Source organism: Rhinolophus sinicus, chromosome X, assembly GCF_036562045.2.
Source record: "Rhinolophus sinicus isolate RSC01 chromosome X, ASM3656204v1, whole genome shotgun sequence".
Classification (NCBI taxonomy): Eukaryota; Metazoa; Chordata; class Mammalia; order Chiroptera; family Rhinolophidae; genus Rhinolophus; species Rhinolophus sinicus.
In genome coordinates, this window is record NC_133768.1 from 109,940,434 (window position 1) to 110,012,051 (window position 71,618).

Sequence of the window (71,618 nt, forward strand, 5' to 3'; positions counted from 1 at the left end):
TATTTGTACCCCTGCCAAGCACAGCTCTGTGGTCTGCAAGAATCCCGGCTACGTCTTGAATGGATGAGTAATTCTCTGCCCACACTGCAGCTTCATCTGTAGGCAGAATCCGACTACCTGTGTAAATAGACTGACTGGGCAGAGATTTGGCAAACCACCTTGTACATCTATGTGGCTTCCAGGTCTCTACCTGCCTATCTGTTAGTGTCATATCCCAGGAGTTAGGCCCAAGTTGAGACAAGCTAGGGTCAAAGGACATGGCCTGGGCTCTCGTCTGGAGGATTTGGGTTAGCTTCCATACCACAGATATCAGCAGAGTGTCTATTCACTGCTCTACTGCGCACGTTGCCATAGGTCACACCTGCTCCTTGCCCTGTTGATGTTCATGGGCAGCCAGCTCATATTATATAAGGAAATTAGTAATAGGTTCTCTGAGATACTAATGACCAAAGGGATTGCAGTCCAACAAGGTGTCATGGAGGAGGTGACACTTGAGCTGAGTCTTTTGAGAAGCAATTATTTAGACAGGTGGAGATCAGACTCCGATCATTCCAGGCAGAGAAAACTGTAAGCCAAAGAAGTGATGAAGAACAGAATCTCCTCGGGTAGCAGGATGAATTCTGAGGTGTGTGAGGGTGAAGAGATGGGAATGGAGGGGGTGCAACAGCCCGGATAGGACAACCCCCCCAAGGACCTTGCAGCCATGCTGTCAAGTCTGTTATTCAGACAGAGCCAGTGAAGGGGTTGGAACTACACGGGGATAGGCAGAGATGTGATCATCACCAAGATCTGTATTTTGGAAAATCCAGTCTAGAGAGCAGATCATCTGGAGTGAAAATAGTTCTATTCAAAGAACTTCAGCAAGAGTTGAGGAGGGTCTGATCTGAGGCACTGGCCATGGGGTTGAAGAAGAGAGGGCAGATTCAAGAGATACTAAGTAGATAGAATGTGTAGGGTTTGTTTCCCAAATACAAAAAAGGGAGAGGAAGGAGGAAGGCAGTTCCCAGGATGTTTCCTGGGAAGGGAATCTCCCACATGGATGAAGGAGCCACTCCTGAGATGGGGAGTCCTGGAGGAGCAGTAGAGTGGGAGTGAACTGAGGGGCTCAGGTTTGGCCACGTGGAAGAGCAAGGTGTCTGCAAGACAGCATGGGGCTCAGATGCCAAGAGAGTAAGTATGCACATGAAATCTTCAGATTGTAATCTGGCCTGCCACGTTGCACTGTCAGTGTGAGCTCGGGTGGGAATGTGGTTATTCTTCACACAATGGGGCAGAATGGGTGCATTGTCACAGGGATGGTCATGCCTAATTCCAAAAGCCTCACCAGACCCCGGGAGGGCCCCAACATGATCCTGGTTCTGCTGAGGAAGAACTTCAGTTAAATCACTTGCAGAATACAAGTAACAATTTTGTTCAGTTTTTTTTTTTTTTTTTTGACAAAACATCCCAAAGTAATAGGATGATTTTAGCAGCTTTTAGCAGGTCTTTTACCAGCTTTTAGGGGAAATTACCAAGACTCAGTAATGGAAAGATCAAACCCTTTTTGCTGGGATTAAACGCTTTCCATTTTACCTTTGTAGAGCTCTGGATGGGTTGATGGGAAGCCAACCGGGGACTTTTTCTGTGGAAGACCTAGAGGCCAGCCCATCTGAGCCTTCTCAGAGTTGGGATGGGAGTGAGTGGCACATGTGGCAAAAAGGAGAAGGAATCCCCTTACTCCTGGCATGCCGCATCCACATGTAGAAAGGGCAGGCCCTCAGATTTCACCTCATCTATTACACCCACTGTACCAACAAGGGCATGAAAGCTCAGATACGTGGCAAGGACTGGTCCAAAGCCACATAGCCAGTCAGGGGTGAGATCAGGTTTGCCCCCACTTCAGACTCCTAGCTTACTGTTCTTACTGCTACCCCACCCAGATGGCGCCTTCCACTACATCCAGCCCACTGGACCTAGTTCAGAAGCAGCAGCTGTGGGGTTAGGATGCCAGGCTTTCTCCCCACTGGCCCTGATCCTATGGGTAGTGGGGACCAGGGAAGAAGCCTTGGAAGTCCTCTGTTGGGAATGACTCAACAGGGAATTAAGGCCCCTGGGCCTCAGCCAGTGGAAACCTGTCTTCCAAGGAGCTGCTCAGAGCATCCCTTCCTGGTGGCGTTGGCCTTGGGCACAGATGATTAGTATGCAGCTCAAGGTACTGTACTTCATTAACCACCACTGACACTCAGCAGAAGACCTATTTGAAACCAGCTTTCTCTATTGTTTCCAGCCTCTGAACTCATCAACCACTAGTTTTTCATTTGTGCTGGTTCTTTTTGTCATGGAAACTTTCAATGTCAGCTGCTCTTACTCCCTAGGTGGGGGGGCCTTGAAGTAAGGTTAGGGAGCCTTAAAAGAAGGTATGAGAGGATTGTGATGGCAGTGGGAGAGGGCAGTGCCACAGACAGTCTGTTTTCCATCTGCAGCCAGGCCAGGGTGCTCCACACCTGTCGCTTATCCTCCCATGTACCTTGATGGGTGCTGCCTCACCACCTTCCGCCTGGTCCCTCAAGTTAATCTGGACTCAGGACTTGCATGGTGTCTCAGGGATCTTCACAGAAACACCAGCCCAGCCCTAAATGCTCAGGAGAAACTAAAGCGTGAGCTCTCCTTACCAGTCCCTCAAGGGAAATGGAGAGCTGGGATAGCAGTAGTGGGCAGGACACCTGTGACTTTGGCAATGACTTGCTGGGTGCTTTTAGTATCTTCCACGTTTAGGGAGCAGATAAGTCTGGGGAGGTGGCCAGTGGGCAGAGCCCTCTGGGAGAAACAAAGGCTGGTTCATGACAAGGGCACAGGCCCAGAGAGGCAGTGACTGACAGCAAGAACCACAAAAGAAACAACCTGAATAACTTGCCTCCAACATACCTGGGCAGCACTTCTAGAACTTTTCAGGGAAGCCTGGAGTACAGGATTGTCATCCAAGATTCATGGCCCAGAGTTGGCACCAAGGAAATGCTTGTGGAATGAATGAGTCCAGACCGATGGAACATGGTTTGTGGATAATCATTTTCATTTAATTTTCTCTAATGGGTTCTTCCAGGCATTTCCACTGCATTTCATTTCATGTATTAATTTGGGTATGGAGGCTCTGGTGTTTATGAGTACTGACAGTGTCTGGGACATAATAAGCAGTCAATACATATCAGCTGCTGTTATTATAAATCATCAGTATTTTAAGCCTTGTTAATAGCCTGCAGGAGCCTTTGGTCTCCAACACCATCTCCTCTGGGAGGAGGACTTCCCAAAAGACCTGGTGCTCCAAGCTGCTTAGTCTCTGGAGCAGCCTCACCCCATCAGTACCAAGAGCCTAGGAGCACCAACTTGCCCAGATGGCAAGAGCCCAAACATACAGAGCCCAACAGCCAGTGACAGTATGGCACACAGCACTGCCCTGGCAAGCACACTAGTCTTTTAACCCCAGGACCAGGGCAGGATGACAGAAAAGATCTTTAGAGGGGCAGGAACGTGTCCTGGGTCCCACAGCAAAGCCCGGCAGAAGTCAGAGCTCTAGCCTCAACATCAGGTACCTCTCTGCCACCTATCTCCACAATCTTGGGAGTCACAATGAAGGTTTTTCTGGGAAGGGAAGATGCCATCTTCCTCATCCTCTTTCATGCCTCTGCAAGTAGAAGAACTTGCAGAGAGAGAAGAGCGTGAGCAAAATACATAAATAAACAAACAGATAAATAAATAAGTCTCTCTGTGTTGAAAGAGCCTTCTCCCAGCTGCTCAGCCAATCACGTGACTGAAGCAGGGCTAAGGTCTGATCAAGTCCTATTTACCTCTCCCTAGGAAGTGTAGTGCAGAGAGGGCTGTCACCTGGACAACTGCCATAGCCTCTCACCTGGGCTGCCTGCTTTCACTCTTTCCTCCTACAATCTAGTGTCCACACAGCAACTGGAGTGATCTTTTAAAAGCACAAGTCAGATCACATCCCTTCTCTGTCTGAAGTCCTCTAATGGTTCCCATCTCATTCAGAGTAAGTGCCCAAAGCCATATGGTGGTTCCAAAGGCCCTCTATGCTCTAGACCCCACGGTCTTGCTGCCCCCTCTCCCCTCGCATTCCCCTCCTGACATACCGCACTCCAGCCTCCTTGCTCTTCCTCAATCTCCCAATGCACAGGGACCTTGCATTTGCAGTTCACTCTATCTGGGACACCCTGCTCAAGTGTTTCCTCCTTAGGGAAGCCTCCCTTGAATGCCAGGTTTAAAGCAGCTTCCTCAGGCCTCTCTATCACATCACCATGTTTTAATTCTTTGCAGGCCAGTGAACACCACCTGATCATTTTCTTCTTTATTTCTCTGCTTACTTCTACATCCGTCCCTCCATCAGCTTGGGACCTGGGCTGATTTTAATGAACAGGGCAGCTCTTTCAACTGACATGGCATATGTACTGTGAGGGAGAAATGAAATTTGCATGTTTTAAGCCATGGAGATTTTGAAGTTGTTTGTTGCTTCAGTAAAACTTAGCTTATCCTGACTAATACAGTCTTCAAGCCAAGCCGTTAAGAGTTGCTTTTGAAATTGTAGGCAGAATCCTTTCCTAAAGTCGTTGGGATGCATTCCTAGCAGGATAACTGGAGGTCAGCTCCCACACCCACTGGCATAGCAATGTCAAATGCAGTGTACAATTTTCCCAAATAAGGCACTATGGGCATTTTGGGTGGAAGGATTTTTTTGTTGTGTGGGACTATCCTTTGCACACCAAGGTGTTTAGCCCCCCAAATTCCAGTCACGTCCCTTCAGGCATTGTGACAACCAAAAACACCCCACTGTTTTCAAATGCCTCTTGGGGGGGGTTGCATCATCCTCAGTTGAGAATCCTTTGGGTAGATACTTACAGGCATTTCCATTATGACAGTCACCTAACCCCTAAGGTGAACCTCTCTGTGCAAAGGCCACGAAGGTACCGATGATGAGACAATGTGGACCAGCTGGTAGAGACTATTTATTATCCCCATTTAATGAATGAAAATACTGAGGCTTCAGAGATGAAGTGACTTGTCTAAGGTCATAGAGCTAGTGAGTGGACCCAAGTCTTCTGGCTTGCAGTTCAGTATACCCCCTCTTATGATATGTGTGCCAAGTGCCCGCCAGAGCTGGCTACTTACTACTGGAGTGGAAGTAGTGCTGCTGGATGTGAATGAAGTTAGAGTGGTAAAGATTAACATCTTGAGTGAAGGGTGAAAACTCAAATCTCCTCAGCTTGATCCTCCAGCCAAGAGCCAAAGCCTAGCAGGCAGGAGCAGGTTGAGTACACATGCGTACCTGATAAAGCCAGTTCCTCCTTCTAGGCTCACTGTAAATATCAATTCCCCAGGCGTGGTTGGGGTAGGGGCTCCTTTATTTCTCAGACCAGATTAGCTACCTGGTTCCTCTATCATACACCCCATAGCTTCCGGGACTTTCCCTTGCTAACTTTCATCACATTTGCAGTTAGTTTTCAATGTAAGTTACACCCCCTCCAACACACACACACACACACACACACACACGGAGAGGTGAACTCTGAGCGCAGGGACCAGAGCCATCCTGTTCACTTACATATCCCCATCTCTGACACAGTGTTTGCAACAGAATAAGCACTCGTCATCAGGAATGCTGTTCACCAGCTATTTCTGGCTCTCTGTATTCAGGATACATGGTAGGACTGCATTTCTTGGTCCTTTGCTAGTTGAGTGTGGCCACACGAGTAGTTCTGACCAGTGAGTTTTGAGTGAAAGTTGCATGTGTCACTCCCAGGGCAGAGCACCTAACATCCAGTGTGAAATGCCCCAGAGTTCTTTTTCCCTCTGCCACAGTGATCAAGAGCATTCAAGTTGATGGCTGATATATCAGCCTATGTTCCAGAGTGAAGAATGAAGAGACATGGCTGATGAGGCTTCCGGCCTTCTAGCAATGACTATATATTGTGAATAAGGAATAAATCTTTGTTAAAAATAAGTCACTAAGATTGTGAGGGATTGTTTGTTACTGCAGTATAATCTGGAACATCCTGACGGATAACAGTAGTCAACAGATATTTATTGAAAGAATGATTATGCCCACATTGTCTTAACTCTGAGGGCCAAAACTGAGAAGACCACAGAAACATATGACCCAGCAATTCCACTTCTGGGTTACCAGAGGGAGAGGGTGTGGGGATGAGTGAAAAGGTGAAGGGGAATAGAGTCAATAATATTGTGGTAAGTTTACACGTGAAAGACGATTACTAAAATTAATGGGGTGATCACACTATAAGGTATGGAAACATTGAATCACTATGTTGTACACCTGAAACTAATATAAACAATATAAGACTGCATACCAACTATACTTAAATAAAAAATAAAAAAAAGGGTCAAGATAAAAAAAAAGACCACAGAACATCTGGAAATACTAAAAGGTACAGATAACCTTCTGGAAAGAGATAGAAAATAAGTAAAATAGAAAATTACACATCAAAGAATATAGTCTATTTTTAAAAGGAAAATTGAATGAAGATTGCTTCCAGTATTACTGGGGTCAAACTCAGAAGTAACAGAAATGGAGAATGGTCCAGAAAGTTTAGTACTTTGCTGTGCCCTGGCTAAAGGGTAATATAGAAAGTATGCTGGTGGCAATGGCTGGGACCCGGCAATTATTTCATAGCTGGTGTGACATAATATATGCACGCATATCAAAGAGGCTTTTTTCTGAAACATGTTTTCCCTCCTAATAAAAATCGATATCACCTCTGAAATCCTTTAATATATAGTTTCTTAATTTCTACCTGGCATGAGTGACACTGTTTCAAGGTGGGGCTGGAGTACTGAGTTGGGATTAGAAGTATCCTGGATGTCTGGGGGTCTTGAGTGGAGAGGAGGTCCAGTGGGTAAGGCAAAGTGTAGATGCAGTAGCTGGGGGGACTAAGAAGGTGGTTCTAGACTGGGCAGAGATTTCAGAGGCTGTGTAGTCAGACATACTTGGGCAGGTGTAACTGCAGGTCAGGTTAGGGGTTCCTTTTCAACATCTGTTTTAATAATAAAAATAACAGTCATAGGTCACATTTTTGGCACACTCTCAGGCTATATTTTAAGTACATTCCATGAATTATCTTGTTTAATTTTTACAACACCGTTAGGTAGGGTACTACTAATACAATACCCATTTTACAGATGAAGAAACTGAGGCCCAGAGCAGTTAAGTAACTCACGCAAAGTCACAGAACTAAGAGATGGAAAGGTTGGCATATTTTCCCCTGGAGTTCTAGCTCTGGAACCCATACATTTTAATGACACGTCAGTGTTTAGGACTATGATGAAAAACTGTTAGAGGAAGCAGTGTGAATGTACACGCAAAGTGTGAGAGAGATATAGCAGGTGGTCAACAGATGGTACATTTTTAATATGTTTGCTGTAACACCAACCAAAAGCTCAGCCCTGCCTCCTGATCCCTGCCCTCTGCCCACTCCTGCTTTCAGGCTTTCTTCTCCTGATTTTAAAACATTGCTGCTGGGTTTAGTCCCTACAAGGCTCCAGGGCTCAAGTCCTGTTAAACTGTAAGCAAGGGCCATTGCTCACATGAAGGCTATTTGGGAACAAGCAAAAAGGCAGAGCTCGTGCCTTTTGATCATAAGCAGGTAGTGACAGGGGACATTCACCCTCTATATGTGGTGTGTCAGTGTCAAAGTCAGGTTGTGAACCACAACTGTTGGTCTTGGGCATGGAATGGGAGGGGGCAGGTGGAGGCTTCAGAAAGGAAGTCTATACTTCCCCTAAATCCATTCCTGGGCAAGTACACAAGTCAGTGAACAATGTTTGTCAGAAGAAAAGGACTTTCCGCATATACCTCAGAATCTTAACTCAGTCTGCTTTTAGATGGGACCGATAAGGGGAAAGTTCATGGACTCTACACCTTTCATTTGTTTGTCTCCTGCTGCAAAGAGCAGCCAGGGGTCAAAAGTTAATGGCCAATTACAGAGTAGCAAAATCCAAAACCAGCAAGTGTCTGCATCAGTTAGGGATGGATGCAGGGTTGCTGCTGGCTCTTGTGTAAGAATAGAATTGCCAGGCAGCAGGATAAAGAAAAAAGGGGACCAGAATTTTCAAAACCCTGATGAGTGAAGTTTTTCATTTAATAGGGATAAGCAGCAACCATTAGCTGTATGTGTCATTCCTAGCATCATTGTGTTTCCAAGGCAACTAGATTACCAGGGAGACTTGAGGAGTATGCATTGCTGTAAACTATGTTATCAGAAGTGGATCCTTCATCTTGAGATTATAATGCTAAGCGAAATAAGTCAGACAGAAAAAGTAGAGAACCATATGATTTCACTGATGTGTGGGATATAAAACTAAAAAACAACAAAAGAACAAGACAAACAAATGAAGAAATAAAAAAACTCATAGACACAGACAATAGTTTAGGAGTTACCAGAGGGTAAGGAGGCAGGGGGGCTCTAGAAGAGGATAAACGGGGTCTAATATATAGTGATGGAAAGAGAATTGACTCTGGGTGGTGAACACACAATGTAAGATATAGATAATGTAATACAGAATTGTACTGAAATCTATGTAACTTTACTAACAATTGTCACCCCAATAAACTTTAATTAAAAAAAAGGAAAAAGTGGATCCTTCCCTAGCATGGTCTTTGAAACCACACAAAAGATGAATTGTGCTTGTATTTTCTTGGATGGTTTTGGTCCAGGTCTGTGTTCTCCAGTGCTCTGATTCAAATGGTTGGTCAGGAATAAATCAGCCTGGGCAATGCAATCCTTCTTTTACAGCTACAACTTATACTGACATGAGAGATTACTATTTTGGCTCAGATTGACCTGGTGCAGAACCAGGAAGAAAAGTAAAATGAGATGAGAAGAGACTAGATGATCCTAGATAAACTTGAATACCATCATTCATGGTCTGCCCATCTTTTCCCTCCCCTTCTCTCCTCACCCAACTTCAGGCCAAGAAGAATAATCGCTGCTGTTGGATGCCTGACTGCTAGTGGCAGTAGAGATTTCGTTTCATCCTATCTCACTGCTTTGTACTGTCTCTTCCAAAACTAGTAACCCCTTCTGAGCAGAAGAGGAAGTAGGGAGAGTCAATAGCATATTAGACAGAATGCACCAAGTATGTGAGGAACCAGATTCCAGAAAAAGAACCTGAAAGAACTCCAGTATGGCAGGAGAACAGAGTGCAAGCAAGGAGACGGATGTGAGACGAAGCTGGAGTGGGAGGCGTTGAGGGAAGTCACTGGAGGGCTTTAAGTATGGGAGAGAAATGCCCTGCTTTGTTTTTGAAAAAGATCACTTTGCTAGTAGATGGAGAATGGATGGTAGAGGTACAAGAGTGGAAGCAGAGAGATCAATTAGAAGGTATTCACAGAAGTCTAGGCAAAAGGTAAGACAGCCAGGAAGGGGGTAGTGTCAGTAGGCATGGTGAAAAGTGGGTGGATCAGAGAGATGCCAGCCACCATCTTCTTGCTAGCCCCCATTTGCTGCTAGCGTAGCCACGGCAGTTATATTAGTGGCCAGTGGCTCACTGGTTACAGCTGACGGCCAACTAGCCACAGTTGATGGCCATCCAATCACAGTTGATGGCCATTTACTACGCGAGTGAGCACCTTTCCACGTGAGGGCCAGAGCCTGGAAACTGCACTCCTGGCTCTGTCCCCACAGAGACCCATTAGATGTAGCAAGTGGGAGACAAAATGGAGTCTAGGGGCAGCCGGATGGCCCAGTTGGTTAGAGCATAAGCTCTTAAAAACAAGGATGCCAGTTCAATTCCCACATGGGCCAGTGAACTGCGCCCTCCACAACTAGATTGAAAATAATGACTTGACTTGGAGCTGAGCTGCGCCCTCCACTAGATTGAAAACAACTTGACTTGGAGCTGAGCTGCGCCCCACCCACAACTAGATTGAAAAAACAATGACTTGATGACATATTGGGAAAACACACTGTTCCCCAATATTCCCCAACTAAAAAAAAAAAAAAAAAAAAAAAATGGAGTCTAGAATAACTGCCAGGTTTCAGGTTTCTGGCTTGGGAAACTGGGTGTAAAGTGGTACAGCTTACTGAGATGGAGAAAACTTGGGAAGGGGGTTGCTGAATTGTTTTGGAATACTAGGAACTTATTTACAATGAATCCAAATGCTTCATGCATTCCATATCAAAAGTCAAGTCACTGAAATATTTCCTGAGTCTATTCCTACTTGAAATGGGAAATCTATTTTCTTCAAGTGGGCACCTTATCTACATATTGTTCCTAAGTTCTTGTTCTGCATTCCTTTATGAAAGATATTCTCTCTAATCCAAAGTTTATGATCCCTTCATTACTAAATACACAGGAATGACGAGTGCTCACTCTGAAGATAAACTGACTGATTTATCTTCTTATTCCTTCATCCATTCAGTCAACATTTATTAAAGACCTGCTTTGTGTCAAGGATCTCTGCTGGGCATTGGGGACATAGAAGGATCACATGGGCCATCACAACCATCCATCTATCCATCCATCACCTCCTTCCATTAGGCACGCCTATTTCTCCATCCCATCACATTCTATTTGTTGTGCGGGGCGGCCTGCGGGGTCTCTGCTCCCACTCCCCACATAAGAACGCAGGACATAGTGAGGCCAAAAAAGAACACCCAAGAAGCCATAGGTGGGGGAGTCATACCACTATAGTCTCACTGGAGGCTGGATCCTCACGATCTGCAACCTGCTGTCCACTTCTCTGCCTGACAACCAACCGACTGACTGACCAACCAATGCAGCTGTGATAGTTATATCAGGGGCCAATGGCTAACTGGTAACAGCTGATGGTCAACCAGCCACAGCTGACAGCCATCTACTACTCGAGTCAGCACCCCTCCACGTGAGGCCGAGACCCTGGAAACTGCTCTCTGGGACTCTGTCCCCACACTATTGCCCAGATTTGCCAAGAAAGAGTAGTTCTGGCTCAGTTGTAGAACTGGGTAATAAATAGGCTAAGGGGAAATTGGATAGCGAAACAAGAGGATGGAAGAGAAGCTAAAGAAAATCAACTGTTTACTAGAGACATGATCTAAGGGGTTCATTCAACTGCAGGGACCAATAACATCTTGTATTTGGACCACTGTGACAGCCACTCCATATCCACTCCTGGCCCTTCTGATCCATTTTCCCCAGAGCAGCCAGAGGGACCTTTCAAGTAACTAAAACAGCTCATCTTTTTCCCCATGCTTAAAAGCCCCGCAGTGGTTTCCCATCACCCTTCAAATAAAATCCACACACCTTTCCATGTTCTTGCAGAATCCTGACTGCCTCTACAGTCTCACCTGTCACCAGTATTCCCCTGGGTCACTCTTCTGAAGGCCTCAGGCTTTCTCTCTGTTCTTTTAAGAAGCCAAGCTGTCCCCCCAGTGTTTGTCCATGATATCCTCTCTGCTTAGAATCTGTTCCCTGATCTTTTCAGGGCCAGCTCTTTCTTATCATCTAGGTCTCAACTCAGAAGCTGCTTCTGTAGAGAGGCTATATCATTTGTTTATTTGCTTATTATATGGCCTTGTGGGGACAGAACCAGGAGTGCAGTTTCCAGGCTCTTGCCCTCACGTGGAAAGGTGCTCACTTGGGTAGTAAACAGCCATCAACTGTGATTGGATGGCCATCAGCTGTGGCTAGTTGGCCGTCAGCTGTAACCAGTGAGCCATTGGCCACTAATATAACTGCTGTGGCTACGCTAGCAGCACATGGGGGCTAGCAAGAAGATGGTGGCTGAGCTAGCAAGAGCGGGTTGCAGTTAGCAAATGGGGTTGGTTCGTTGGCAGAGAAGCAGACAGCAGGTTGCAGATCGTGTGGCTCCTGCTTCCTGTGTCTCCAACCCAGCCGCCAGCGAGACTATAGTGATATGACTCCCCTATCTGTGGCTCCGTGGGTGTCCCTTTTTGGCCTCACCATATCCTGCGTCCTTATGTGGGGAGCGGGACCAGAGACCCCGCAGGCCACCCCGCATGACAGGCCTCTAACAGAAAGTCTAGGAAGATGGGATAATGTCTATTCTTTTCACTAATGCATCCCAAGTTCTTCCACAGAACCTGATCCAGAGTAGATACTCAACGCATGTTTGTTAAATAAATGAAGAAGTGAATGAATGGACCCTCATATTTCCCCCTGGGAGGTAGCTCTTAGCACCTCCACTTCACTGATATGAGGACTAAAGAAGTGAAACGACTTTCCCAGGATTGGAACCCAGGATTTACAGATGATGTAATACAGAATTGTATACCTGAAATCTATGTAATTTTACTAACAATTGTCACCCCAATAAATTTAATTTGAAAAAAAAAAAAAAGCTGTCCAGGTACATAGTTCTAATGACAAGCAGGAGATCTGCCTCCATGCTCTCTCAGGATTGATTTAAAAAAAACTTTTTAGTCGGGCTCCACCAAGTCCTCTTCTTTCCCCCTTCTCTTGCCAGCTCTGCCATTCCTCAAGAGACACAGGGGTTAGTCACTAAATTCCATAGGTCACTATGCATGAATCACCCAGGCCCAGTAATGAATCCATGGGGTGCTACTCAGCAGCCTCACAGTCATTTAGGGTGAGCGATTGGAAGCAGCAGCTCATTACATACCTGCTCATTTCTTCTGTACATGTGGGATGGCTTCATTATGCCCAAAGAAATTAGTCAACAATGGAGGACTTAATCAAGTCAGTTATTTACCCCATGCAGCCAGGGGGAAAATGTATGTGACCAAAGGCAACTAAATCCAATACAATTAGTTTGTAAGTAAAGGCAGAGTCCTTCATCCTGGTGGGTAATTTTACTGTGGGTGTGAAACTGAATACCAATGAATAAATACTCAGAGCTGATGGCTGTGGCGATTTTGGGCCAGCTCAGCAACACACCTGCACCTCATACTCTCACACTCCAGGTGGTGGAATTCACAAGAACAGGGCCTGATTATGAGCTACAAAGGCCCTAAGCAAGGAAAAGATTATTCCATCCTCCTATACGCAATTAAAAACAATGGTTACCTATTGTATAAAGCTAAAATGACTGTAAGAATGTTCTCCATCATTCTGATTTTGCCTATGGTGATAGACGCCTAGGTACATCGGTTTTTGTTTTGTTTTGTTTTGCTTTTGCTTTTTTAAAAATTTGTAATTTTTCAATTACAGTTGACAGTCAGTATTATATTAGTTTCAAGTGCATAGAATACTGGTTAGACATTTATGTAACTTATGAAGTGACCCCCGCATAAGTGTACGTGCTGAGGCATTCTAGCTTGCCTGACACCATACAAAGTTATTACAATGTTATTGACCATACTCCTTATACTATACTCTACATCCCCATGACTATTTTGTAACTACCAATTTGCACATCTTCTTCCTTTTCCTTTTTTCACCCAGACCCCAATCCCTCTTCCATCTGGCAACCATCAGTTTGTGCTCTGTATTTATGAGTCTGTTTCTGTTTTGTTCATTTATTTCTTTATTTTTTTAGATTCTACATATAACTGATATCATATAGTATTTGTCTTTCTTTGTCTGACTTATTTCACTTAGCATAATACCTTCTAGATCCATCCATGTTACCACAAATGGTAAGATTTCATTCTTTTTATGGCCAGGTAATATTCCGTTGTACATACTGTATTTCCCTGAAAATAAGCCCTAGCATGATTTTTTTAGGATGACATACCCTGAACATAAGCCCTAATGCGTCTTTTGGAGCCAAAATTAACATAAGACCCGGTCTTATTTTCAGGGAAACACGGTATGTACCACATCTTTATCCAGTCGTCCATATCTTGGCCATTGTAAGTAATGCTGCAATGAACATAGGGATGCATATACTCGAATTAGTGTTTTGGATTTCTTCGGACAAATACAAATCTCCAGAAGTGGGGATTTGTTTTGTTTTTGTTTTTCTTTAGTTTTATTTTTGGCTGTAGGCAAGGGAAACAAAAGAAAAAATAAACAATGGGACTACATCAAACTAAAAAGTTTTTGCACAGCAAAGGAAACCATGAATGACAGAAAAAGACAACCTACCGAATGGGAGAAGATATTTGCCAAATGATACATCCAATAAGGGGTTAATATCCAAAATATATAAAGAACTTATACAACTTAACACCAAAACAAAACAAATAATCCAATGAAAAAATGGTCAGAGGACATGAAGAGACACTTCTCCAAAGAGGACATACACATGGCCAATAGACATATGAAAAGATGTCACTAATCATCAGAGAAATGCAAATTAAAGTCAAAATAAGATATCACCTCACACCTGTCAGAATGACCATCATCAATAAGTCCACAAAAAAGTGTTGGCAAAGATGTGGAGAAAAGGGAACCCTTCTGCACTGTTGGTGGGATTGCAGATTGGTGCAGCCACTATGGAAAACAGTGTGGAGATATCTCAAAAAAATTTAAAACAGAACTACCTTATTATCCAGTAATTCCACTTCTGGAACGTTGATTTTCAAAATGTATTTTCTTCTTGATTTTCCTTTTCTTTGTTTCTTTCTTTCCTCCTCCTCCTCTCCCTTTCTCTTTTTCTCCCTTCCTTCTTTCCTCTCTTTTTTCCCTTCCTTCCCTTCATTCCTCCCTTCATTCTCCCCATTGTCCTTAACCTGCAAAACCAGAGAAACCTAGCAGGTCTTGTTCCCTTCTGTGCATAAATGGAAATTGGCTGTTCTGTCTGGGGACATGGTGGGAAATGGAGGCCGGCCATATAAATTGCTTAAAGTCCTGATAATATACAGTCTTTAAAGAAAAGCAGTCAGTTTATTCCAATTACATAAAGTTCACGTATTCTCACAGCAAATTAGATGCAAAGTAGTAGCCTGGAGCTTTAGGGCTGGCTTTGAGGCACAGATAAGACTCATGTGTAATTAGTACATTAATTTGGTACACATTGTGGTTCTCAAAATGCTTTGCCCATTTGCAGTCTCCTCCTTGCTGTCATCCCTTTTCCCCCAGGGTAGACCTAATCCAGTCCGGGAGGAATAAACATCTGTGGAGGTTGGCATCAATAGGAAGTTACTGTTATTCTGAGATATCTGCTTGTTCAACCTCCCTGTCTGAGCTTTGGATTAACTGGGATGTGTAGTCATGCAAAGAAGTTTGCTGACCAATTTGTTAGCAGAACAGAGAAAGCCATCATGGCCTTGTACTTCACTCGCAATCCATCTGTCCGCCTGGGTCTCTGTTGGCACTGGACTTCTCATGTGCTGTGCATCTCTAGGCTTTTGCACAAATGTTTCCTTTTTCTGGGAGTGTCTCTCCATCTCTTCACCTTGTGCCCTCCAGCTCAGGTTTCAAGATCCATCTTAATGTCACCTCTTATGTGAATTCTTCCTGAAAACCCTGGCAGATTGAGTCCCATCTCTGTGTTCTCCCAATCTTCTGTTCATCTCTATATTATACCCATGTACAGTATCATTGCCTGTTCCCTTATAGGCAGGAACCATGTCTTGTTCTTTTATGTAGCCCCTTTTATTTCTTCCTGCCTCCCACCCCCCACTGCAGGGACTGGTCTTTGAAAGATTTTCAGTAAATGCTCACTGAAAAGGGTGGTGGTGGTGACTGAGGAGATGCTCTGTTGGAGAAAGCCGGGCTGAGAGTCTCACTTCTCCAAGTGTGGCCCCCAGGCTGGCATCATCAGGATGCTGGGACCTTCTCACACCTCCCTGCAGAACTGCCAAATCAGAATCTGCATTGAACAAGATGCCCCTGTGTTTCTACTGATGATGAAGTTTGAGAAGCGCTGTGTGAATTGATAGGAGAGCGGAATAAAACACAGTACATGGCTGATCTTCTGTCTGTCACAGGAACAAACTAAAGGTCAGATCAGGTTCAAATGCTCACAGACGGGGTGCTGGGCCTGTTCAGAGCACCCTAGGAGAGCAGCTGGCTGACTGTCATTTCCATGGTCCCAAGATTCCTCCAGGTCATGTTGGCCCTAGCAGGACCAAGCAGAATGTCATAACTATGATGTTTTACAGCCGGTGTGCAGCCAGGTGGCCTCAGCACTGGATCCTTGGCTGAAGCTGGCCAGCCAGTGCCCCAGGCCAGCTCACCATGTCACCCAGCTAGCGTGCTTCCACACCTTGCATTTGAACCTCCGGTGACTTCTTTGGCCCAGGTTTGCTTTAAGTCATTAAGAATGCAAATCTTTTCCACTGAACCCTAAGGTTTCTGTTAATTTGGTGAATTTCTATTATTATTATTATTATTATTATTATTATTACTATCACATTAGACAACAGAGCCAATTTTAGCCCAATTAATGCCATTGCACATAAGAATATCCCCATAGTGATCCCATCTCTTTCTAAGGAAATGAAAAGGTCACTATGCTCCAAATCACACGCATCTCTTAGCTGATCCAGGAGACAAGTCTTTCTAATTAGTTGTTTGTGACACCTTTTTCATTGAAAAATGTTCTTTCCATGGAATTCTTCTGGCTCCTACGTTTATCGCCTCTCCCCAACTCAAAAACAGTTGGAACTTTCCAAGTCCACTCACATACTCCCTCCTGCCAAATTTTACCTGAGGTAGGACTCCAGCTTACTGTTCGCCAAAGCCAATGGGCAGAGCAATGTGGAACATCATCCAAAAGCTCAGATGCTGAAACTTCAGCTAAATTGCCTGCCACAGCCCTCAAATCACATCCCTGAGCACATGCCCCCATCCTTCAATGCTTTCACACCTTCACTCCCAATGTACCTTCTCCTTGACCTCAGACAGGTGTCCACCCCTGGGTGTATCCCTTCACTCTTAGTCCAGCAGCCTCCTCCAAGCCTCTCTTCCTTCCTTCCTTTCCAAGCCAGGCCCCCATACATGGTGAATCAGTGGGGCAATTCTGTCTCCAGTACTCTTGGTTCCTTTCCATTCATCTCTTTCACTTGCCCCACCTAACAAACCCCAACCCTGGATGGACTAATAATCCACAACCCAACTTCTTTCCTTTTTGACCCAGCTCTGAGTCCAACTGGGAAAAAATGCACACAACCATGATTAGCCTCATTGTCAACAGGGTCTGTCCTCAGTTGAGCAATCCTCACTGCCAAGCTACTCTTTTCCATGGCTATGGTGAGCTTCACCCCCATTCATCATCCAGCAGATAAGGTCGGACCATTAGACTGTGAGGGAGAGGCAAGCTTAAAAGGCCTTGTGTGCCTGCTGAGAAACTGGCCAGTAAAATTCTTTGAATTTTACATTTACCAGTCACTATTCAAAACCTTTTCTGCTAACTTCAAGTTTCCTAATCAGTTGTCATCCTTCTTGCCTATAGAAAGCAGCCTTGTTCTTATTTCTCTGACAAAATTGAGGCCTTAACATTGGATGTATGATTCCTGGGAGGTCCCCTCTATCTTCTTATGAATTCTTGACACCTTGTAACACTCAGAAGCACTGAAGGGCCAGGACATTACTGGACACCTTTTCACCCAAAGTGTCTCTTGGGTTCCCCTCTCTTCTCCAGCATTACTATTAATTCATTCAAAAATATTAATTTTTAAATTAATTTGTATTTTTCCTTAGCCCCGATACTCCAATAATTTAAAAATCAGATTGTGTCCAAGTGCTTTTGAAAATTTTCCGAATTCCATTTTTGAACAAGGGGAAGTGTAAAAAGAAAAGAAACAAAGCTCCTAAGCTTCTTTTACAGGTACACTGTGGTCATCTGTTTTGGGGACAGGTGTATCTTGAGAACGTAGCAAGTGGATGAATGAGGAGCTTTCAATCAGTTGGTCTATATTTATCAGGGTATCTTGAGCCTTTATTACTCACCATGTCACTTTCCCTTCTGTGAAGAGCAAATCTGAAACTAAGCCAGCAGCTAAGGGACATTTCCAGCTTGCTACCCTGGTCCCAATGTTGAAACCAAACACTGGCAACAGCCTCTCTCCCACTCATCCCATCACCAGACTGCAAACCAAGATAACCACTTCATCCTGTAGGCAATGGGAGCTGTTGAAGGTTTAAGGCAAAGTTAGTCGAAGACGTATTACTTTGGCTGCAATGTTCAATGCAAACATAGGAATAGGACTAAAATCATGACTTACTTAAAAGCTCTTATAGTAAGCTAGGTTAGAAGTAATAAGTGCTGCATCAATCAGAGTCCAACCAAGAAAACAGAAGCCACTTTAATTTTTTTACAAGAAATATAATGCAGGAAACAAGTTATATAGGAGACGGAATTATTGAGAAGCCAAACTGTATAAGATGAGGTAACCCAGAGATACGCAACAGCAGGAAACTACTGCCAACCCTAGGCTGGAGGGACAAAGAATGGAGCCAGGGTCTCCAGGGCCCTGAGGCGGGGTCACCTGGTGGAAACTGAAATCATGGAAGGTCTGTTGGTGGGAGATGAGGTCACAGAGAAGACAGATGCAGTTCAAGGCAGAGAGAGAGGAGCTCCCTCTCTCATCCTCCTTTCCCTTTCCTCTCACCCTCCAATCTCCCTTCAAGAGGCACAAGTGCCAAGGAAATTCAGCCTGAAAAACAGAGTGGAGCAGCAGAAGGGTGAGGAATGGATCTGAGGGCAAATGGGCCAGCACAAGGACCTCTATATACCAAGGTGATGACAGTGGGGATAGAGAAGAGAAGATGGGGTCAGAAGCCATCTAGGAGTAAAATCAACAGGAGCGTTCAGCACTGATTTCCATTCCAATGTCTGCTGGATTGATCATGGTGCTCTTATTCAGGAGATGAGGCTGTTTGGGGCCTTGTTGAAATTGAGATACCTGGTAGGCCTCCAGGTGGAGGGGCCTGGGAGACAACCGTATACTCAGCTCTGAAGCTCAGGAGAGAGGTCAAGCTGGAGTTGGGGGAATGAATAATGTTAGCCAGGGGAGTGTGTGGTAACCGATATAAGAAGTTGGGAAGAGCTGAGGCACAGTCTTGAAGAGCACCTACACGTAATGGATGGAGACGACTGAGAGGAATTGGCTAGTGATGGAAAGAAGGCCAGGAGAAAGTGTTATGTGAGACCAAAGAGGAGGACAGCTCTAGGTTTTCTATCCTAGTGACTTTGGACAAACCCAGCCCCCTCTTCTCCTGAATTCCCTTGCTCCCTTCTATTGGCCTTTGCTTGGCTCTACTCTAACAATGTGGGACATTGCAGAGTCTTCAGTTTGAGAGCCTGCTGCCACCAGTGCCATGAAACATAAATTGAGTGCCTCCTGCCCTCTGTGCCAAATAATGTACTTGGTAATGTTGGGGCCCAAAGGGCTCAGAAGCAGTCATGGCCCCCTGTCATCCTATCTGGTAGGCTAAGTGAAGTATATACATGCAGAAATCTACTCTTATAGAGAAGCACATCCTTTGGAGCTAGAGCATGAGAAGACAGATGTGTGAGTCTTGAGAGGGAGCTATAAGGTGACAGGTTACTTCTAGGAGGTGAATCTCAGCTGGAGCTAAAGAAAGATGAATCTGATACAGGACAGCAAGAGTGGTAGGAATAAATCTCTAGAGGCATAAAAGATAGGGAGCAACAGGGCCGAACTGGAGCTGGAACAGTGATTTAAGTGGGGATTATGGGAGGCTAAGAAATGAGATGTGAGATTCTGAAGATAGGGAGCAAACTGACCTGACCCTCTCACATTATGGCGCTCACTCCTCACCACTGGCCTGGTTTGCTGAGCAGTTCCATGTGTGTTATTCTACTAGACCTACATGCCAACCCTAAGTCTCTACTATCCTAGCTAAAGCAGCCCCCAACTGCTTTCCACCACATTTCCCTATTGAATCTTCTTTGTAGAAATTAGCTGGCCTGACGTAATATAATCTGGTCATTTACCGTATTTTGCTGTGTATAATGTGCTCCCACATTTTGGGGCCAAATTTCAAGGACAAAATCTTTCATTTTAATTTTTCAATTCAAATTTTTATTTGTTTACATTTAGGTACTTGTGTTATTTTTAAAGGAATTTTAGCATTTGTTTTTTAACATATTATGGTACAAGAAATTTTATGTAACAAATAATTACAAAACACAAGAACAGATACAAGGTACAAGAAATTTTATGTACTGGTAACAAATTTACGATAGTTACGCATCATAGAAGGCCAAGAACTCTTCATCGTTGCAAGTTTGTCATAAGTTCAACAAAATCGATTATCATATTCCAGGGTATTATTTTGCATACAGATATTGTTATTGATTTCTAGAGTTACACTATTAACTCATAAGCATAAATAAAAGAATTAAAAACATTTATGTGGCTATGGAATTAGTACTACCCATGTATAATGCACATCCTTATTTTTCCCTCACAAATTTGAGCCAAAAAGTGCTCATTACACACAGCAAAATACAATATTTGTGTATTCTAACTGCCCTCCTTCAATAGAATGTAAGCTCCCTGAGGCTTTATTTGACTGTACTTGTAGTGCCTAGCACAATGTAGCATAAAATCGGTGCCAAGTAAACCGTTGTTGACTGACCAAAAGCTAGAAAGGGTTCGCAATGTGGTCCATACTATACAGCTGGGGAAACTGAGACTCAGAAAGATGAAGTGCCTATGCCAGGTGCATAACCAGTAGCGGGCCAAGCTGGAACTGAAATTTAGGCCTCCTGATTCCCATTAAACCACAGCTGCCTCCTAGCTCTAGTGGGAGATTTCAGGTCAGCCAGTGAGGAAGGCTCACCTGCAGTGGGTTCCAATCCTGGCTTTGCTCCTTAGTGGCTATGTGATTTCCAGCAGGTAACTTTGCTTTTCCTGTGTGAGAAGCTGGACCTCTCAAGATCGTTGGGAAAATTCACTGAGTCCACAGAAGCTCCCTGAGTCAGGCACCCAAACTTCCATACTTTGGCCTTTGGTGAGTGAGGCTCCCTGCTAGGAGAACAAAAACCGGTCCTGGACCTCCCAGGACATTGTCCTCTGAGTCATCTGGGGGTCTGTGGGTGGCTGTTAGCCTGTGCCTAGCTACTGAACTGTGGCAACCACTGGGATTGACCCTGGAGAGGTAAAGAGAGACTGACAGGAAAATTCACCTGGCCTATCCAGGTGGAGGGAGGGTAGCACCCTCTCTGGGGCACGTAGGACCAGGTGAAACTGTAGGGAAGAATGGTGCTTTGGGATGATCCCAGGCCTGGCAACTATTAGCAAATCAGCTCTGCCACTGATGGCCTTGCTGATGACTTTGGACAAGTCCCTGTTGTCTCTGGTCCTCAGGTTCTTCCTTCATACAATTAGGACCTCAAAGACCGCTGACAGCTCTGACAGCCTCCCTACTTGGCAATCACAGTGATTCCTTGATCTGTAGAATACTCTTTTTTAAAGGAGGCAGAGGGACTTGCAGTTGCTCAGGAGCAAGACTCTTGGCTGGACCAGCTGGGCACTATGCCAGCTGTGGAAAAGATCGCACTGGGCAGCACCCAATTAACATTTACATAACACTGCACCTAGCAATAGCAGAATACATATTTTTCTCAAGGGCACATGGAATATTTAACAAGAGCGATGATATTTTGGGCCATGAAAGAAACCTTAACAAACTGAAAAGAATATATGCTTCTCTTTGGGACAATGAGGGGGCCACACCCTTAGCCTTTGATTGGTCAGCAAGGATCTCCTCCAGCCAATGGTAGCCCTGGGAGAGAAGCTCAGACATCGCAAAGCCATCCTGACACCTCCATGGTGAGAAGGGGAGATGACAGGCCACGATGCTTTGCCAAGAGAAAGATATTATTTTTTAGCACCCATAAAAAGACTTCTCAAACTGATTGATCCCATGTTCAATTCTGATGGGTCACATGGCAAGGAGATGATGTTTCCTCCAACCCTTTCCCCAAGGCCACCATTACAGTGGTTCATTCTGTTTTCTCTCACCCTTCACCGTTACCTAGTTTTAACCTAAAATCCCTCCAAGGTAATGTGGCTGTCTCTGTGGAGATGTAAATCATCCCACTTCCCTCCTACAAGTTGCTCTTATTATGCACTTTGAAAACCACTCACTTCTTGGCCACTAGGAGGGATTTTTTCCAACGCAACTCTTTTTAACACAGTCTACACAGCTCTCCTCAGTTTTGTATTTTCGAGCTTGAAATCACTGCCTTTAAGCTATATTTAGTGAATAGATTTGCTCAACTAGTTATCTTACCCTTGCTTGAAGTCTGAGGTTTCATGTTCGCTCCAGTAGGTACAGTATCTAGACATAGGTTTAACAGTAGAGGGTGAATGAGACAGGTATTTACATGCCAGAAGTTGGGCTTGATGTTTACATGTAGGAAACTGCAACCCCTCCAGCCCTCACCTTCTCAAGAAACGCAGGGAGTCACAGCCTTGGTCGAGTCCACAGAGCGATGGGGGCCCAGGCCCTGCTGGGTGAAGGTGGGGACCAGAGGGAGGACGCTGCCTCCCACAAACCATCGCGGCCCCTGCCATCAGCCTTGGGCATTGCCGTGCGCAGCGGCCGGATGTGACGTCACAGACCTTCCTGCGAGGACGCAGGGCAGGGAGGGCCTTGGTCTGAGGGACCCGGCCTCCGGTCAACAGAGGGAGGTTCCCAGGAACTGCCAGGGCTCAAGGTGAGGACGATGAGGAAAGACTGAGGGACCCTGGTCCCCACAAGAGTAAGTCCTGGGAGCCCTCAGGGCGGGAGGACCACACGCGGTGTGTCCTGACTTCTACATCCGGGTCTGAGGGAGACTGGCGACGTGGTATAAGGAGCGGGGCCTCACGTCACCAGAGGGGGGGGCCCAGGCCTTGCTGGGAGTCAATGTGAGAATGCAGAGGGAGGACTGAGGGGACCCTGGGCCCCACAACAGTAAGTCCTGGGAGTCCTCAGGGCGGGACGACGACACGCGGTGTGTCCTGACTTCTACATCCGGGTCTGAGCGAGACTGGCGACGTGGTATAAGGAGCGGGCCTCAAGGCCTTGCTGGGAGTCAATGTGAGAATGCAGAGGGAGGACTGAGGGGACCCTGGGCCCCACAACAGTAAGTCCTGGGAGTCCTCAGGGCGGGACGACGACACGCGGTGTGTCCTGACTTCTACATCCGGGTCTGAGCGAGACTGGCGACGTGGTATAAGGAGCGGGGCCTCACGTCACCAGAGGGAGGGCCGAGGGTCTGTCATAATCAAGGTGACGACACAGAGGGAGGACTGAGGGGACCCTGGGCCCCACAAGAGAAGGGACCCCACCGAAGCCCGCCCCTGCCATCAGCCCTGGGAGACCCCGAGGGCGCGATGACCACGTGAGGGTTTCCCTAACGTCTACATCCGGGTCTGACACAAACTGCCCACTTGGTATAAGGAGGGAGCAGGGCCTCAGGTCGGCAGTGGGAGGGCCGAGCGTCTGTCATAGTCAAGGTGACGACACAGAGGGAGGACTGAGGGGACCCTGGGCCCCACAAGAGAAGGGACCCCACCGAAGCCCGCCCCTGCCATCAGCCCTGGGAGGCCCCGAGGGCGGGATGACCACGTGAGGGTTTCCCTAACGTCTACATCCGGGTCTGACACAAACTGCCCACTTGGTATAAGGAGGGAGCAGGGCCTCAGGTTGGCAGAGGGGAGGATCGAAGTCCATCCTGGTGTCAAGGTGAGCAGGTAAGAGAAGGACTGAGGGACCCTAGACCCCAGAACAGAATCGGGCCTGGAAGGCCCTGAGAACGGGATTTCCATACTTGGCTTTTCCTAAATTTCACATCCAGGTCTGAGAAAACTGCCAACTTGGTAAAAGGAGCAGGGCGTCAGATTGACAAGAGGGAGGGCCCAGGGTGTGTCATAGTCAAGGTGACATCACAGAGGGAGGACTGAGGGGACCCTGGGCCCCACAAGAGAAGGGACCCCACCGAAGCCCGCCCCTGCCATCAGCCCTGGGAGGCCCCGAGGGCGGGATGACCACGCGAGGGTTTCCCTAACGTCTGCATCCGGGTCTGACACAAACTGCCCACTTGGTATAAGGAGGGAGCAGGGCCTCAGGTCGGCAGTGGGAGGACCCAGATTGTGCAGGGGTGGAAAAGGAGGCCGGAGGGAATCTGGACCCCAGAGCAGAGTCAGCCCGGGAGGCCCCAGGGTGAGATGGCCACAGGGCATTTCCTGACATCTGCATCCTGGTCTGAGAGAGCCTGGGGGCTTGGTGTGGGGCTAGGGCGTCAGGTCCGCAGAGGGAGGGCCCAGGTCTTCCTGGGAGTCAAGGTGAGAATGCAGAGGGAGAAGGAAGGGACCCGGGACCCCAGAACAGAGGCGATTCCACAGAGATGCTCCCCTGCTGTGGACCCTGGGCAGGTACAGCTGGGAGTGGGGAGCGGTTCCAAGTGTGATGTTTCCTGACTTCCTGCTTGGGCAGCTGAGGAAGGTGAGGTTTACGCACAGAGGGCTGGACTGAGGGAGGCAGAGGGAGGAGGCCCAGGCCTCTTGAGGCGTCATGGCGAGGACTGTGAGAGAAGACTCGGTGAACCCACAGCACAGGAGAATGTACAGACACCCAACACCCCCCCCACCCCTTCTGTCAGCCAGGGGAGGACCTGAAGCTGTGTGGCTGCATTAGGTGACCCCTCATTTCCATCCTTGGTCTCACACAAAGGTGAGACCTTTGTTTAGGGAGGGTGGCCGCAGGTAAACAGGGGAAGCCCTGCCAGGCATGAAGCTGAAGAGTGAGTGGACCCCACATCCCAGGACAGATGGACCCCACGGTAGTTGGTCATCCCTCGCTGTTCCCCCTGGGAGGCCCTGGGCAGGTGTGGCTACATGTGGGGCTCCCTCACTTCCTTCTGTTCAGTATCAGGGGTGTGTGGTCTTCTTCTGAGAGTTTTGCCTCAGGCCAGCAGAGGGGTGCAGCCGGCCCTGCCAGAAATAAGGTGAGGACCCTAAGGGAGCACAGCGGGGACCACACACCCCAGAACAGTGGGTATCTCACAGAGTCCCGCTCACCCCTCTTGTCAGCACTGGGGGCTCAGGGCTGTGCATGCCATCTGCAAGCTGAGGTGTCCCCTTGTTTCCTGTTACAGGGGCTCCATGAGCTGGGAAGTAAAGACCTTAATCTGAGGCACGTGGCCGCAGGTCATAGAGCAGAGGAGGCCCAAGCAGTGTCAGAAGTCAACGTGAGGTACATACCCTGAATGTGTCCCCAGGAGCTCCCCCACCCCAGAACAGAGGGGACCCCAGTGTCTCCAGGATCTTGGGCGTGCTGGCTGCACCCTGAGGAGACATCTCACTTCCTCCCTCAGGATCTTCAGGACAGCCCGCTGAGGAGAGACTGTGCCGCCCGAGAGCACCCACACAGAGGAGACCTGTAAGTCGCCTTTGTCAGAGGCTCCTAAGGTGGGTTTCTCAGCTGAGGCCACTCACACTCCCTGTCTCCCCCAGGTCCGTGGGTCCCCATCGCCCACCTCCTGCCCACACTCTTGTGGCTGCCTGACACGAGTCATCATGCCTAGAGGTACATGCTTGAGAAAGACCTACAGTCCCAAAGAGAGGCCCAGGGCCTCTTGTGCGCACAGGATCCCGAGGCTAAGGAGGAGGAATCCAGCTTCTTCATCCCTTCCTGCTCCTGTTCTTCCTCTTCCTCCTTCCCCTGCTCCTTCTCCTGCTCCTCCTGCTCCTGCTCTTCTTACTCCTCTTCCTACTCCTGCTCTTCTTCCTCTTCCTCCTGCTCTTCTTCCTCTTCCTCCTGCTCCTGCTCTTCTTCCTCTTCCTCCTGCTCCTGCTCTTCTTCCTCTTCCTCCTGCTCCTGCTCTTCTTCCTCTTCTTCCTGCTCCTGTTCTTCTTCTTCCTCCTCTTCTTCCTGCTCCTGCTCTTCCTCTTCCTCCTGCTCCTGCTCTTCTTCCTCTTCCTCTTCCTCCTGCTCTTCTTCCTCCTCTGCTTCCTGCTGCTCCTGCTCTTCCTTTCCCTCCTTCTCTTTCTGCCACAATTATCTGGTCTCAGGCTACATAAAGGCACGTTCTGCTGCTGCTGGGACACCAAGGCCTCCCCAGCTTCCTCAGAGAGCCTGCTTCCTTCCCAATGCCATGGCAGTCACTCCATCAGCCCAATTATGTCAGGGCTGCAGCAGCCAGGAAGAAGAGGGGCCAGACACTTTGCAGGCCCTGCCAGACACTGGCTCCTTGCTTAGAGAGGCCATAGACGATAGGGCGGATGCTTTGGTGCGGTTCCTGCTCCAGAAGTACCGTGCAGAGGAGCCGACCACACAGGTGGAAATGCTGAGCAGCATCATCAGAGAGCACGAGGACCACTTCGCTGAGATCCTCAGTCAAGCTTCACTGTGCCTGCAGCTGGTCTTTGGCGTTGATGTGAAGGAAGTGGACCCCAGCGACTGCTCCTATGTCCTGGTCACCACCTTAGGCCTCACCTACAATGGGATGGGGAGTGATGAGCACAGCATGCCCAAGACCGGCCTCTTGATAAATATTCTAGGTGTGATCTTCATGCATGGCAACCGTGCCCCTGAGGAGGCGGTGTGGGAAGCGCTGAATGACATGGGGCTGCATGATGGGGTGCAGCATTCCATCTATGGGGAGTCCAGGGGGCTCATCACCAAGGTTTGGGTGCAGGAACAGTACCTTCAGTACCGGCAGGTACCCAACAGCGATCCTGCATGCTACAAGTTCCGGTGGGGTCTCAGGGCCCATGCTGAAACCAGCAAGATGAAAATCCTGGAGTTTTTGGCCAAGGTCACCAATACCATCCCCAAGGCCTTTCCTACCTGGTATGAGGAGGCTCAGAGAGATTAAGAAGAGAGATCACAAGCCATGGTCACTGAGGTGGCCAGGGCCTATTCGATGGCCACCTTCAGCACCTTCTCTTGCCTTGAGTCTGAGATTGCTTCCCACAAAAATTAACCAGTGGCAGTGTGTTTTGCTATACTTTTTTTTTTTTTTTTTTTGCTTTTTAATTATTATTGTTAGTATGGAGAAATTTTCAGTATTTTGCTTTGTAGTTTCTGCTGTTTTCTTTCACACTTTTTGCATCCCAAGAACATAAATATATTCACCCATATTCTTTTGGTTTCCTTGAAGTTTTGAAATCTTTGATTGATCTGTAATTTTTATGTAAAGAGAGACAGTTTTATTTGTTTTTTAGTAGTTAACTAGTTCTCTCTACACTATTTATTTTAAAAATTAATCTTTCCCCAAAACTTTTCTAAGGTATAGTGTGCTTTTATCCTTTTATCCAATTTCTAGGTTTCAATCCTTGACTCATTTTTCTTCTATTGGTTTTAGTAATTGAAATGCTTAATCTTTCTCTAAGTGCAGTGTTAGCTGCATCCCATGTTTTTTAATAGGTACGATTTTTTCTTCATTAATTTTATTTTTTAGATAATACGTACCCAATTATGTTTTTAATTTCTTCATTTTTAAAGAACTGTTTGCATGAGCATTTTAAAATTTACAAATGGTAGGAATTTTCTTTGTTCTTAGCTTTAATTGCAATGTGATTAATAAAGAATCTGGTTTGCACTCTTTGTTTCAAAATGTATTTAAATGTGTTCACAAATTTGCGTGTCTTCATTGCACAGGAGCCAGGCTACCTTTTGTTTTCCCCCTGCATCATTCTAATGTAAGTGAAAATGAGAAGCTATTTGCTTTGTTCTAAATTGTTACTTGTAGTTTGCCATGGGTTAGGACCTCAGAAAATACACAGTGAGGTCATTTCTAATAGGGAATTAAGATGTTTGAGCATTATTTCAAGAATTTTATGGCAAAAAATATTGGCTATTCAGATGCCATTTTTGTGTCCTCGTCAGTTCTTGTTACTGTTTCTGAGTTCGCTTAGTTGGATGGGTCACAGGATGCTAGGGCCAACCTTTCCCGATATACCTTTGGAGACATTTCATTTGAGGGGTGGATCAACCATGATCTCCAGGCTTCCTTCAAGCTGAGGGTACTGGGATTTCTAGGGGTTAGTCCCACTCTCCTGACTGGTTGTGTGACAGCAGACACTCCTCCGTGTACCTAAGTATCTCCATCTTTACATGGTGAGGGAGTATTCTGAGTCTGATGATCTGTGGGAACATTTTATGTCTGACGAGGTGAGGCTAGGATGGGTAAAGCAAAAGGGACATGGGGAGGAGCAGACGCATAGGCACAAGGAAGGAGATCAATAAAAGGGGGACACCCACTTGGTCACTGTTCCCTTCAGTTCTGCACTGAGAGCAGGTACATGTGCGTGCTTTGTAGGTCTGTGGGTCATGGATGGGAGAGGGAAATAGACCAAAAGGTTTGGGTCAATACTTTAAGATTTCAAACCTGAGCTGAAAGCAAACTTGAATGCATGAGAAACCAGCCACACCGTGCATGCTTTGCTGATATATTTATTGATATATTTCCCCTTTTCAGGTGATGGTGACAAAAGCAGATGGATCCCCTACCCAACCTCCCCCAATAAAATACAGACACAGATTTCATTTAGCATATACAAGCATTGGGGCATGTCCAAATTCACCTCACTGGGTTACCAGAGCCAGGACAGGCTCGATCTTGGGGGCAGTCTGAGCACCTGTGGCCCAGGAATTGAGCAGGCCGATGCTGAAGAGAGGCTGCCACTCTGGGCTCTGCCACTGGGGTGTCAGCAGAGGCTATAGAATTGAATCATGGTGAACAGAGATGCCTAGCCTTGTCATGCAGTCTAGAAGGTGACAGTGGGCTCCTGGGTAGTTTCCAGTGAGATCCACGGTCCCATAGAAATCTGTGCCTCAGGGTTCTCATCTGCAAAATGGGGATAAGAATCTTGCCCTGAATCTATCACAGGCTATAATAAAGCTCAAAATAGAAATCATTTGTCAAAAGTGCTTTGCAAAAGGTAAAGTGCTATACAAATTTAAGGGAATTCAATTGATTGATTGTGATTGTGAGAGTGCCCCGGGGATAAGAGAGGACTGGCTGATGGGTCCAGGGGCCAAGGGAGTGACAGAAATCCTATGCTGTGCCTTAGGTGGGCACCAATCGAGGCAGGCAATGCCCACTGCAAAGCAGAGTTCCCTTCGTTTCGTGGCCCTGGGGAGTCACCATGGCCTAGCACCTGGGTCAGGGCTGGGAAAGTCACTGGGGGAGATACAGTACGAGTCACAGGGGTCAAGGAAGAGGAAGGAGGTAGCGTCTAAAGCAGGGGGTTATTACTATTATCACACACAAAAATAGAAACCCACTGGATGTAAGGAATTGACTTGGGAGTGCAGATGAGGGATGGTGGCGGGGGGGAGAGGGAGGTGTCACAGCAGCAGAGGGAGGGATACCGTCCCAAAGAGTCTCAATTGCTGGCTGTCCTCCTTCCAAAGGGATAATGCCAGTGTCTATCTCCAGGGGAAGGGTAGGCAGGGAGACAGAACCAAGAATACAATAATCTGACCTAAGGATGCACCCACCCCCTCATTACACTGCTGCCCAGCATCTTAAGGAGATATCAGTAATAGGCAAGCAGCTGGTCTGTGCACTTTGAGGCGGAGGCCAGAGCTGGGCCTTGGAGCATCACAAAGGCAGTATTGGGATTCTTGGAAAAGGCAGTAGGTGTCAGCACTTTTGGGAGATAGCTCATCTGCTCATACCTGGGCACAATCTAAGGGAGCTGGTCACTGAGAGCCTAACATTATTTAATCCTGAGCATCAACAACGCCCCTTGAGGAAATGGGCTGCCAAGGAGATTCAGTGAATGGGCCGGGCAGGGGAAGGAAAGACACTTTGTCGTCGTTCCTACTGCTGCTGCTTTCCCCCAACTCTCTTGGCAAGGGGTGTGGGACCTCCTGGGGAACTGGGGAGGCTGCCCCACAGGGTACCAGCGGGCACCTACAAGTTAAGGTAAACGAGCCAGTAGACCACATTGAAGAGGAAGAAGGTCACTGGGAAAATCACTCGCGAGTAGTTATCCAGGCGATAGACATGGATGAAGAGGCGGCCCTGCTGCCACATGCCACCCTCACAACGGCGGGCCGTGCACAAGTACTTGCAGAACTTGTAGCAGCCGCCAGGGCAGTGGCTGCGACCTGGGTGGAGGGACTGCTGAGCTGGGCAAGATGGGCCCTCCTCTTCATCACTCTCGTCCTCAGAGTCCTCCATCTCACACACAACATTGCCCTGCTGCTGCTGGGCACGGCCACGGGCACGGAGAGGGGTAAGGACACGGCCACGGGCACGAGGCTGCAATGGACAAGAAAGAAGGGGGAAAGTCAAGGAGACATAAAGCAAGCCTAGGAACTGCCTCAGGAGTGTCTGGAGATTCTGTCCTTGGCACACACTTTTTGCCCCCAGAATTCCCATCATCACATCAGCAAGTATATTCTACTGTCCCCAACACCCCAGGTTTCCCCCCATCACTCAGTGAGCTGACCACCCATGTGCCCTGAGTCCTAGTGCCCTCACTTGCATGCCTCCAAGCCTTGCTACCCATCCCATACCCAGCTCATACATAGCGAAGTCTTGGAGAGGCACGGGGTTTCGTGTGCTGGTAGATGAGGAAATTGAGCACAGCAAACTCCATCAGAGCACAGAAGCAGAAGATGAAGCAGACGGTAATATAGAAATCCAGCGCTGTAATATAGGACACACGTGGGAAATTCTTCCGGGAATAGGAACCCAGTGAGGTCATAGTGAGTACAGAGGTGATCCCTGTAAAAGCACAGCAGTGGAGGTGGGCTCACTGATCCATGTAATTACACTGTGGAAAGGAACCCTGAGAAGGCAATTGTGGGCCCAGGTCGATGCCCATCTTACCCGCTTACCTAGAGAGGTCCTGGCTGGAGCAGAGTCTTTCTTCATCCAAAAGGAAACCCAGGAGACGATCGTGGTCACAGAAGAAGGGACATAGTTTTGAAAGATATTAAAGCCAAGCCGCCTGCTCACGTTGAAGAAAAGCGTGATGACCATGACATCACCTGGAAGACATAAAAAATACCACGTCATTACAGCACTGACGTGAGGTTCTCCCCCAGGCAGGACATGCATATTAAAGTTCAGCTAACAGGATCCCCACCCCAGTAATAGGATAGAGGCACATTATTCCAATGCCACACACAGAGGATCAGAAGTCCAGAGAGAAGATACCCTAGAAGAGCCACAGTCAGTTAAGAGCTAAGCCAGGGCCAGAACCATAATTGCTTCTTTCTCACTTCACTCTCCCATAGCCCACGTCTATCTTTCCAGGATGGCAGAAGAGTCAGATGAAACTGAAAAACTCAGCTAGCCCTCTGGATACCAGGACCACGCAGCTAATGTCCAAAAGGTTTACCGAGGCCTTCTTGTCGATGGAGGCGCCACATCTTCTCTGCAGAATCACAGCCCCACACATGCACTGCAGGCCCGTACAATGTACACTCTCAGGAAGTGAGCCAAGGGCGCCGTGATGGTGGAAGCACAGAATCCACTTGGCCTCCTTCCCATACATTCATATGCTGGTGAGTTAGCACTGTTCCCTAGATGGCCAAAAGAAATCACTCGCCTATGCCAAACCTCTGGTGGTTGCCTACCCCGCAAGAGCTACACAATCAAGTTTACCCTCTAACCTGACACTAAAGGCTCACCATGGACTGGCTCCAACTGACATCTTACACACACATGCACACACTGCCTTACCCTAAGCTAATCCTATCTATTTTCAGGTCCCCTACAATACCTTGCCTATTTACACCAATATTCCAACCGTTGACTCCCTGTTCTTAGTCTAGTACCCTAACCTAAATTGAGTGTTTTGGAAAAACAGAATTAGCTGAAAGTAAACATTGCCGCAGGTCCTCTAGATGTCAGAGGTCTTCACATTCCATTGGGCATCATGTCCCTGATGTTGCCTCTCTCCCTAGACAGTGATGTCTCCTACAGGACCTGATGACAACCTACCTTTCCAGTTGGGATCTTCTATTGTACCCTTCATGCTGCCTTATACTCATCCCAAATACGCTGCATGCCCATCACGACTCCGGGCATTTGGGGGGGCTTCTCTGAGCCCAGAACATCCTTTGTCACTCTCAACATCACATTGGATTTGTAATAACTCAAATGCTGGTTCCTTAGTGAAACTATGCTCCAAAATCCCACCTCAGTGATGGTGTAGAATGAGGTGGGCTTTTAAACCCCTTCAGAGCAGAGTCAGGTGAGCACTGTGGCTTAGCTCCTGCCCATCCAAGCCTGGCACAGCTTGGAACCTAGCACACACTTAGCAATTCTTGCTGTTCCCTGCCAACACCTTTGTACAGCAGACCAGAACACTAACCTGGCCATGTGTCCTCCTATTTTGGAAAGTAGATCACCTGTACAACAGGTCTGGGAGCTGAAGAAGAGCAGCCTTTCCTACTCACCTCAATAGCACTGACACTCAAGGGGCAAGACTTCTCAGAATCTTCTGAAAAAAGGCAAGGCAGTGGCCTGGGGTCAGTGGAATACCTGTATCCAGAGTAGTGGCTTTGAGGATAGAACTCTTTCTCCAGGGCTGCTGCAGGGCCTACTGGCCAGAATGTATTTATCAAGTTCCTAGTTCTCTTGCCCTGGGGTCTTGACTGAAATTTAAGACATCCCTATTTAGCTACAACCACTCCCCACAAAACTTGGCTGAGTTTATATATTATTGTTGCAAGAAGATTTGTTATCCTATTAGCTTTTTGTATTTTTTTATTTATTTATTCCAGCCAAAGAAGAACCTTCTCCACTTGTCAAAAGACGGAAATTTGTCTTTGAAGGCTGAGAAAAGAATACTAACACACCTCATTTTCTTATTTCTGAGGAATACAGGAGCATGGGTAAGGGGAAAAGGAAAAGAGATACCTGGGCTAAAAAGCCAAAGCCAAAGCCAAAGAAAAAAAAAGCTAAAGATGCTTTCTGCTCTTATCTGCTTTGGCCAGACCCCAGTTGGTCACTGCACTGTCAGAAGAACAAAGTTAAAAAGAATTAAAAAGATTGTGCCCAGAGGACTGGGACTAGAAGGATTAAGTGAACCCAATGCCTTGAATAACAAGGGAAGAAAAAGGAACTAGAGCTGTATAACCTATAAAAGAATATGACCAAGAGCTAGAATCATACCAGTCCTTTAATCTTGATCCTTTGGAAAATTGACTGGACTTACTGTAACCTCAATATGGGGAAAAAGAACTAGGTCCAATGGATGGAAGCTCTAGAGACTCAAATTTCAGATGAACAGAGTGTTTTCTGATAGACACAGTTGTCTACAGAAGGAAGAAACTCCCATACAAGAAAGCAAAGTCCTAATCACAGGTGAGATTCCATCAGAGGCTCAACAGCCACCAGTGAAGGACGACTCATTCACTGGGGCAAGGTTGGACTCTAGAGCCTCCTGAAACAGAGATTCTCTTGTTCAAGGCCAAAGTTGCCCAGAGTAGCAAGCTACCATTGCATTCTGAGCCATTAGGAGCTGAGTACATAAGTTGGCTCCAGATGGAGAACTGCCCAGTCAGTTCCAAGTGGAAGAGTTTAGGACCAGTCTGAAAGAAACTGTGCTACTGGAAAAACTATGATTCCAGATCAACTAGTCTCTAGCAGAAAAAGAAGAAGCCCTCCTCCTTTCTCTCCGAGAACCCTCCTCTCTTCCAGGGAGAGCTGGTGCTTACCTATTGTCATTGCTTTGGTGATGATGCTGGCTCTGGGGCTTTGTAGTCACTAGGGTACCATTTTGAAACAATGCACAACCATCTACTAAACGGAACCACTAGTGACTTGAAAGCCCCTGGCCCTTGTCTCCTCTGCCACTTTTGATGATGGGTCCCACCTGTCTGGGGAAATTGAGGTGCAGAAAGGCAGGAGGCAGGCCCATGGTTAGCTGGCAGAAGAGCAAGGATTCCCAAGTCAAAAGCAGTTAAACTGCTTACGCAGAGCCCCTGAGACAAAAGAAAGCATGTGTAAAGCAGACCTCTCCCCTTGCCTAGCACTGTGCAAGCGAAGCTCCAGCCAGACGAGCATGAGCTATCCCTCACCCAGTGACCAACTCAACAAGTAAAGCAAAAGCAGATTTTCTGCCTAGCTTCATGGAAGCAAAGCAAGACTTCTCCCATGGCAAATGGCCGGTTGGGTGACTGGCTCCATCCGCATTCTGGAAACGATGAGGGCAGTGCCTCCACTGCCCTGATTTGGTCAGTATGTGTGAAGAGGGTTTCCAGGGCTGCTCTGGGAGCAACCCTGGGGAGGTCCCTCGGCTCCTCCTTCAGATTACCTAGGAACACAAGCAAAGATGCTCACACCTAGTTGTGAGCTGACATTTAAGAGACCCAGGACCCTCCCCTCTGATTCTTGTTAGGGACAAGGTCAGAAAACCAGTGATCACCATATGTCCATGTTGAATTCACCATGAAACCTTCGATAGGAATCTGTATTTGTCAGAGTTGCTCCTTTACAAGGTTGATGCAGCAGCCATTGTAGCCGCTGAAACCTCCTCCATATTATCCCAGCCCTCACCTAGCTGACATTAGAACACTAACCCCCACCTCCTATTAGGACAGACTCTGCTTTGCACTCAGCCAGCTTGGATGGGTTCTGGGTATGGAGAACTCACAGGAGCTCCATTCCCCAAGTCATCCAAATAGGTCAGTTGTAACAAAGACCTTGAAACTGAAGGGTCTTCATTGCAAAGGTAGTTATAAATTCTGATAGCAATATAACTTGATCTACTTACCTCCCTTCTCTGGGGCTTGGCAAAGCACTTGCTTCTTTGCAGAGGAGACGGAGATATAGCTAGAAAATCTCAGTTTCCTCTGCAAACAGTTGTAAGTGCTTAGCAGGAACCATCTTCTACAATATTTTCTTGGGATGATTACATAGCATTTGTATGTATGGACGGCCACCTCCACTCATCCCTACCACCCTTTTGGGCCTCTGCTTAGCCCTGGCTCCAAAGGGGCACTTACCAGCAACAGTTGAGATCGTTTCAGTCGTGTTGCTCATTCCTGTAAAATCAAACTGGAAGAGCTTCCAGGAATTACTCTCATTGATTTCAAGCTTGAAATCTTCCCACTTGTAAATCATCTCACTCTTAGGATAGGAAACTGTAAAGCAATGTGGGAAGGAGGGTCATGTGAGACTGGGAAGCCCAGCAGAGGTTTCCACCACCATGGAGTCTGAGCAATGCTTTGGAGTCCTGACTCTGGCCTCACCAGTGTGGTAGCTTGCCTCTCTTACCTCTTTGTTGAAGTCCATTCAATAAGTGCATTTACTGAGCATTCTTCAGTACCAGGCCTTGTGCTGGAAATAGAGATGAGCAAGGCAGGAGCCCTGCCCTCAAGCATTCACATTCTATTGAATGGGACTGTGAGTGTACATCTGTAATTGTCAGAATTGCTCTGAGAAACCTCTGCTCTTGGGACAGTGGGGAAACAGAGGAGGAAAGATCATTTCGGAACACACCAGAAAAGACTTCACAGAGTAGGTGACATTCCTAATAAGTCTTAAAAGTTGAGTCAATTTTTTCTGTATGGATGAGGCTGAAGGGGTGAGGAGGGTATTCTACGCATGGAGAGGTGAACATGCTTGATGTATTATGGAAATGCCAAAAGTTCAGGATGGCTAGCTCACAGAGGGTGAATGAGGTATGCAGAAGTGGATAGCAGGAGCCAGTTAATTAAGGGCCTTGAGGGACATTCTAAAGAATTTAAAATTGATACATGCGAGTTAAGGAAGGATTTGAAATTAAGAAATAACCTTGTCTAGATGATTCTTCAACTAGGTCACTCTAGTCATTTATGAAGATGGTCTGATAGGGACACCAGTTATAGGGGGCCAGTACAGTAATCCAGGCACAATAACATGGATGAAGGCAGGATTCAGAGCTGTGGCAGTGAAAATGCAGAGGAACAGACAGGAATAATAAATATTTAGAAAGGAACACCAACAAGATGGGCTGATTGATTAGATGTAGGAGGTGAAAGAGAAAGAAGCATCCAAGTTCTTGGTTTGAACAATTGAGTGAGTGATGGTGCCTTTTGATGGGCTAGGTGGGAACACAGAAGCAACACATTTGTAGAGATTGGGAAGAGAGAATGGATTTAGTTTGGGACTTGTTCAGAGTCAAAGTGAAGATGTTGCATCTAAGCGGAAGATGATATAAACCTAAACCAAGGTAGTGACAGTGGAGATGGAGAGAAGCAGACATACTTGAGATACACTTCAGAGGCAGGTGACTGACTTGAGATGGTGTGGAAGGGAGAGGGAGGAACCCAACATGAGGCCCAGGTTGACCAACACAGTATTATCAGCAGGAAAGGAGATGAGTGCAGATTGGGTGGCCCTGGGCAACCTTGGCATCATCTTAGGAGAAATGTACAGGGCAAGGATAAGAAAAAGAAGGGGCCCAGCATGACTCTGGGGCCCCAGAAACCTAAGAAGGTACTCACAGCTAGAGAAAGACAGAGGGCAAGAGTGAGAGTCCATTGGAAATTTGAACATGTGGAGTGAACACTCAGCATCAATGGTCATCCTGGAAGGGAGAAAGGAGCTTCATTAGGCTGGCCCTGAGCATTTAGGTATCCACCCAGCTTGGGCCTGGGGACCACCACCAATGAGTGGCAACAGTGGGATTTGAGACAAAGAGCTCAAAGGAAAGACAAAAAGAGAGGAAGAACACCTTGGAGGTATCTGGATACTCTGGTCTCCATCATCAGAGGACTGTAGGGACTGACATAGATGGGATTGTCTCTTGCCCATCTCAGCTTTTAGGACCTGCCAACACTCTTCCACTCTCTACCGCCTCCCCACCCCTATACCACCCATTTACAACTATCCCCTGCCAGGCACTCAGGTATCTAGCCTGGTCTTTGATATCTTTCCAGCTGCTGTGTTACTGTTCCATCTAGACAATTCCACCACCGTGGACATGTCTTTACATCCAGTGCCCACTTGGGATGGAATTGTCCAGGCAACTCAATCATACTGGTACATTCTAGTGGGGGGAGCTCTGGACATGGAGCCAAGTGACTGGGTACTAGTCCCAGCTCTGTCATGGACTTGGTGTGTGACCTTAAGCAGTATCTTTCTATTTTGAAGACTTAGTGTCTGTACGTGATGAGGTTGAGCTCATGGTCTAGAGAAGCTTGGAAGGGACCTTACAAGTATCGTTCAGGATGAAACCTCTGCCCATGTTGCTTTGGTGAAAATTCTCAGAAGGGGAGAAAGAGTCCCAAAAGGTAAGACTCCAGAGGTTTGACATACCTAACTGTGTACAACACCTTGCCATCCTTGTGTATGCGGACCATCTGGCTGGGCATGGTGATAGCATAATCGTGGATCCTCTTAGAATTCCTAAAAAAGGTGTCCGGGATCCATAACTGGCTCACCAGGTTGCCATTCAGAACAAAGCTCTCAAAGCTGCCATTGTAACGGAGGCGCTCATCATACCAGGTCTGGCAGAAGGTGATGTCAATGGAGTATTCCTGGTGGGGAGGACCAAAAAAGCACACATTTGGGGCTGTGCAGACAAAAAAAACAAAAAACATTCCCATGGCATCCTGTGAGAGGCCTATCAAGGAATAGGAACCCACTTAGGTTTGCACCCAGGAAAGCAGCATGAGTTTGGGTGTAGGAGTTTTTTATTTCCAGGTATTCCAAAAAGAAAGGAACATTTCCAAATGGGTAACAGTCTGGCAAGATACATTTCACCTAGAAACAGACAGGCAATGGTGGCTTAATTGAATGGGCTGGACTCACCACGTTGCCACTCCCTTATAGAGCTGTAGTGCTGCTCCAGCCAGGTCAGGACTCTCTCAGCTCCCAGTTTCATAGCAAATCAAAGATCTCAGCTCAAAATCATTTTAAACATTTACACACACACACCTTTCATTGTATACAGCAAAATTTCCCCTTTCAGCTTTCATTTAGGGAGCACAGGTGTTAATTAACCTCAATCCTTTATCCTCCAGAATTATATGAAAAAAATGAAATGTCTATTTAGTCCCATGTTTGTTGAATCATTTTTTTGTTTTGTTTTGTGTTTCCTTTTAAACAAGGGCACCTAACTTATGAGGGTGTGTGTGTGTGTGTGTGTGTGTGTGTGTGTGTGTGTGGTGTGTAGATATATCAATGATTATTTGGTCTCCAGATATTGTCTATCCCATAAACTGCCTGTTAAACATCAAGAAGGATGTTTAACAGGAAGAAGCATGAGAAGCTACAATTTGCACCACTGGAACTGAAGAGACTAAAAACAGACTGTAATAGAACGGCAAGCAGCATGGACAGAAAATACCAGAACTAGGCCAAGGTAGAACCTTGAGAGCTAACCCAACTGCCTTTCCTTTAGAAGTAGGGAAACTGAGGCTGAGAGAAAGGGGCCTGTCCAAAGTCACACTAATAGTTAACAGCAGCACACTGGCTCTGAATGCTCAGAGTATCATTACCACAACCTTGTCCTGGGACAACCTTCATTGATCTCGCTCTCCAGTGCTTACTTTACCTGCACCAACAATCCCTTTGGGTAATGAGGTCCAATTTCCCTCTGCAGAATCCCTGGGTCTTTCCCGAGTTATCCTGCATCAACTAATGAGCACCAGCCAGATACCCACAACCTTGGAGGCCAGTGGAGTCTGTAGGGGGAAGGTCAAGATGATCCTTGCTTGCCTTCCCTGCCCAGGCCAAAAGCTGGTGAGAGCCACTGCCAAATTGCTTGGAGCCAGCCTCCCAGACTGAGAATGTTCCCTGTAGGAGTCCAGATAAGCAGACAGAAAAAAAGCTGACAGAGCCTGGCTATCATTCACAGGGGAGCCCCCAACCCTGCTCCGCCTGGCCCCTCTAGCCTTCACAAGTGGACTTCAGAGTATTTCTATAGTCCCAAGTGGCTGGCAGTTCCAACTTGGCCTACAAAGCCTCCTTCGTCCTCAGGTCTTGTGAAGTGCTTGGTAGTCAGGAGAAGCCTTCCCCTCCACAATCCACGGTGTGCTCTCAACTCTGTTATAGTGTTTCAAATGAGCGTTTAATTTCTATTTAATGAGATACCAAACGTAAGTTCACTACACATCAACTGAGAACTGATGGTTCAATTCTTCCCCAGTTTGACAAGAGAGTTTGGGATGCACATCTCTTTTAGCTCAGCTGACACTATAAATTTGGTATCGAGGAGATGGCTTAATTAGAATTGCTTGCGATAATTACCACAGCAAGAAGCAGCTTTAGCAACTGTTGATGCTGCGATGAGCAGTCATTCCCAAACTGGTGACTTCCACCTAAGCCAGAAGACTGGTAGAAACATTTGATTGAAATCCACATGCTGTGGACTCAGGTTTCTCTTCCTGAGGACGATTCCTGTCCTTTACATAACATGACCGAAGGCTGTTGGAATGCCCCTCAACCAACCATGCCTACTGTGTAACAGAACGCTGAGGACTCACAACCTTGCTGAGAGAGGGAAATGTACAATTAGGATCCCAGTGGTAGCCTTGCCTGCCACACAGGCTGTCAACAAAGATCCGAGGAGACAAATTTGCTTGCTAAATGCTGTGGTTGTGTGAGGGGATGTGTGTTCCCTTCTCACCGAGCGCAGGACTCTAGTGTCACCAGGGAAAAGTAGGCTGTACAAAATCTGGGACCTCCCACAGCTTTAAAGAACAATCTAGAACTACACAGAAGGCCAGACTTCTCAGCAAATTTAATACCACATGAGTGTTTGGAATCCTCTAAAGACATTTGGCTAAAGCACCACCTTACTGGCCAAAGAAAATCAACTTATTGGCTCCTCTTTGGACCAGTTCTGTGTCGCATGCCAGGTTCAGTGACTGCTGAGTTATTAGACTATATCCCTTGGCATTGTCAGGTATCAGCACTTCTTGGCACTTCAGGTGAAGCCAATGCTGCCAACATGAATAGGGGCAGAGTAAGGAGAGACTGGGCATCCAGCTACAATGAGTGGGGCTACAGCTCTGCTGCCACAAGGGCTCTTGCAGATGATAGAAATTGGTTTCCCAAACCCCCATCTTATACAACAAATAGCAAGGAGATTATATTAGGTTGGTGTAAAAGTCATTGCGGTTTTTGCAATTATTTTTAACCTTTTAAACCGCAACGACTTTTGCATCAACCTAATAGCTGCAAATTTTCCACTACTCTTCAAGCCACTTTTCCCATCCCCACACCAATGACCTGAGAAGTCCGTTTCCTATTAAGAGTAAACAGTGACCATGATGGTGGGACCCCAAGACCTCAACCTCTGGGTCTTCCTCACAATCCAGTGTTTCTTAGTATACCAACAGTGTAAATCAAACTGATCACTAAATTCATACTCATTTTAGTGGTTAAGCACATTGATAACAGCAAGAAATAAATCTAACATCAAGAGAAAAAAAAACTTTAAATAGGTCAACAGAAACTGAAAAAGATCTGTCTGCTTTCATGCTTCTCTTCTTGTTATTTCCCAGCATTCCATTCTAGGAGTTACAGGCCTTTACTTGCTCCAATAGGAGAACATAATGGCCATGTGTAGTAGGCAGACTCTAAGATGGCCTCCAATGATCTTCATGCCCTGGTATTCATACCCGTGTGTAATCCTCTCCACTTGACTGTGGGCTGGATATAACGATTTGCTTCTGATGAACAGAATACCACAGAAGCAATGGGATGCCACTCCCAACATTACAAGAGTTTGTGGCTTCCATTTTCTCATGCTCTTGCTCAATTTGAGGGAAGCCAGCTGCCCTACAGAGCTACCCTGTGGAGAGGCCTACATGGCAAGGACTGTGGGAAGCCTCCAGACAAAAGCCAGAGGACAACTAAATCCTGACAACAACCACATGAAAGCTTAAAAGTAGAACCTCCCTCAGATGAGCCTTCAGAGAAAACCTCAGCCTCAACTGACACCTTAACTACAGCCTTGTAAGAAACCCTGAAACAGAGGACCCAGCTACATCATGCCTGGATTCTTAACCCACATGAGTTGTGTGCTAATGACTCTTTGTTGTTTTAAGACCCTGTGTTTTGGGATAATTTGTTACATAGCAATACATAAGTACATCGTACCTCAAGAACTGGGTAGCCAAACCAAGCATCATAGGGGTGAACCTCCACTTATCCTATGTAAACACCTTGACCTACTATGAGTGTCTATTTGCAAATCCAATCTCAGAGCCTAGACTCTGAGCTCACCCAATCACATGGTGCTTGTTGGGTACCAGTGAGTATGCTAAAACTGTCTGACTTGGACCAGGCCAGGTCTATGGCTGATGGAGCTGTCAGGCTCTGCAGATGAAAGTGACTTTTGCAGACTGTCTCTCATAATTCATTTGCTCAACTAACATATATTGAGTCCTTGGCATTAAGGAGCCCATAGTTGAGAGAGCAAGGCAAACATAGAACACATAATTACAATATAACAAAGTAGGGAAGATCAGGTAAACAACTGACATACAAGCTAGAAAGGTCTTAGTGTCAAAGAGAGGAGTGTAGTGTTAAGAAGGGAGCAATAAATAGCTATGGAGGTGAGGAAAGATGCTATGAAAGAGATGTTATTTGTGCTATACCCTGAAGGATAACATTTATGACAAATAGAAAATTGGAGCGATGGCATACCAAACAGTAAATAGCTTAAACAAAGTCTCAGAGGTACAATAGAGTTTGGGAACACCAGTCTAGTGTGACTAGATCATGTGGACTCTAAAGGGGTTAAAAGAAATAACCCCTGGGTTATCTGGAAGGCCTTGACTGCTAACGTGTGGGGTTGAACTTCATGTTTTAAGTAGGGTCAGGAATGCGAAAGGCACGTCTCTCAGGAGGCTGGGTTAGTAGGTGGATTGGGCTAAACAGAGACCTTGAATTTTGTGTATTTCAGGTGGGAGATCATGATGGCTGACACTAGAATGATAGCAGTAGAAAAGGAGAGAAGAAACCAGAGCAAAATTAGAAAAACAGTCTTAAGTGCAAGAGTCAGTAACTATAGACTTAAGTTCCCCCCACCAAAAAAATTGAGCCATTCCACTGTGTTGTTTAAAATTGCTTTATTATTTTTATTTTGAATGAAGACTGGAAGATATAGTCAGGATTCTGAAGGTCCTCTTCAGGCAGCAAGGACTTACCTTTTCCAGCCTCCTTCTCAAGTCAGTATTGGTTAAAATCTCTGCCCCCCACCCCCACCCAAAACTTGTGTTACAGACACACAAAGCAGAAAAAGCAAGTACGTGAAAGTTCCCATGGATCAGCTCCCTGGGCAAGGAGATAACGTAAAATGGCTCAGTACTCACCATGTCCATGATAGAGATAGGACCAAGGGTGTTGACAGACAGCTGGACAGTGACCACAGTGGGCTTCTCTGTAAAGGAAGCAGAAGTGGCAGAGGTAAGTGTCAATCAGGGGCATAGGGCAGTGGAGGGTGTTGTCAAAGGGGAGAAAAAGAGAGATGGAGAACGGTTAGACTACACAGGTTCAACATCCAATCTTTTTTCTTTGTTTGTTCATGGCAAGATCCAATTCATAGACTGTTAAGAGTTGGACATACCTCGGAAGTCATATCATCTTATAGTTGGAAAAACTAAGGGTGAGAGAAGGGAAAAGTCTACACCATGGTTAATGGCATTGCTGAGACTATAACTGACATCTTTTACCTGATAGGTCAGCAACAGCTGTTCCTGCCTACACGCATGGCATTCCCACCTCTATCCCAGGCCCATTCTCCATACTTGTGCCCTCAAACCCTCTCCCCTCTGGGGTGGGGTGGACAACTATGTTCTGTCACTCACCGCCAATGCCAGGGCGCAGTTTGTGGTCATACTTATTCAGCATACTGTCCAGGATTTCAGTGGCTGCTACCAGTTTCCCAAATCTTTGATGTGTATCAACAGTAGTGGGCTTTATTGCTTCAGAGGGGAGCTTCTTTTGGGGCCCCTGGGGCTTGGGGCCATAGACATCATCATGACGGGCAGAGGGTCCGCTCTCCGATTCAGCATGAGGTCCTTCGATCCTAGAACAGAGACAAATAAACAAAAAAATGAAGCTCTGGCCTTCACTCTATAGGAGCCCCAGCTGGTGCCTCTTGGGACAGAAGGAAACCATATAATCTACAACCCAAGGCACAGTTAAAGGGTGTCTGGCACGATGATGAGCCAGTAATGGATTTTACTTGTTTATTTCTTCTAAATCTTGCTGTTCTTTGGAAACTTTCCATGCTATCGCTCTTTCGTGGTAATTCTTTAGTAAAAAAGAAAAAGAAAAGAAAAAAAAAAGCTTGATATTTTAAAAGAATTTTTCAGTGTAAAATTATTGGTGTATGAGCTCTGGCTGCCTATCGGTCTTTGTCTCCAGTCTGTCTGACCAGCACCCTGGGGGAGCAAGTGGGCAGGCAGAGGGCCAGGACTGCTGAGGATTTGCTTTAAAATAATTTAAACTGGAGATGGACAGTGGGTTGGGTAGAGAAAATAAGAGTGGCCATGAGTTGATAATTAATGGGGCTGGTGATGGGTACATCCTCACTCTACTGTTTCCTGTACTTTTATGTATGTTTGAAAAAGAACTTTTATAATTAAAAGCTTTTTAAAAAGCCATCAGAGACTAATTTGTAATGCCAGAAGGCAGGAGAGTGGTTTCATTTGGAAAGGAGAGTGGACTAGCAGGGCGCATGTGCTGAGGCTTGTGGTGGGTGGAGTGGAGGGTACTAGTTTTCTATTCCTTGGCCTAGTGGGGGTTACATGGCATGTTTAATTTGTGCAAATTCACGGAGCTGTTCACTTATATTTCTATACTTTAAATTTGTATGTTATACTTCCAAAATGATTATATTGATTACACGATTATATTTCCTGGCTATTCCATCAGGAAACTTGCTTCCTAAAATAAGGGGTTAACGGGGCTAGAGATGTGGGCATGGCCTCTGTACTGCAGACCAAGGGACTGACAACTTGAGCATCAAAATGCATTTTGCTGTACTATTTCAAGCTCTTAGAAATGCTTAACTGGAATGCAGATGTGCCAGGCCTACACCATTTCTCATGTCTGAAGTGGCTAATTCCCACTGTGGGCAAGGGAAAAACTGGGCTTAGGAAAAGCACTTTCCATTTCCAAATACCACATCCAGAAATGTCCTCTTTCCCTGAGGCTTTCCCTCAGTCCCCTAAATAGATAATGCCGACCACTGGCACTGCTGGAGGGGAGAAGGGAGAACAGGGGCCTGAGACCTCAAAAAATGAGTGACATGGATGGGAGTATGGCAGAATTAGGAATGGTACTGCTGGCCAAGGCCACCCATATACCTGCAGTGGCCCCTCCCAGATGTCTGGAGCCAAAAACAAGAACCCCGAGGTTCAAGAGGCAAACAAATAAACAAGCAAAAGCCCGGAACTAACAAAGCACGTCTGCTCCCACACTAGTCTGCAATGAAAATGATATCAGAGGGTCTTGCAATTGTTGTAATCCTACAATTAGCTTTTCTCAATAAAAACAAAGTGATCCCCCTGATAAGTCTAGCACCACTTCGTAAATTATAGAAATGTCTAATCACGATGCTGTACACTTGAAACTAATATAAAATAATATTGAATGTCAACTGTTAACTGGAAAAAAATAAACAAACAAACAAGCAAACAAAAACATACTCATCTGGGATCCTTGGGGTTCAGGAGCTGCTGACAATGTATACTTACCCTCAACTAGCCATTAAGCCCACTTTCAGGGCAAGAAACAACAAAAACTTGAAAAACACTCATGCTCTGGACTAGTGGGAATCTTTCCATGGGGGCTTTTCAGGCACCCACATCCCTCTAGATGTGATGGTCCAAGATGGAGGTGAATTTCTGCAGCCCTCCCCCCACTGAGGATGTTCATTCAACTGGCTGGGGGGAGGGAAGGGAATGTGAGAAGAGCCACTGCGTTGTTGTTGCTGTTTTATCCAAACAGCCCTGGTTTTCACCTTTCAGATGGAGAAACTGAGGCCCCGATGAGGGAAGGGCTGTGGCCAAAGTCACACAACTGATTTGATGCTGAGCCTTGACCAGAGCAAGTATTCCTGATTCGATGTGGCCCTTGCCAGCACACCCTACTGCCACCTCCCCAGCTCTTTCTTGCCATCATTGGTTTCCATGTTGACTCTTTGAACATCAGTTACTGCAACCCTCCCCCCGGCTGGAGGGTAGTTACCATCTCAATAGCCCCTCTTCTCGGCTGTTTTCCTCTCTGCTCCCCCTTCCCTCCTCCAGACTCCCTGCTACCCCTCTTTTGCCCTAGCCAGTCATCATGTCAGTTCTCCCAACCACTCTCCAGTCGATTTCACATCTGGATAGATGTGGATGACTGAAAATTCGTAACACGCATTTAGAAATATTTACCAAGCCCCTGCAGAGGCCAGCCGCCCGCCCCCCTTTCCCCAGTCAGGGCACCAGTGAGTCAGCAAGGAGCCATACAGCCCCTCCCTTGAGGAGCTAAAGCACTCTAGGGTGGGGAGGGACGCCATCTTCCCTCTCCCCAAAACAGATATGCAAGAACACAAGCCCAGTGCCATGGAGACTTCAAGAATATTCGACAGATCAGGAAGCTTAGGAACACTTGATAGTTCACTGTCAGCGGGAAACCGTCTCAAAAAATATCAAGCAGTCATCTTCCACCCTACAAAGCCAGAAATTCAGGGGACAACCTTCTTGGCAAAGTCCTAGGGCCAGAAGAAGGTGTGAGGGAAGCTCTCTGCTCTAGGGAAACCTGCTGCTAGCTTTTGGAAAAGTGGGGAGGGATTGAAATACAGGACCCAAACCACAGACCTCAGAGAATAACATCCCTGGCCTCGGGCTCCAATCCGCCCAAGACCCAGCAGGGTGTCAGCGGTGGGGCATGAGGAAGTAAAGGGTAGACTAGCGGCGGAGGAATGGCGTGCATAGCTGGGGCCTAGCTGGGGCCGGAACCCTGAGATTAACCAGGGCTCACGCCTGGGACTGGCACCAAGAGGAACGGAGGGAAGCTAAGTAAGTAAAGTCAGAGTTTTCTGGCACAGTGCCTGATACTCGGTTGGCGAGCACCAAAAAAAATTAATGCGACGACAGACTAGCCAACCCTCAAACATTTTGGATGCAGTTTTGCTCCCCTAACCCACGCGACTTTCTGGATGCCACCTTCGCAAAGACCCCACCACCCCAGTCCCCAGAAGCGCGAGCCTGCCCTGGCCGGTGCCCCACGGGCCGCTCGCCTCTTCCCACGGAAGACACAGAGAGAGGGGTGGGCGTGCTGGTTCCCTGGCCGCCTCACTGGTTTGGAGCCAGGGAGTCCGGGCACGGGAGCAATCAGGGGACAGGCGTCCCGCCTTCCTTCCTGGGCGCCCTTTCAGAGGCTCAGCGCGCCCGTCCTAGAGGAAACGGGGTGAAGGCTGGCCGCACAAGGGCCGGGGCAAGGGGGGCGCGGGGCTCCCGGGAGCCGGCCTCGCTCCGGGGGAGACGGAGCTGGGCGACGAGGGCTCCTGGGTTCCAGGATGGAGACTCACCTCGACGGAAAGATTGTGGACATCCACAGAAGGATCAAGAGAACTTTGGTTAACATCGTGGCGGAGACCGGGGCGACCAAACGCGCGGAGGTCGCTGCACCAGGTCTCGCAGCACACAGCGCGGTGTGGAGGGTTTTGTTGGGCTCCAACTTTCACTCCTCCCACTCGCCCCGCCCCGCCCCGCGCTCCCCACCCTGGTCCCGCCCCCTGAGCCCCGATGGAAATCTCCGACGACTTGTTCACTGCTGCGGCGGAGAGTGGCGGGGTAGGCGGGGGCTGCAGGGGGAGGAGGAGGGAAAGGGGGAGGGAGCCCAGTTGCCAAGGGCCCCCGCCACCCCCCGCCGCCACCACTGCGGCGCTGCCAGACAGCCAAAGCGGGGGACGGGGGAGGGAGAAGGAGGTGAGCAAGAGGCGCGCGGGCCCCAGGCGGGGGAAACGGGCGGCACGCGACTGCGACAGGGGCTAGATGGGCGGGCTGGGGGGGGCTTCTTCCTCCTCTATGACCCCCCTCCAGCCCTTCGCTTCCCACCACCAACTGTTGCATCTTATCGCTTCCCCAAGTCGCCTGGCCTCAGAGATTTCCCCCACCCTCATTCCACACCTGCCAATCCTTCAGAGCACATCTGTTGACATGGAGGGCAACTGGGTAACTCAGCACCTTCCTTGGCACAGGGGAAGAAGAGAGACTTGGGGTTCTCCCTAGCAAGCTCCCAGCTGCAAGATAATGAGCTGCTACACAGGCCAGTTTTCCTAGGTATTTGGGGGTGGGAGAGGACCTGTCAACAGAGGACCAGGCTGAGGCACTCACTGGAGGACTTTCTCAGCACTCGACAGACATTGACAGTTGGCTTCTGGTTCAGCCTGGGGGCCTGGGTGTGAGATGTGCCACCTGGGGTGGAGTGACCTTGGAAATCCCCTCTCCTAGACCAGCTGGTCAAATCTTTCTGGAGACTTGGCTTCTGGTAATGAGAGAAGGAGAAGTAAGAAGACACTGGGGGCGGGGGTGGGGGGGTTAGTGTCTTTGTTCAGGGGGAACATCGCAAGAGTCTCAAGCATCCTTAAACTTCATCTTTCTTGCCTAGACCCTCATGGCTCACTTCAGAGGGGAAAGGATTGCAGAGATTTACGTATCAAGCTGATGCCAAACATTAGCAGCACCCTCACCTGTTGCTCTGGAAGGGTCTATGTGCATCCCAGCTCACCTGGTGGCTCCTTGGAGAGGCTTTGCTGTACCAGGCTAATCTAATATACCCTTTTCACCACCCACCCCCATCCCATCACTCCACTTTGTCATCTTCACAATACCACTCACTAACTAATGATTTCGGGCAATTCTTTGTGAGCTTGTTTATGGTGGGTTTCCCCTACTGGAGTAAGAAAACAAAACAAAAACTGTGTCTGTCTGGTTTTTCACCATCTCCCTGAAACTTACCTGAGTTCTGGGCACACAGTAGGCACTCGCAAGGATTTGTTGCTGGCCTTTCTGCAGCTGTGTGTCCTAGTGCCACTGAGTTCACTGTGACCTGGGCTCCCTTCAGACTCTGTGCAAGAGAGATGAAAAGGCTTCAGGACTCATTCAGTTCTGTGCGTGTGCACTTCCTAGCCCAGCGGCAGGGCCGCCTTCATGGCCCTGTGACCCGTGCACTTCCACAGGGCTCTGCATACAGAAAGGCCCTACACTTTGTTTAATGCTTTGCTGTCTCCCTTTTGAAATTCTTAACAATTTTTGAACAAGTGGCCCTATATTTTTATTTTTCCCTGGGCCCTGCAAATTATGTAACCACTCTCGCCCTGAGCCTCCAGACAGAAAAAGCTACCTGGGTATCTGCCTGCCTTTCTGTCCAGCACTAGACTGCTGCAGAGAGGGGGTGGTTCTGCACTTATTGTAGCCAGCCTTGCACTTGAAGTGTGTTATATGCATGTCTCTTCCTCCACGGACACTGGAGCTCCGGGAGAAGGATGTTTGTCTGATTTACCTGTATTCCCCTGGGTTGAATGCAGTGCCCAGTGACTGGCATTAGTTAAATTTGCTGAGTGAGTGACTGAATCCCAGGCAGCCAACAGGCAAGCTATTACAGCTTCCTCATCGGAGGACCCACCCAGGGCACCTTTCTCCTAAGGGTTGAGATTAATCAGAGTTTACAGTTCGCCAAGTATTTCGCACATGCTCGTTTGTGCTGAGCCTTGAACTTGGTGATGAAGGAACACAGAGCAAGGCCTCGGACACAGTCTAGGCTCTCACATGTGTGGTGCAAGAGAGGAGAGGGAACTTCTCTTGGAAATTACTAACACAAGGTAAAAAGTCATGATTGCACTGGAGTTCCCAGGAGGACGGGCCCACCTCTGGCTGGGCAGTCCTGGAATCTGCATGCAGACAGGAGGAGCATGGACTTGAGTCTGGCAGCAATAGATGGCTCTTACCTGCAGAGGTGCAGAGAGGGGCACTCCAAGCAGAGAGCCAGCCAAGCTGTTGAAGTCAGACATGCGTAGTGCTTGATAGGGAACAAGGAGAAGTTAGCCGCGAGCATTTGTATTATGGGGGACAAACCTGGAGTGGGAGGGTGGGCAGGCTAGTGCTGAGCCTGGAATGCTAGTCAAGAACTTGCACTTTGTCTTGTAGGCAAAGGGGAAGTTACAGAAGAGTTTTGAACAGGGACATTGCAGGTCAGAGCCGTTCTTCAAGAAGATCCCTCTAGTTGGGGCAGGCAAGAGTGTTTGCAGGAAGGACAGACTGCAGCCTCTTTTCTTCCAGAAAAGGAGTTGCGCAAATCTGAATGAGGGCAGAGCCACAGGGGTGATTGGAAAAGACGGAGCAATACGGGGAAGGTTTAATTGATATAATTAATGGATCATGACATGGAGTGGGGGAGGAGGCCAAGGAGAGAGGGTTGTTGGAGAAGATTCAGGATCTTCCTCACGTAACCAGGGTGGCAGAACAGACATGCAGAAGGCAGGATGAGGGGAAACAGCTTTAAGTCACAGTTATGAGAACAGTCCCTTGCATTTTTCATCTCACTTCCTAATGTTCCAAGAACCTTCACATTTATTACCTGTGTGTGTGTGTGTGTGTGTGTGTCTCCGCTTCTCTGTCCTGAGTCATTTGTACTCCAAATATGTCTCTCTTCAACTTGATATTCAAGCTGGATATAAACAGAAAAGTTAACATAGAAGCTGCATTTTCATAACTAAACCAAACTACCCAGTGATCAGAATAACCGTGAACAACCCCTTTGTCAGTTGTGAATGATCACATTTAATAACCAACATCAGCTCACCGTGTGTCCTGCTAGATGTGGTTTAGGGGTCAAAGCAGAGCTTCTAGTCCTAAAGTCTGTGTGTCCCTGCCCTACCTAGGCCCAAACTCTAACCCATGTACAACATGCTTTTCCTATTAGGCCGAGGGAAATTTCCAGCCCCGACAAGTTCTGCAAAACTCTTAGCTTGTGAAGTGTCTGGGTTTGCAGCAACCCTGAGCTGGAGAAAGGACTATCTATCTCACATGGCATCTGTGATGATTCAATGCCATCGCCTATCTAAAGCATGTGGCACAGTGTCTGGCACATGGTCAGAATGCCACAAAACTTACGTGCCATTCTCAGCATTACTATTATTTGATAATAACTGGTAAGTAGCAGTGCATGCGCACCTGGTATTCCTGAGATCTTGAACAGCACCTCAGACGTGTCTGACCAGCGAGCAAGAGCCCAGTCCCAGATGTACACCGCAGAGCAAGGCTCCTGTCCCAAGAAAGTGGACATGGAGTAGACAAAACAAGAGTCTGGACTTCGAGGAACTGGACCACTGAGCAAGCACCCCAGGCTGGTAGTAGTCAGATGCAGTTTACAAGGAAGAAGAGAGTCATGGCTGGAAATGGAGATTGAGAGTCACCAGCACATGGGTGCTAGTCAAAGCCAGGGGACCAGATGTGATCACCCAGGGAGAAAGAGTCCCGAAAGGGCTTTCCCAGCAACCAATTGAAGAAAGGGACATTTCTATTAGGATAGCAGATTCAACAGTGTTCTAGTAAGATGAGGATTGAATGGTACACACCGGATTTATCAACATGGAGGTCCTTGGTGAGGTTGGCATCAGCTGGAGCAGTGGAGCAGTGGTGAGGGGAACCAGTTCACAGAGCACTGAGGGGTGTAGAAGAGGCAGTGAGAAAAGAATGTAGTCAGCTTATTGGAGAAGTCTGGCTGGAAAGCAGGGAGAATGGCCACTGTCTCCCAGACCAAGTGTTGGGAGGGGAGCTTAGTGCAGGGGCTGTGTCTGATTATTCTCTGGGTCCTTAGAGCCTGATCCAAAGCCTTGGAGCAGAAGAGAAAGAGATTCAAGTAAGGAGTTAACAATAGTGGCAAAAGCTGCTGGGCAACAGTTAAGAATGACGAGGTCTGGGAAGTGTCTTCTGTGAGGAGTGAATGTGTGAGGTGAGGATATGAGGTCAGAAAACAGACAACTTAATAAAAGGCGTCCAAATTGGAAAGGATGAAGTAAAACTGTCATTATTTGCAAATGACGTGACACTCTACATAGAGAAGATTCTACCAAAAAACTATTAGAACCGATAAATGAATTCAGTAAAACAGCAGGCTACAAAATCATTATTTAGAAATTGGTTGCATTTTCATACATCAATAACAAACTGTTAGAGAAATTAAGAAAAAAATCCACTTACAGTTGCATCAGTAAAATAAAATAAAATAAAATAAAATACCTAGGGATAAATTTAACCAAGGAGGTAAAAGATCTGTACTCGGAAAATTATAAGACACTGAAGAAATAAACTGAAGAAGATACAAATAAATGGAAGCATATACTGTGCTCATGTATAGTAAGAATTAGCATCGTTAAAAGTCCATACTACCTAAAGCAATCTACAGATTCAATGCAATCCCTATCAACATACCAATGGAATTTTTTACAGAACTAGACTACATAACCCTAAAATTTATATGGAACCACAAAAGACCCTAACTAGCCGTAGCAATCTTGAGAAAGAAAAACAAAGTTGGAGGTATCACACTGCCTGATACCAAACTATACTACGAGGCTATAGCTATCAAAACAGCATGGTATGGGCATAAAAACAGATACATAGATCAATGGAACAGAATAGAGAGCCCAGAAATAAATTCACACCTATATGGTCAATTAATCTACAACAATGGAGGGAAGAATATATAATGGGTAAAGACAGTCTCTTCAATAAATGGTGCTGGGAAAACTGGACAGCTACATGCTATTAGGTTGGTGCAAAAGTAATTGTGGTTTAAAGGTTAAACATTATTGTAAAAAACGCAATGACTTTTGCACCAACCTAATAAAAAAGAGAAACTAAACCATCTTCTTATATCATATACAAGGATAAACTCAAAATGGATTAAGGGCTTAAATGGAAGACACAAAACTATAAAACTCCTAGAAGAAAACATCAGCAATAAATTATTTAACATTGCTCTTAATATTTTGGGGCAGGTATATCTCCTCAAGCAAGGGAAACAAAAGAAAAAATAAACAAATGTGACTACATCAAACTAAAAAGTTTTTGCACAGCAAAGGAGACCATCAACAAAATGACAAGACAACCTACCAAGTGGAAGAAGATATTTGCCAATAATACATATGATAAGGGGTTCATATCCAAAATGTATAAAGAACTCATACAACTTAACACACACACATGCACACACACACACACACACACACACACACACACACACACACACACACAATCCAATGAAAAAGGGCAGTGGACCTGAATAGACATTTCTCCAAAGAGGACATACAGATGGCCGATAGACGTATGAAAAGATGCTCAAAGTCACTAATCATTAGAGAAACGCAAATGAAAACCACAATGAGATACCACGTCCCACCTGTTTGAATGGCTATTATCAACAAGACAAGTAATAACAGTGTTGGAGAGTCTGTGGAGAAAAAGGAACCCTCGTCCACTGCTGGTGGGAATGTAAATTGGTGTAGCCGTTATGGAAGGCAGTATGGAGGTTCCTCAAAAAATTAAAAATAGAACTACCTTATAACCCAGAAATCCCACTTCTGGGAAGAAATTCAAAACACTAGTTTGAAAAGATATATGCACCTCTATGTTCATTGCAGTATTATTTACAATAGCCAAGATACGGAAGCAACTTAAATGTCCATGGACAGATGATTGGATAAAGAAGAGGTGGTACATACATACAATGGAATACTAATCAGCCATAAAAAAGAATGAAATCTTACCATTTGGGACAACATGGATGGACTAGAGGGTGTTATGTTCAGTGAAATGAGTCAGACAAAGAAAGACAAATACCATATGATCTCACGTACATGTGAAATCTAAAAATCAAAATAAACAGACAAAACAGGAACAGATTCATAGATTCAGAGAACAAACTGCTGGTTGCCAGATGGGAGGAGGGGTTAGGGGACTGGGTAGAAAAAGTGAAGGGATTAAGAATTACAAATTGATAGTTACAAAATAGTCATGGGTTGTAAAATACAGCATAGGGAATACAGACAATAATATCGTGATAACTATGTGTAGTGTCAGGTGGGTACTAGACTAATTGTGGCGATCACTTCGTAAGTTATATAAATGTCTAACCACTATGCTGTACACCTGAAACTAATATCATATTGAATGTCAAGTGTAATTGAAAATGTTAAAACATTTTTTAAAAAGGAAACGGACCACTTCTTAAGACATTTACCATGAAGGAGGACGTAGTGCAACAGGTAGAGGGAAGCAAATATTTTAAACATTTTAATTTTTGCATTTTAAGATGACTGAGACCTAAGCATGTTTATAGGCTGAGAGGGAGAAGCCAGTTGAGGAGAAATGGGTGAAGCTCTAGAAGAGGGAGGGGAGGAAGAAAGTCCTTAAGGAGTTAGTTGGGTACAGTCCGAGCCCAGTGTGCAAAATTGATCTACAGTGGAGGACAAATGCTTCTTCCTCAGAGCACGGAGGGAGGGAGGGGAGGAAAGAGACAGACAGTCATTCAAACAACATTTGTTACTACTACATACCAGTCACTGTCCTAGATGCTAAAGAAAGGAGAAAAACAAAATTCCTGCTCTTGTGGGGTCTGCATTCCAGAGGGAGGATGCTGACAATAAAAAATACATAAAATAGCAAAATGAATAGCACTTTAGAGGGTAATAAATGGTTTAAAAGAAAATAGCAAGCAGAGCAAAGTAAGCAGGATTGGGAGTGCTGGGGAGAATAGGTTACGATTTTACATTGGATGGTCAGGGAAAGTATCACTAAGCAGGTGGCACTGGGCTATGCAAATGTCTGAAGGAAGAGTGTTCTAGTTCAAAGAAACAAACAATGAAAAACTACCTAAGGTCAGAACATGCTTGGCATGTTTCGGGAACAACAGAAAAGCCAGTGTGACTGGAGTAGAGTGAACAAGGAGGAAATACTAGATGAGGTCAGAGAGATAATGGTGAGTAGGTGGCAAATCATGTAGTGTAATGTAGTCATTGAAAGAAATGTAGTCATTATTTTGCTTGAAAACAAGAGCCATTGGGAGGGTTATGAGCAGAGAAGTGCCATAGTATGGCTTACTGTTTTTTAAAGGACCACTATATTTAGAATAAAGTGATGATGGCAAAAATATAAACAGGAGGCAATTGTAGCAATCCAGAAAAAGGCAATTGTAATACCCAGAAAAGAAATGATGGTAGCTTGGAACAGGGTGGTAGCAGAGGATAGATAGTGAGAAGTGTTTGGACTTGGGATATATCTTGAAGGTGGAACCGACACAATTTCCTGACAGATTATATATGACATGTGAAAGAAAGACAGAAGTCAGCTGAAATAGGCAAGGCTATGAATAGAACATGGTTTGTTTGTTGTTGTTTGTTTTGTTGGAGTTTTGTTTTTGTTTGTAGGTCAGAAGTTCAGTTTTGGACATGTTGAGTTTGTTCTCCAAGTATAGATGCATTTATGAGTCTGAATTTTCGGTGGGAGAAAGTTGTAGCCTACAGGTATAAAATTGAGAATCATCAGCATAGAGAAGGCATTTAAAGCCATGGGACTGGATGAAATGAACGTGGGAGTGAGTGTAGCCAGAGAAGATAAGTGAACCAAGGATTAAGCTCCCAGGGAATCTGACATTAAGAGACTAGGGAGAAGAGAAGGAACCATCAAAAAAGAGCAAGAGACTTGACCAGTGAGGTGGGAAGACAATCAAGAGAGTGAGGCATCATGAAAGTCAAGATGGAGGGAGGAATTCAATTGTGAACAGTTGTTGGCAGGCCAGTGAGCTAAGGCTAAGAATTTACCATTGTGGTTAGCAATATATGTCATTAATAACCTTGACAAAACAAGTTCCTATGGTATGGGGACAGAGTCCCAGAGAGCAGTTTCCAGGCTCTCGGCCTCACGTAGAAAGGTTCTGGCTCAGGTGGTAGATGGCCATCAGCTGTGGCTAGTTGGCCATCAGCTGTAACCAGTGAGCCATTAGCCACTAATATAACTGCCATGGCTACGTTGGTTGGTGGGTTGGTTGGCAGAGAAGCGGATGGCAGGTTGTGGATCGTGTGGCTCCTGCTTCCTGTGTCTCCAACCCAGCCGCCAGTGAGATTGTAGTGGTATGACTCCCCTATCTCTGGATCCGTTGGGGTTCCTTTTTGGCCTCACCATATCCTGCATTCTGGTGCGTGGAGCGGGAGCTGAGTCCCTGCATGACATATGGTGTGTGTATTTTGGGAAGGGTGAGGAAAGTAAAAGACTAATTAAAGTAGGTTCATCAAAGGCTAGGGATTGGAGATAAGGAGCAAAGACAACTTCTTGGGGGAGTTTTGTTGGAGAGGACAGCAGCAAAATGGGGCAGTTGATGGAGAAGGAAGGAGCTTCAAGAGAAGGTGATATGGGCGGAGCGACAGCACGGGTATATGCTGATGGGAATGCCCGAGTATAGAGTGCAAACTTCGTGCCAGAGGGGAGTGGGGATGAGGGTTGTTGTGATATCTTTGAGTGAGCAAGTGAGGATGGGACGTAATGGTTTGGAAGCAGCATTGGCGAAGGTGATCAACCTACCTCAGACCCTGAGGGAAATGGAGTACTGGAGGATAAACTGCTTCCATTGGCTCCCAGAGCTGGTGCCCAATCACAATGTATTGACCAGATTAATGACTAAGTACATGAATGAGAGGCTTTCTGGGGAAGCCATGTCCTCCAGGTGGAAAAGGAGCTAAGAGTAGGATTTGGACAAATAGGTGGAGGTAGTGTTCACCAAGAGCTGGGAAGGTGGAGACAACTGTGTCATACAGCAACATGCTGGTGGGCTAGTGGGACATTTGGAAGATAGGGAGGTGGAGCCAGAGTGGTCAGGGGTTCAGGGGAAGTTGCAGGGGCACACAGCAGTTCAGGGACAGGTGTGCTAGCGAGCACCAAGCACACACGCTTACAGGGGAGGACTGGGCTTTCGGGTGTGGTGGATCTTGCTGAGGTTTCAGGGAAATGGTTACATGCAACCCTCTCTCCTCCCGTCCAAATTCAGAGTAATTTGAAAATAAGATATAGAGGTCATACAGACACAGAAGGACGGATACTTCTCCACATCCCCTAATAAGGAACAGAGGATCCAAACTGCTTTCCAGAAATACTGCTCCATCTCTCACACTTAGCTATACTTCCAGAGGACAGGCCGCTGCAAAAGGCAGGTGACCCTCCTGTGTACCTCAGAAGCCTGGCACAGTAAAACCAGGGAAAGGGGATCACTGCATTTCCTGTGCTCTGTCTTACCAATTAGGTAAGCGATCGCTTCTCCCCGGGGAGGAGTAAGAGAAAGAGCAGAAATGTTTCTCTCAGAGGGCAGGAAACAGATATTTCTTATTATATGGGCAAATGGGAGACACTAAATAGAGGTGGAATCATTTCTATTACAATTTCCAGGCTTTTACTCCTTTTAACTTAAGCTTAATAATTAAGTCTGCCATTAACCAGAGGTGAAGCTGTGACCCTTGTGCGTAGCAGGGGTTGGTGGGAATGAGTCTGGATATCTAAAATCCCCTGGTTACAGAGTCCTGTTCTCGCCTTCTTGAGGCCCTTCCCATTACCAACCCCTGTCCCCTTTGTAGAGAAGGGGTAACACTTCCAGCCACCACTTTCCTTTCTCACAGATGCTATCCTGGGGCCCCAGGATACAGTGACAAGCCAGACTAAGTCCCTGCCTTCACACAGCTCATATTCTTATGCAAGGAAACAGGCAATACACAAATGAGGAAACAAATCTGATAATTTTCCAGAATAAAATGCCATGAAGCAGTTAAAATTGGTAATGTAGTCGAAAATGACTACAGGAGAAGGACAGGGGACTGTCAATCTGGCCAGGGGAAAGGGACGGTCCTGGGCTCCTCCTGCGCTTTTGGGGCAGCTTGGAAACTCAGGGCAATCAGTTCTGAAACCACTTTTGCCACCTACAATTCTAATGTGGAATAAAGAGTGCAGGAGGTAGGTAAAATGACAAGGCTATTAATATACGAGAGGCTGTCAGGCCATTATTGTTTATTTCAAGTGGTGGTAAAAGCAGATGACTCATTCTTCAGAGCTGCAGGACTTTGCACCAAACAGTCTGGTTTGCTTATTTTCAGGGGACAGGGTTTCTGAGCATGAATAACTCTGAGGATCCATATTTCTTCACCCCAGCTCTAAGAAAAAGTTTCCCAACTGTCAAAGGTGCCAAGGGAACAAACAGAGGCTTCAATAATGACTGGCAGCAGGGTGATTTCCTGGTAGAGATGGAACTAAGCACCTAGATGGAAAAGTCTGTGTTTTCCTTGTACCCCCTCAGCAGACACAGTCCCTTGCCTTGTTGTAGGTTAAGGGGGAAAAAAGGGGGTCTCTTGTTGGAATTCCGACAAGGAACACATTTTCTGGGCAAGTGTAGCCCATATATAATGTAAGACCTTCCTCCTCCCGGGGCTTGGAAAACCAATTGGTGAGTTCATGATGCCCACTGGGCCTAGTTGCCAATCATGTGTAATAATGGGAATGCTGAGCTTGGTCAAGTGCTCCAAGAGGCTCCTTGGATGGAAACTCTGCCATTGGATCTACCACACGAAGCAGTCTGTTCACAAAAGAGATTTGTCCCAGCACATTGGGAGGTGCACTCAACAAGGAAGGAAGTAGTTTCCAAGTAAAAAGGGCGTTGTAAAGAGCAGATGTTCAGGTGTACAATTCTGTATTACATCATCTATAAATCCCACCTGAAATCTATGTAATTTTACTAACAATTGTCACCCCAATAAATTTAATAAAATAAAATTTAAAAAAAAAAAAAAAGAGAGCAGATGTTCTCTTTTTTCTGATGCATCCTCAACAATATGATTGGTTGAGACTGAGTTCCAAAATTATTAGGGCTAGTGCTCTTGTATGAAATAAAAAGGGGTTCATGGTGGGTTAAATCAATTTGAGACATCCTATTTCTGTGGGCAACTTCCTCCTGAGAGAGTAGAGGGGCCAATCGGAATCCTCTTGCTTTTCAACTCTAAGTTGGCCAGGACAAAACATTTCAACTTGAACTTAGAGAGCCTGTCCCTATCAGCCTTTTGCCCTGCCACAGAAGTAGGCATGGTTTGAGTTCCCCCTCTCTAGGCATCCAATCTGTGACATTCAGTAATTATTTTCACATGCAAAAATAAATAAATAAATAAATAACACATTATCTTAATACTATGTGGACCAATGATTAGGTAAGAATATAGAGACGTCACACACATCTGGGTGCCCCCAAGTCAACACTAAGGCTTCTGCCATTTCTTCATAGGCAAGCCCTTAGGACTTCACTCAGACCCCGTTTACACTTAGTCTACATACAGTTCTACATATCCTATGGGAATCTGGTTACCCAGCCCACAGCAGCTGAACAGCACAATTAGAAGGAAACAGAGCTTATTCACCTGATAATCAAGGCTGCAAGTAGTTTTTTGTAATGCCACAATAATACAATTAGCCATAGAATTTTCACTATGTTCTTGAGGAAATTGCTTTTCTTCTCTGAGCCTCAGTTTCTATATTTGTTTGTTTGTTTCATATGAGAAAGATGATAGCTCCCTGTGCATAATTCACAGGCCTGTGCATAATTCACAGGCCTGTGCTATTGCTCAAGTCAGCTATTGTGTTGGATCATTTACAGTGCTTTTAGCTTCAAGTACTGAAAACACTTACTTAGACTGACTTGGACAACAAAAACATTTATAAGAGGAAGTCTAGAAGTATGTCGGCTGGCTGCTGGGTTACTTCATTCAGCAGCTCAGCAACAACACAGTGTAGTTGGCTCTTTAGTGGCAGAACTTGAACAAGAATGGCACCTAAAGCCATCTAACAATTAATTCAGAGTTCTGTTAGTGCCTGTGCTCTCTTAGGATTGTGGATATTCCAAAGTCAGCAACTGCCTTCTGTGTGAGGCTGTGTTGGGGAGAAAAAAATGACTAGAAGTTGGGGCTCTGAGGGGAGCTCTTGCTGTCCAATTGGCTGTAAAGCCCCATAACTCCAGGAAGGATAAGTTCTATGATAAGAATGAAGGTATATCAGAATGGAAAAGGATCAAGGAGGCTGGAGAGGACATGGTCTGTTTAGGATGCTTCTGGTTAGGAGTGGTGAGAACATTGGATACTTAGAGGGAAAGAGTGGGAAGTGAAGCTGTCATGTATTTCTAGTGCCAAGGTGCTATAATTGGGTTTTCTCTTTTAGGGGACATTGCACAATACAAGTAGAGGAGTTTGACATGGTCAGATTTATGTTTTTGAAAGACTAGCATGACTGTGATGGCAAGCATGGATTTGGGGAGGTGGGATGTGAGACCAGGGTAGCTGGTTTCTTAAGATGCTGGCACAATATTCCAGGACAGAAATCTGACCTACATCAGGGCAGAGGGGCTAGAGAAAAAAGGCTGAGAGTCCTTCAGGTATTATTCTCAGACTGGTAGTTGGTGACAGATTGGATGTAGATGGTGAGGAGTGTTCAGGCTATGGGGACCTTCACATTTCAGGTGTGGCCCCCAATTTCCTCTAGTGCCCTTCGCTGAGATGGGCTCCATAGGAGAGACAGGATGCCCTGTGACAGAAGTTAAGATTTTGGTAGCTTGGGATGTGTTGACTCTAAGGTGTCTGTGGTAAGTCTAAGTGGAAATTTCCAGGAGGAAGTTGTATATATCAGAATGGAGCTCAGGACAGAAGTCTAGGCTAGAGATGGACTTATCAATAGCATGGATGGTATTATATAGCTCTTAGTGTTTTAGAAAGCATCTTCATCTTCACGATTTTATTTAATCCTTACCCCAATTCTATGAAGTAGACATTATTTTTCCCATTTCGCAGCTGAGGCAACTGAGTCCGAGAGAAATTAGATGAGATGCCTAAGCTCATGCACTCAGGAAGTAACAGAGCTGGGGCTAGAATGCAGGTCCCCTAATGCTGAACGCCACACGTTTCCCATTGTTCTTCAAATAGCAAAGTCAGCTGCACAGAGATGGTGGGAGAAGCCATGGGAATTGCTGAGGACCCTCAGAAAGCTTACAGAGAACACGAAGAGAGTTGGGCAGAAGATGGAACCCTGGAGTTTTTATGGAAATAGATGTGAGCTGCTTTGTAGCTGGGCCTGCAGAATTCTGATCAATGGGACATTGTGATTGCACTTGCCTTTGGACCTTGCCTGGGCTCTTGGCCCTGGACATGTTGCAACTTCACCTTCCCAGGTTTCCTCCCATACCTACTTTACCCCTCCTCCCTGTATTTCTACTGAAGTACTCGGTTTGTAGTTCAGATCTTGGCTCTGTCAGTGGTATCTTGAGGTTCTGAACCCTGGCTGCCTCCCTACATTGTTGAGTCACAAGACAATCCCTGGGCCTCCCTGTTTGGGTCTTAGACTCTTTCCAGGGCTTAAGTTGGCTTGGCTTCAAGTTCTGGGTGCCAAGGCCCAGGGAATGTTACAAGGGAGAAATGAGTTCAGACATTTCTTCATCCCCGCTCAGGCTTGCTTTCTTGCCCAGTAGGTCATGGAGGAATGGCTACGACCTGCTTGATTGACAAACAATCCCCAGTGAAGGTACAGATGGCACGTTAGATAGAAATGAGGACTTTGTAAACTGGAGGGCAATTCTCCAGATGGTCCTTGTGGGGAGGCAGTGAGGGAAATCCAAAAGGCAAGCATCAAGTCAGAGGCACATTGGAGGAGGGATAGTGCCGAGGAAGACGATGGGAGCTTTGGTTTCTGTCTTCAGGTAAACCAGAGGTAATGTATTCCTGTCCTGAGATCAGGGGAAACTGAACAGCAAGACTGTGTTGAGGACAAAAATACTTCTTATATCACATTTTCCAGCCTGAGGAGTAAGGGATCTGCATGCAGGTGTCTAAAGGAAGTTCACCACTTTAAGCATCAAGGCTTTTGAAAAGAGTTATTTAAACCACACATAGGAAAGGAAAACCCTGCAAATACCTGGAGTATGGCACATTTTCCTACCTTAGCAAAACGAAGCACACCAGACATATCTAACGTCTTCCTAATGCTCCTAGTTCTTATTGGGAACGTCACGTCATGTCCTTGTCCATGACAGTTGTTTTCTTGGTGGCTACTTAGGTGTAGTCAGTCTACTCCTATGGGCAAATGGCCCCAAATGGCTGTGTGTTTTGAGTGAGTGTATCTCTTTTGACAAGGTGTCTTTTCTTTCTTCACTGTCAACTGCCATTTCATGATTGTCAGCAAGCCTGCTTCTTGCATTAAATCACTTCTTGCTATTTCTCATTTGCTTTGACATTGGAATTTAGATGTATGTTTTATAGAACTTTATGTGAAGTTCTGGGCTCTGGCTAAAATCCTGAGGGGGCGCCCCCTCTGAAAATAGTAAGGAACTTGGGCTTCATGATGGCTGTTTCAGTTGTTCTGAGGCTTTCCTTACCCCCACCCCCACCCCCGTTGTGTTCTCATTAAGCACGGCTTATTAATTCTTTTAGGTAATATTTTCCAAGCACCGACCATATGTCAGAGATTCTTTCAGAAGCTGGGGATACAGAAGCAAGCAAAATAGAAAAAAGGTCCCTGGCCCCATGAAGCTTGAATTTCATCAGAGGATACACTTTAAAAAATAAATATGTCACGTGATATTAGAAGATGGAAAACTCTACTCAGAGAAATAAAGCCGGGGAAGAGAATGAGGTAGTGCTGAGGGGAAAGCATTCCAGGCAGAGGGAGGAGGAGTGCAAAGACCCTGAGTCGGGTGGGTGCATGCCTGCTGTGCTGGAGACGAAGCCATGGGGCCAGTATGGCTTAAAGGAGGTCTGGCAATGGGACAGTGGTAGAGGGATGAGGTCAGGGAGTTGCCTGGGGGCTGCATCCTGAAAAACCTTCAGAACCATTGAAAGAACAGTAGTTTGTACTCTGAAATGGGGGATCATTACAGAGATTTTGAGCAGAAAAGTGGTGTGACAGACTGAATTGTGTTGATGTCCTAACCCACAGTACCTCAGACTCTGACTAGGGAGAGAGGGTCTTTAAAGAGATCATTAAGGTTAAATGAGGTCATTGAGGTGGGGCCCTAATCCGGCATGACTGATGTCCTTAGAAGAAGAGGAGATTAGGACACAGACACACACAGAGGGATGACCACGTGAAGACAAGATGGCCATCTGCAAGTGAGGGAAGGGATTCTCGGAAGAAAGGAGCCCTGCTGACACCTTGATCTGGGACTTATAGCCTCCCAAAGTATGAGAAAATAAAAATCTTGTTTAAGCCACCCAGTCTGTGGTACTTCATGATGGCAGCCCTAGGAAACTGATACAGGTGGCATGATCAGCCTTAACGTTAAAAACAGCGCTGTGACCCCTGTGTGAAGGAGGAACTATTGAAGCACAAGGGTGGCCACATAAGTGGCCTGTGGATATGAACATTGAGGAGGTGTAGTGAGTGTTGTTCAGAAGTGTGTACTGGACCCAGCCTGGAAGATGTTGATGGACAAAGGTTTTCCCAGAGCAGAATGGAGGCTACGCCAGGGAGTGAGTGACATCTGCAAAGTGATTGAGAACCTGTTTTAAGCAATAGCGCAAAGGACATAAAACATCTTGGTCTGGCTATACCTAGGGATCCCTATTGGGAGCACATGCCATCTATCTGCCAAGGTAAAGAAGGTGCTATTCTTGTGGGTCTTTGTCCATGCTCTGGGAAGCATGAGGAGGTGGCAGGAGACAAGTCCAAAATGCAGGTGAATAGCTTAGAACCATATAGCAGATAATGATTAGAACGGCGGAAAGATGGTATATAGGATAGTGAAAGGAATTACAGGTGCTTGGAGTTGGAAGATCGGGATTATGATCTCAGGTTTGCCACTTGTAGGGCAGATAACTTCTTCTTTGAACCTTGGTTTAGTTCTCTTTCCATTGAGGCCCCAAATTCACACACGCTTGCCTCGAGTGTGCTGGGATGATCGAGTGTGATAAAGGCAGAGGAAGTTCTGGTGTCTTTCCCCTAGCTCCCCTTGGTGGAGCACTCCAAACCACTTCCAGTGTGGCACTGCCTGATTTTAATTGATTTTTGCTCAAATAAACTCTTAAATATTTCAATATGCCTCAGTTTATCTTTTAATAGCTCTATTATTAGTTCTTTCTTTAGTAACTTCAGTTGACCATAACTAATACAAAAGATAAGGGTCTTCAGTTTTTGTGCTCCCTCTCAGCCACCAATCTGGAATCTGGAAGCTCACACTTAAACATACTGAAGAAGCCACCAATTCCTCAAGATTTGTGGTTATCACCTCCTTACCTGGCCTCACTCAGAAAAAAAGGGCCTATATGTGGCACTTCCTGTCATGCTGATAATTGGCAGCTGGCTTTCCAGGGAAGTCACTCTTCCCAGAAGGGCTCCCGGTAGAGCAAACAAAAGTAGGCGGAAGGGATTCAGGCCTGGTTCTGAGATTGGGGCACTCACTGCAAGATACTGGAAGGTATCTTCTCGGCTTCCAGCTTTCTTGACTTCTCCAAGGTTACTAAAGATTGTGTGTCCTCCAAAGTTTATGTGCATGATGCCTTAGGCTTTGAAGTAGAGAGACCATACACTTTCACTCAGATGAAATAACGCTTTGGTGTTAGGAAGGCCCCAAGATGAAGACTGTCTCCAAATTCTTCAGGCTTCTTTATGCTTTCCAGGAGCATCATGCCTTATTTCAAGAAAGTTTAGGGAGCTAGAAAAGAAGTGAAACAAATAGCCAGTGAGCTTTCTTAGAAGGAAAGGAGGTCAAGTTATGAGGGTTGTTCAGTTTTTTAGAAGGCTGCCTCTGGGGGCTGGAACAGACTGGCACTTGAGTTAGTAGCTCACTGAGGGAATTCTGGATTGCCACTGCTGATGGACAGGGCTCAGAATCCAAACTCATTGATGTAACAACTGGGATATGAATGCCCAGAGAGGGCAAGGGAATTGCCTGTGGTCACCCAGCAGGTCAGTTTTAGAATTGCTATAAGAACTAATTTGACTACCTCCTGGTCTCTTCACTGTCCTAGCCCAAATCCAAATATAAAATCTAGCTTTCTGGAAATTATTTGTTATGTCTATGAATTTTACACAAAAATTTTTCCTCCATCAAATTCTTGCTGCTTGGGAAGCTTAGAAGAGTTACTAAGCAAAAACCATGAACGGCCTCTAATCAGTGGGGCTGATACTTCGGGGACATGTGTGAGAACAGACTTTGCTCTGTTCTGCTAATCCTCTGAGTTAAAATTGTTGGCCATCCTTCTACAAAAGCTCCTTAAAAACACTATGTCTTGTGCTTCTCATGAGTCCTGTCCCTTCCTGCTCCTCCAGCCCGACTGGCATTGAACCTGTACATGTGGGATGTGGGATCTGGCATTGTATTTGGCAGACATGTCTTTGTCTGTCTCTGACGACCCTCAGCAGGAGCCTAGCATAGTCTAAAGGCTGGTACCTCTCACCAACTGTGACTCTCTAAGGGAATATATGACAAAGATCATGCAAATGACTCAGTAATGTCTGGTGAGCAGTTCTGAAGAGTTTCACCTAAGGCTGAAAACTGGTAAACAGATTGTTTAGCAAGCAATCAGACTATTTCTTTGCAATTAATAGTGCAGTTTGATCTGCGTGACAGTTCAAGATGGGTTTGAGAAAGTGGGGCCCACCCAATTTCTCCAGAAACAGGTGTTCTCTTTAATGAATCAGACCATCAGCAGAGCCAAGTATTGGAGAGAAATGAGCCCCAAAGCTAGGGAAAGTGCATAGTATGTAGGCAAACAGACGAAGCAGGTCTCCAACCTCTGTGGCCATCAGGACCATCTGAGGGGCTTGTTCAAAATGCAGATTCCGGGCCGGCCCCGTGGCTCAGGCAGTTGGAGGTCCGTGCTCCTAACGCCAAAGGCTGCCAGTTAAATTCCCACATGGGCCAGTGGGCTCTCAACCACAGGTTGCTGGTTCGATTCCTCGACTCTCACAAGGGATGGTGGGCTCTGCCCCCTGTAACTAAGATTGAACACGGCACCTTGAGCTGAGCTGCCGCTGAGCTCCTGGATGGCTCATTTGGTTGGAGCAAGTCCTCTCCACCACAGGGTTACTGGTTGCCAGTTCGACTCCCACAAGGGATGGTGGGCAGCGCCCCCTGCAACTAACAACGGCAACTAGGCCTAGAGATGAGCTGAGCCCTCCACAACTAAGACTGAAAGGACAACAACTTGACTTGGAAAAAGCCCTGGGAGTACACACTGTCCCCCAATAAAGTCCTGTTCCCCTTCCCCAATAAAAAAAATATTTTTAAAAAATGCAGATTCCTGGACCTTGCCCTGGACAGTTTATTACAGTGGGTCTGGGGAAGTTAATTCCATTGCTGGTGGCTCAAGGGAGAACTACATGTTGGTCTCAATTATCCAGAGACTCACTTGAGCCAGCAGGATCAGGAGAGCTGGAAGGTTCTTCTTTCCATCTTCAAATACATCCAGTTACTCCAGTTGGCCAGCTAGTCCTTGGTCAATATGCTACCTGAATCTGTGAACAATAGCCTCTAATACTGTACAGGCCTTCTCAGTTTTTTAAAATTATGTTTTTTAAACTGCAGTTGGCATTCAGTATTATTTTATATTACTTTCAAGTATGTGGCATCATGGTCAGACCGTGATTCCCCTGATTAGTCTAGTACCCACCTGTCACTGTACATAGTTGTCACAATATTATTGATTATATTCCTTATGCTGTACTTTACATCCCCGTGAGTATTTGTAACTACCCATTTGTACTTCTTAATCCCTTCACCTTTTCACCCAGCCCCCCAACCCCCTCCCATCTGATAAGCATCAGTTTGTTCTCTGTATCTGTGAGTCTGTTTCTGTTTTGTTTGTGGATTTTGTGCTTTAGATTCCGTATACATAGACCTTCACAGTTTCTAAAATGTCTCCTGGCCACACTTCCATCTGATCCTCGTGTTAGCCATGGTGTGGAGCTGGCTTACTGGCATGAGTATCTCATTTTACAGACCCAAGGCTTCATAACCAAAGTTGCCAAGGTGTGATTCAAACCCTAGTCTTCAGATTCTAGCTCGAGTGTCCTGCTCCCCCAACCTGTAACCTGTTTAACCAAGAGGCATCGAGCTTCTGATTTTATTCAACTGCAGCAGCATTTGCCATTTAATCTAATCCCTCAAGTATGTGAAAAGTGACTTTGAAAAGTTAGACTCAGAGGTGATCTTGGCAGTGAGAACTGTGGAGCAATCTCTTGAGGCCAGATCTCAAGAAAATACGCCTTTGTCACTAGGCCGCCGATCACCCTCTCATTACCCAAGATCCTCCCTGAACAGGGCACCATGTGCCATACCTCTCCTTACTTCTTTCCATCAGAGCGTGCTGTCCAGGACTGGGCTCCTTGCCCTGGAATCACCAGGTCTAATGGTGTACACTAGATTACTGAGGTCAGGGAAATCTAGGAGGTGTGGCTTAAAGCCCAACTAGTCCTCAAGGAGGGTTTTTTTTCCATGTCTGCCAATCATCTTTCTAAAACTTACAATCCAATTCCGTATTTTAAGATATTGGCCCCAAACATGGGCTTCAGAGTAGGTCCCAGCTTCCCCAATCCCCTCTCCCAGCTCTTAGGGGTTAAAGGCTCTCCTGTCCTTTCCCATTTACAATGTGCAATTTGCTTATGGGGAAAGTCTTTGGGGTTTGTTTGGAGCCACTGAGTACTTGCACAAAAGTCCAAATGAGGTCATACTCCTCCAGTGTGAGAAGACAGTTTGCCAATTGACTTCTCTCACATTTCCCTTTCCAAGAAGATACTCGTTTCAGCCTGAAGATTATTTCTGTGTTTAACAACATTTTATCGAGAGCCTGATATGTTCGTTCCAAGCACTGTAGCAATCTCTGGCAACATAGCCATGAACAAAACAGAAAAAAATCCCTGCTATTGTGAACCTTACATTCTAACCAGGAGATGTGGACAATGACTGACACATACGATTGTAAAGTACGTACTACATTTGAAAGTGATGAGTGCTAAGGTGAAAAGGTGAAAAAGAAGAAGGGTAAGGTGTCTGGTGAGTGCTAGGTGTGTGTATGTGTGTGTGCGTGTGTGTGCGTGTGTGTGCGTGTGTGTGTGCGTGATTTTTAATAGATGATCAGTGAAGGCCTCATTTAGAAGGTATCATTTGATGATGACCCACAAGAGATGAGAGGTGAGCCATGTTGTGGATATCTGGAAAAACTGTACTGCAGACAGAGGGAACCGCGAGTGCAAAGTCCCTAAAGTGAGAGCATGCTTGGCGTATTCCAGGAAAAGCAAGGAGGCCAAGTGTAGCAAACGTGGAATGAGCGAGGCCAAGAGTATTAAGAGTTGAAGTCAGAGAGGTTGGAGCAGGGAAGGAAGAGCAGATCATTAGGAACTTTTAGGCCTCTGGAAGGATTTTAGCTTCTACCTTGAGAGAAAATGCGGAGCCATTGTATGACATGACAAGGGAAAATTACAATCTGGCTATTTTAAAAACTACTTCATTGGAATATATATATATATTTGACATTCCTGTGAGTGTTTTATAGTTGTCACATTCATGTGACAATTTATAGTTGACATTCAGTATTATTTTATATTAGTTTCAGGTGTACCAGTGTAGTGGTTAGGCATTTATATAATCTATGAAGTGATACCCCCGATAAGTCTAGTACCCATCTGACACCATATAGAATTTTTACAACGTTATTGATTATGTTCCCCATACTATATTTCACGTCCCTGTGACTATTTTCTGACTACCAATTTATACTTTCTAATCCCTTCACTTTCTCCCCTGTCCCCACAACCCCCTCCCATCTAGCAACCATCAGTTTTACTCTGTATCAATGAGTCTATTTCTGTTTTATTCGCTTGTTAATTCTGTTCTTTAGATTTCACATATCAGTGCGATCACATGGTATTTGTCTTCTTCTGTCTGACTTATTTCACTTAGCATATTACTCTGCCATAAAAAAGAATGAAATCTTACCATTTGCGTTGGAGTACTTTTTATATACAAGAAAATGCGCCCAGTTTCACTATAGTACAGTTGAATGAGAAATTTTTAAATGTACACAGTTATGCAATTACCATCACAGTCAAGATACAGAATAGTGCATCACCCTAAGAAGCTCCTGAATATTGTTCTGAAGTCATTCTCCCCTCCCATCCCAAGTAATGCCATTTATCTAATCACAATGCATTAGCTTTGCCTATTCTAGAATTCACTTAAGTGGAATCATGCTGCATGGATTCCTTTATGAATGCCTTCTTTCGCTAAATATCATGTCTCTGATGTTCACCCACGTTGCCTGTAGCACTAGGCACTAGTTCAGCCCACCACCCCATGCGGGAATTAAACCGGCAACCTTGTTAAGAGTTCACGCTTGAACCAACTGAGCCATCCAGCCGCCCCTGATGTTGTTTTTTAATATATACCCTGAATAATAATCTTTAGTTAAATATATGTTTGGGGAACACTTTCTTCCAGCCCCAGACTTGCCATTAATTTCCTTAATGGTGTCTTATTATAAGCAGAAGTTTTCATTTCAATTGAGCCCATTTTATTAATTTTTGTTTATCGCTATTTCTTTCTGTGGCCTAAAGAACCTTGGCCTACCCCCAATTCTTAAAAACATTCTCCTTCATTTTCCTTTAAAAGCGTTAGGGTTTTAGCTTTTACATTTAGGTCTGTGATCCATCTTGAATTCATTTTAGTTTATGGTGCGTGATACAGGTTCAAGTTTATTTTTTCAATATCAATATCCGGTTGTCCCAGTATTGTTTGTTTGAAAATTTTTGACTGCTCTCTTGTATTGCTTTGAAACCTTTATTAAAAACCAAATGCCTTTGTATACATATGTGTACATATGCCATAAGTATACATATGTTTCTCGGCTCTGAATTCTGTTCTGTTGATCTAGGTGTCAATCCTTATGACATGTCTACACTGTCTTGGTTACTGTAGGTTTATAAGTAGGTCTTGAAATCTGGTAGAATAAGAACTCTAACTTTGTTCTCATTTGTGGAGGCTTTTAATTTTGATAAAGCTTGATTTATCTTTTTTCTCTTTTTATGGTTAGTGTTTTTTGAATCCTGGATAAGAAATCTTTGCCCATTCAAATTTATGAAAATTTCTCCAACATTTCCATTTAGAAGTTTTACAACTTTGGCTTTTATATTTAGGTCTATGCTAAATTTTAAATTAATTTTTGTGTATAGTGTGAAGGGTTAGAGTTCATTTTTCTCCCATAAAAATATCCAATTCCTATAGCACCATTTATTAAAAAGACGTTTTTTCCTCATTGAATTGACTTGATGCCTCAATCTAACATCCATTAAATGTATGTGTGAGGGTCTATTTCTAGACTATCTCTTCAGTTCCATTGATTTTTATGTCTAATTGTTATGTCAATAACATACTGCCACTTTGCTGCAGCTTTATTTTATTTTTAAACTACTTTACTGGGGTATGGTTGACATATAAAAAAAACTGTACATATTTAATATATACAACTTAATGAGTTTAGAGGTAAGTATATACCCATGAAACCATTATCACTATCAAGGCCAAAAACAGATCCATCACTTCCTTTACTAGTGTGTGTGTGTGTGTGTGTGTGTGTCAAGAACTCTTTTTTTTTAAATTTATTGAGGTGACAATTGTTAGTAAAATTACATAGATTTCAGGTGTACAATTCTGTATTACATCATCTATAAATCCCATTGTGTGTTCATCACCCAGAGTCAGTTCTCCTTCCATCACCATATATTCGATCCCCCTTACCCTCATCTCCTCATCTCCCACCCCCACCCCCACCCCCTTACCCTCATCTCCCACCCCCACCCCCCACCCCAGAGGTGGCAACCACCAAACCATTGTCTGTGTCTATGAGTTTCTGTTTCTCATTTGTTTGTCTTGTTCTTTTGTTGCTTTTGATAAGATTTACCCTCCTAGCAAAATTTAAGTATATAATACAGTATTGTTAGCTACAGGCTGTGTGCTGTACAAGAGTAGATCTCTAGAATTTACGTACTTCACATTACTGAAACTTTGTACCCTTTAACCATCACCTTCCCATTTCTCCTTTGCTCCAGCCCCTAGAAACCATCATTCTATTCTCTGCTTCTGTGGGTTTGACTATTTTAGATTACATATATAAGTAAGATCATACAGTATTTAACTTTCTGTGTCTGTCTTATTTCACTTAGCATAATGCCTTCCAGTCCAGCCATATCCTCATAAATGGCAGGATTTAGGATTTCCTTCTTTTTTATGGCTGAGTAATATTCCATGACCTGTATATACCACATTTTCTTTATACATTTATCCATCAATGGACATTTAGGTTGTTTCCATATCTTGGCCATAATGAAGAATGCTGCAATGAACATGGGAGTGCAGATATCTCTTTGAGAGCCTAATTCCAATTTTTTTGGATATATATGCCCAGAAATGGGATTGCTGGATCCTATGGCAGTTCTATTTTTAATTTTTAAGGAACCTTCATGCTGTTTTTCTGTAATGGCTGTACCAATTTACATTCCCACCAACAGTGCATAAGGGTTCTCTTTTCTCCATATCCACACCAAGACTTGTTATCATAAATTGGAAGAATTAATATTGTTATTGTGCTGAACACACAATGCAATATATAAATGATGTATTATAGCATTGTACACCTGAAACCTGTATAATTTTACCAACCAATAAATTTAATAAAAATAAATAAATAAAAAACAGTGCTTTCTATTAAAAAATGTCAATACTACCAAAAGCCATCTATAGATTCAATGCAATCCCTATCAAAATTCTAATGACATTTTTCACAGAAATAGAAAAAAAAATCCTAAAATTCATATAGAACCACAGAAGACTCTGAGTAGCCAAAGCAGTATTGAGCAAGAAGAACAAAGCAGGAGACGTCACACTTCCTGATTTCAAATTATACTACAAAAGCATAGTAACCAAAACAGTATGGTACTGGCATAAAAACAGGTGTGTGTGTGTGTGTGTGTGTGTGTGTGTGTGTGTGTGTGTGTATACCAGTGGAACAGAATAGGAACCCCAGAAATAAATTTATGCATATATAATCAACTGATCTTCAACAAGGATGCTTAAAATACACAATGGGGAAAGGATAGTTTCTTCAGTAAATGATGTTGGAAAACTGAATACCCACATGCAAAAGAATAAAATTGGCCTCTTAGCTTTCACCATACACAAAAAAATAAACTCAAAATGGGTTAAAGTCTTAAACATAAGACCTGAAACCCTAGTACTCCTAGAAGAAAATGGGGAAATCTCTTTGACATTAGTCTAGGCAATGATTTTTTTGGATGTGACACCAAAAGCAATAATAAACAAGAGGGATACACCAAAATAAAAAAAAAAGCTTCAGCACAGGAAACAAAACAATCAACAGAATGAAAAGGTAACTTACAGAATGAGAGAAAATATTTGCAAACCATATAACTGATAAAAGGTTAATATCCAAAATACATAAAGAACTCATAAAACCAACTAACCCAATTTAAACATGGGCAAAGAACCTGAATAGACATTTTTCCAAAGAAGACATACCATTGGCCAACAAGTATATAAAAAAGTGCTCAACATCACTAATCATCAGGGAAATACAAATAAAACTCACCACACACTCATAGGGGACACCCATATGGGCTCCTGGAGTCCTCTACTTCCCGCAGCTCCCTCCTCTGTGGTACTCTGCCCCTCAAATTTCAGCCACTTCAGATACCCTTATCTCTGTAGTCTGCCTTCTCCATGAGAATGCCATGCTTTGCTTTGACTCTAGCTCACTGCACAGTGATGGGAC

The 71,618-nt window shown here is 45.6% G+C and overlaps 2 protein-coding genes across 2 annotated transcripts; one reads left to right on the plus strand and one right to left on the minus strand.

Moving 5' to 3' along the window:
- The first annotated feature begins 25,884 nt into the window (after positions 1 to 25,884).
- Positions 25,885 to 26,791, plus strand: LOC141569592 (melanoma-associated antigen 10-like). Its single transcript, XM_074323328.1, is given in 1 exon segment — positions 25,885 to 26,791. A coding segment is annotated over 1 exon segment (831 nt). The 5' UTR covers positions 25,885 to 25,960.
- Positions 26,792 to 28,247: 1,456 nt separating this feature from the next.
- On the minus strand, positions 28,248 to 46,433 carry GABRE (gamma-aminobutyric acid type A receptor subunit epsilon). The gene is made up of 9 exons (XM_019711248.2): positions 46,302 to 46,433; positions 42,586 to 42,806; positions 42,091 to 42,158; positions 37,082 to 37,302; positions 36,268 to 36,350; positions 34,786 to 34,923; positions 30,664 to 30,816; positions 30,351 to 30,550; positions 28,248 to 30,082 (listed from the first exon to the last, which is right to left on the minus strand). The coding sequence occupies exons 1-9, from the start codon at positions 46,355 to 46,357 to the stop codon at positions 29,732 to 29,734; spliced, it is 1,491 nt and encodes a 496-aa protein (XP_019566807.2). The 5' UTR covers positions 46,358 to 46,433; the 3' UTR covers positions 28,248 to 29,731.
- Between the last annotated feature and the right edge of the window lie 25,185 nt (positions 46,434 to 71,618).

Coding starts and splice junctions, on each gene's coding strand:
- GABRE (XM_019711248.2), bottom strand. CDS start 46,357: ATGTTAACCAAAGTTCTCTTGATCCTTCTGTGGATGTCCACAATCTTT. Junction 37,303..42,090: donor CTATCTCTATCATGGACATG/GTGAGTACTGAG, acceptor CCTCCCCACCAG/GAATACTCCATTGACATCAC. Junction 36,351..37,081: donor AAGGTGTTGTACACAGTTAG/GTATGTCAAACC, acceptor TCTCCCTTCCAG/GATGACCATTGATGCTGAGT.